This window comes from Peromyscus maniculatus, chromosome 1 (genome assembly GCF_049852395.1).
Source record: "Peromyscus maniculatus bairdii isolate BWxNUB_F1_BW_parent chromosome 1, HU_Pman_BW_mat_3.1, whole genome shotgun sequence".
Classification (NCBI taxonomy): domain Eukaryota; kingdom Metazoa; phylum Chordata; class Mammalia; order Rodentia; family Cricetidae; genus Peromyscus; species Peromyscus maniculatus.
In genome coordinates this window covers 27,601,031-27,652,825 of record NC_134852.1, presented here as the reverse complement: position 1 = coordinate 27,652,825, position 51,795 = coordinate 27,601,031, and the positions used below count along the sequence as shown (strand labels likewise).

Sequence of the window (51,795 nt, the reverse complement as noted above, 5' to 3'; positions counted from 1 at the left end):
GGAAAGTACATTCAATACCTTATTAATGGGAAATGCTGGACACCCCCTCATTGGAATCCCAGAAGTAGGAATTACTTAGATCCACCCCCTTTTACAGGGGCTTATGACTATGAAGGGAATCAGTTGGGTAAATCATGGGGGAAAAAGAATGTTGTGGAATCAGTTGCCTTTTATGGAAGGCTGGCTAGAAGCAGAAAGGTAAGGTTTACATATGATAGGCAGACAAGGTCAGCTATATTGAGGGGTGTAGCACCTGTGCTAAAGAGGTGGGCTAAGGCTCTTGGTGAGGACTTTGTAACTATCTTTAATAAATTACTAGAAATGGATTACCAGTTATTAAGTACATGATCTGGCTCTTTGGGTTCAGGCCACAGCATGTCTCTGTCTGAAAGGATTAATCATTCTGAAAACCACACTGTGTGACCACAAAGGATTTCGTCTATTGCTTTCCTTTTGCCACTGGGCTTAGTTCCATGTTAAGATTGTATAAAATCTCATCCTGATGTTCAGTAAACTTGCAGCAGTTTCACAGCATACTCTGGTGTCTGTGTCTGTTTGTCATCACCGAATCCCAATTATCCTGAGCACCTTCATCCCGTACTCCCTCAGTCTGGTAGCCCTACTGAGACCCAGTCTGTGGCAAGGCATTAGCCTATATTGCTATCTACCAACATGAGATTCCTTTAAATCAGTGGCCTTGAATCATCATTAATTCATTTATTCATTCATCCACAGAAGTTTGAGCCTTTTTCAGAAACTGGAATATTCCAAAATAGCAGGGACATTCTGTCTATACAAAGCCCTGGTTGAAATGGACTAGAAGGCAGGCAGGCATCTAGAAGATGAACTCAGCTCTTGTATAGAGCCACAATGGAACATGGAAGCAAATGAGAAAGGAGTGCTGTGGAAGTGTCTCAATATTAAATAACACATGCTGATCTTCCAGAGTACCTGAGTTCAGTTCCCAGCACTTATGTGAAGAGGATTCTGAGCCTCACCTGACTCCAGATCCAGGTGATTCCGTACACCCTGGGCATCCACTAATCACCTGGGCATCTTCTTCTGAGACATAATGGATAACCCAGCTGTAACAGTTCTCAAGCATTTAACCAACTGCTCTGATAGTCTTATGATGTGTCACAGGACAGCCAGGATCCCAAAGGGGAGGGACAAGAGGCCAGAGTTCCTTCTGATAACTCCATGTTTTCGGGTATTAAGAATAGCAAATTATCTCCTGGAGGCAAGTAGTAACAGATGTTGCTGATCTGGACAGCTGTTCTATCTCACTGTCAGGGCCTAGTTTATATTTGAGACTACTTTATCACCATAGCAGCATTCAATAGCAATGTGTGCTATCACTGGAAAAGAGACTCAAAAAATGTGTACATCTGTCTCACAGGGTGTGGGTGAAAACAAGTTGTCTGTGTACAACTATGCATCCAATGTCTTCACCTTGGAGGCCTTCTCAGGTTTATGTGGAGCAGGATCAACTGTTTTTCACAGATGTTAATCTTGGCCATTGGCAGCTTGAGGAGATGTCTGTTCTATGAAGTGAAAACGAATGGACAGTTAGATTTGACTCTAGAACTGAACTACCCAACTCTGGAGAATTTCTCCTATATTCCAGGACTCCAAGGCCCACACAGCAAATTGTGTGCTTTCTGGCATGCTGATATTACTACTCAGAAAGGCAAAAGAAAGAGCTTGGCTTTGCACCTTGCAAAAGATCCTGCATCTTGCACAGGGCTCTCTATTCTCAGGGAGTCAGTGAATTCAAACAACTATAGCATATGTCTTTCCTCATGTCCCATTGTGCTCTTTAGAGAAGCAATCCTTTTATGGATTGGACTTAGATGCTGGATATTAGTAGTAATTGTCTCATACAGAGACAGGTAGTATCCCATATCCCAAACCTAGATCTGCCAAACACACTTGTCCCTTCCAGCCAGAGTTCCAGCAAGTTCTTGATCACTACCTTCTTTCAGTCAGATCTGCTTCTGAAAATATCTACCTGGGTGTGTTTGAGAGATGGTTCAGTGGTTAAGAGGACGGATTGTCCTTGTAGAGGACACTTGTTCTGTTTCCAGCACAGGCATGGCAGCTCATAACCAGTCTATAATTCTATTTCCAGGGGATCCAATTCTCCCTTTTGGCTTCTGTGGGTACCAGGCATACCTTTGTTGCACAGATATACAGGCAGTAAAATAACCATAGGCATGCCAAGAAAGAAAGAAGCAAAGAAAGAATGAAAGAAAGGAAGAAAAAAGAGAGAAAGAAAGAAAAAAAGGAAGGAAGGAAGGAAGGAAAAAAGAAAGAAGTAAAGGAAGAAAGAAATAAAGAAAACAATTCTTGAAACCAAGGTTGGATAAAGCACAGGGACAAACAAACACACAAATGGGAACACATGAACTATGAACCAATGGCTGAGGGGCCCCCAACTGGATCAGGCCCTCTGAATACGTGAGACAGTTGATTGGCTTGATTTTTTTAGGAGGCACCTAGGCAGTGGTACCAGGTCCTGTACTCATTGCATGAGTTGGTTCTTTGAAACCTGGGGCTTATGCAGGGACGCTTGGCTCAGGCTGGGAGGACGGGACTGGACCTGCCTGGATTGAGTCTACCAGGTTGATCTCAATCCTCAGGGGTGTCTTTGCCCTGAAGGAGATGGGAAACAGGGGTGGGCTGGAGGAAAGGGGAAGGCGGCAGGAGTGGGGAGAACAATGGACTCCGTGGCTGATATGTAAAACTGAATGGTATTGTAAAATAATAAAAAGGAAAAAAAACAGCCACTTGATTTTCTTTTTTAATTTAATTAATTTTTTTTCATTTTACATACCAACTGCAATTCCCCCTCCCTCTTCTCCTCCCACTCTTCCCTATCTATCTACCCACAACTCAACCCCCAGCCACTCCTCAGATAGGGTAAGGCCTCCCATGGGGAGTTGACAAAGTCTGGCATATCAAGTTGATGAAGGACAAAGCCCCTTCCCCCTTTATTAAAGCTGAGCAAGGTATCCCTCCATAGAAAATGGGCTCCAAAAAGCCAGAACATCCACTTGGAATAATTTCTGGTCCCTGTTCCAGGGACCCCACAAACTGACCTAGCCACACACATATAGAGGGCCTAAGTTCTGTCTCATGCAGCTTGCACAGCTCTCAGTCCAGAGTCAGTGAGCTCCCACTAACTCAGGTCAACTGTCTCTGTGGGTTTCCCCATCGTGATCTTGACCACCCCCCTTGCTCATGTAATCCCTCCTTCTTCTCTTTGACTGGACTATTGGTGCTCAGCCCAGTGCTTAGCTGTGGATCTCTGCCTCTGCTTCCATCAGTTACTGGGTGAAGGTTCTGTGATAACAATGAGGGTAGACTTCAACCTGAGTACAGAGGTTCGCTGTTAAGGAACCTCTTCTGAGCTATGGTCATCCTTACAGATTCCTGGGTAGATTTCCCTATCACCAGGACTCTCCCTATCCCGATAATGGCTCCACCTGTCAAAATATCTTTCCTTACTGTCCCCCTTCATCCCTCCTACAACGGAACCATCTTGTTCCCTCATGTTCACATTTCCCATCCCCCTCCCCCCAACCCTGCGCTTGCAGTTTACCCAGGAGATCTTATCTATTTCCCCTTCCTAGGGCAATCTATGCATGTTCCTCTTAAGGTCCTCTTTGTTACCTAGCTTCTCTAGTATTGTGGATTGTAGCCTGATTATCCTTTGCTTTATGTATAATATCCACTGATGAGTGAGTGCATACCATGCTTGTCTTTCTGAGTCTGGGTTATATCACTTAGAAAGTTTTTTATAGTTTCATCCATTTGTCTGCAAATGTCATGATATCATGTTTGTTTGTTTTTTTTTAACCGCTGTGTAGAACTCTATTCAGTAAATGTACCACATTTTCTTTATCAGTTCTTTGTTTGAATGGTGTTGGGGCACATTCAGGCTTTACCCATCAGGTCTGCATAAAGAGGATGATTGGACCATGGGACTGATTACAATTGTGTGAGATGGTCTGCACTTGGCTGTGCTGGGGGATGGTCTTTTGCCCCACCCCTTGGCATTTCTTTAAATACCCTAGGGCAGAGACATTTAAAGCCCAATAGATTAGGATCCAGGCCCTCTAGAGGATATCCTGTATTTTCTATTTCTCTCACCTCCATCCTTCTAACTATTATTTGCTACTGCTCCTACTCAAGAGTACTCTGGGAGAATGTGGGGGTGAGGGATAGCCCCCCACGGATGGTAACAGTGAACAGGAACAAATACAAAAAAGAATAGATAATAGATAGATAGATAGAGTGTGTGTGTACTTGATGAGAGTAAGAGTGAGGTCCTGCCAGTTACAGAAAAGGAATCAGTTGAGTTTTGTAGTAAAAAAAAAAGTTAAATGGGGCAGGGTTTTATCCTTGAGAGAAAAAAGAAAAAAACAGACTGGAAAGATGTCTGAGTATAAGGCTGCAACACACAAACTTCTCCACCAAGATTTCTCTTTCTGTCTCTCTTTTAATTTCTATCTATGTAAAATAGGAAAGTAAGAAATTATATATATATATATATATATAATTTATAATATATATATAATTTATATATAATATATATATATATATATAGAGAGAGAGAGAGAGAGAGTAAAGTAGAATAGGAATGAAGGAAAATGGCATAAAGAAAACTTAGAATATGTTAAGCTACAAAACAGAGAAACTAGGTCTTTAATTTTCTAGCTTTGGGGCTATGAACACAAACTCAGGAAAAAATCTATCCTCTTTGAGCTTAATGGGCAAGAAAAGGCTCTTCTTTGAGCTTATCATGCAGAAAAACATTCCTATGGAGGCTTTTGGCCTGAGGACAGCTGAAATGCTAAGTCCACACAGCAGAGGAGAGAGATTTCCCTTGCACAGATGTGGACACATGAAACACAAATCCTGTTGTGTGTCAGCAGTGCCTGAGAAAACCTGTACAGCACTATACACTCAGAATTACTTTCCTCCTTGCCATGAAGCCAAAAAGTTTAGAGAACAGAAGTTTGGGGAAAACTTGGTAATCTTTCTCTCAAACTAAAAGCTTTCTTAAAAAACTTAACTTCCTCTAAAAATTTAAAAAGCTTTTCAGAACTTTCTTTCCCAGTTTCAATTTCTGTAAGGGCAAAATTCCTGGATGCAGGAATTTACCTGTGGTTTGCTCTAAGAAAAAAAATAGAAAGACCTCTTGAACAGGGCAAAAACTTCTCTGCTAAGTTCTGTCTCTCTAAGCTAGAAAAAACAGCAGCCAGAAGTTCCCTATGGTTATAGCCTACAAAAATAGTGCAGGGCAGCTTGAAAAAGCTGCTGGTGCAGTGAAAGCAATAAAACCAAGCTCTGTCTGTGGCTACAGTGGTAGCAGTGTCAGAAGCTCTGCATCTGGTAGGAAGGAACAAGCAAGACTAAATAAATGTCTATCAAGGAAAGTCTCTCTGAAGGAGCTGTAGAAAAGCTTTGCTTTAAGTGCTTTTGTTTCTTTACAATGACTGGCTGGGGCAAATGAACAAGCACCAAGAATATTTTGGTATCAGGAATGCCAGCCTCATTGTTCACTAACAGGGTAGGTGTGATTCTGATCCAGAGCCAGTATCAGATGAAAGAGAAACACCTAGCAATGCAATCTCAGGGAGCACAGAAATCTTTTGACTCAAGAAACCTACCATAGTAAAGAAAAAGGCTCATTTACTCTTGATTTTTTCAGTACAAAAGCAATCGCAGTAAAAGGGACCCAGAAGTTAACTCCCAGACCCAAAAAAAACTATGGGAAATGGAGTCTGAAAGGTAGCTCGTAACAGCAGGCTGATATAAGAGAAATGCATTCTGGGGAAGGTTGTTTTTCAGCTAAAGTTAGTGATGCTGCCAAGAAAGACTTTTTCTTCAACTTGAAATGAAGTTTTTTTTTTTTTCCCCAAGCATTGCTAGAAAGCTTAGATTCACTTCCCAAAAAAATTGAGAGCAAATGAACAGCTTGCCTCACACGAGATAATTAAAACAAACAAACAAAAAAAGCTTATGAGAGTGAGTTGTATTTAAGATTCCAGAGAAACATTAATAATATAAAAAGACACTCACGGTAATCTTGAAATACAGTTTTTGAAAAAATTAAGGAGGAAAATGATCTGAGAGTTTGTTGAATGTCAGCACCAATGAAAAACTGTAAGAAAAAGGAGCTCAGAACTATGTCACTTTTCCTTCTTTGGGAAAATGCATTATATTGCCTAATAGCTGCCCAAGATTTTAGCTAAGGGCTTTACTGCAGTTCAATATGGTATTTTCATCCTCATCCTTAGGTGAAGCTTTTCATAGAGCAAACCAAAAGTTCTGCAGTAACAGAAATGCTTGTCTGAATTATGGCACAGGGAAGCTATTATGAATTTGGGTAAAGGGACAATACCTAGCTAAGAAGTCATGTACCACAGGGTAATTCTCTGCTGGTTCTAGAATGGCTGAGAGAGCCTGGCAGGAAAGATGACTGGAAAAAAATAACTTTACTCCAAGGATTACAGCCTTAACAATGACACTATATTATATAAAGAGCTAAGTCACTTAGAAATACATTATGCCTTTTAGAAGGTTTTTCTTCTCATTCCCTTTTTGGTTTTGAAATGAAGTCCAAAGAAAATTACTCTCTGCTTTGTTGTAAGATAATGTAACATCTCTTCCAGGTATTAAGTAATCTTTTAGGTGTTTGTTAAGTTAGATATTTGCTAATGGTAGCCCTGTAGTGAGTTTGCTTAATACATTTTTATAAAATAGATCTATAGAATTTCTTCAAGACATGTAGTAATAAGCTTGTAAGAAGTAAAGACATGTAGTGAATGGCCATGCTAGTTGTAAATGTAAGTTTAAATAAGAAGTGTATAAGACTATATTTGCTCAGGTAGTCCTATAGAGTATCTTTAAATATAAGCTGGTAAGAAATAAAGTAAATCATAACAATGTGGGTTTATATATTAGGATAGGATATTTTTTATCATTGTAAGAATATAAGTTTGTAAGAAGCTTTAGGCATAAAGAGGCTTAAATAAGACTTAGGTATATAATAGGCTTTATGTCTTAGGTACATGGTAAAAGTTTGTATAGAGAGTATAGGGTGAAGGGACCTGGGACACAGAAAACAGCATCCATAGCAGACTGCAAACTGTAGATGTAACCAACCATCTTATTAAATAAGAAACACAGAACCAATGTAAAAGAGAAAGACAAGAGTTCAGAGCTCAGAGCTAAAACCTTACCCTTCCTCCTGCAGTGGTCCTACGTCTCCAAAAGAGACCTACTTTCTGTGTGTTTGTCTTGCTTTAGTCTTTCTGTTCTGCCTCCTCATTGGTTGTAAATCCAAACCCGTGACTCCCTTGTCACTGCCTGTAGGTACAGCCCTCCAGGTCTTAAAGGTGTGTTTCTCCAATGCTGGCTGTATCCTTGAACACACAGAGATCTACCTAGCTCTGTCTACCAAGTGCTGGGATTATAAGCATATGCCACCCCTGCCACGCTCTTGCTATGGCTCTAATAGCTCTAACTCCTGGGCAACTTTTTTCATTAACATACAATTAAAATCACATTTCAGTACAAATAAAATACCACCATATTTCCCCTTTTCTATTTTAATGAAAAGAAAAAAAGCAAAAGGTTATAATTAACATAAGAAAAACTATATACAAAAGTACAATAACTATATACAATATATACAAGTAATAAATACTTAAACAATGTCTAGTCCATTTGTATTTGACAAATCAGAGAAAATAATTCCATTATCTATCCTATTTTGGTAAGTCCAACATGTACCTAATTCACTTTCTATCCTAATTAATCTTCAACTATAACTAACTAACCTTCAATGATAACTAACTAATCTTCAACTCCCTCAGAGACCCAAGAAGGAAATAATATTAGCTAATAAAAATAAAAACAGGAAGTGCATGAAAGCAACTTCCAAAAAAATTGTGAGTTGACAGAAACAGCCAGCTGCCTGGACAGTCACCTGAGGTTTCTCCACAGTGTTGGGGCATCATCTTCAGCTTACAGGCTTAGCATATCTGACAGACTCATTTGTGAATTAGGATATACACAAGGTCAACAGTTCAACCTCACATTGGGTAAGATCAGTCCATGTACCAGAAACACCTGAATTCCACTAGTGTCCTGTCATGATTCAGAATTTTAAATTCTAGAAATTGTTGATGGTTTTTTTAATTCAGCTGTCCATTCTTATTGGCTGTGTATATGTGGCTTCATCTCAGCAGCAAACTTGTCGGTCTGAGTGTTTTCAGAAGCCATAGAAGCTTCTAAGAATGGCAGACACCAGAGCCAGCACAACCACAGTCAGGCATCTGTAGCTGAGAGCCATGGAACATCAATACAGCAAAGAAAAACCTGGGCTAGCAACTAAAATGTTGTAGTTTCTATTCAATAGCTAAAAGGAAGTCTCTTCTGAGAGGACTTTGCACCAAACAGCTCTTATGAAACTAATAGCTTTCATCCTGAAAGTAAAACTTCCATAAAATGCTACAACAACTAAAAATGTCTCTAGCCTGAGAACAAAATTTGTAAAGATGCTTGTTTGAACTAAAATTGTTAAAGGCAAAACGTTTTTGGTTGTAAAACATTTCCTTTTCTTTGGAAGTGAAAGTCTAGTACCAGAATTTATTTGAACTTTTTGAACTTAAAAAAAATGAGATAAAACTGCAAAAAGGTTTTGATTATACATTTCTTCATATTTGGAAGGCTTCTACCAGAATTTATTATTTGAATTTTGGGACTTAAGATATGAATTGGGTACCCCCATAGGACTGGACTAGTCCCTCTGGATATGGGAAACAGTTGTTTAGCTTGGATTGTTTGGGGAGCCCCCAGACAGGGGGATTGGAAACCATCCCAGGTGCATGGTTGGTCTTTTTGGAGCACAGTTCCTAGGGTGTGACACCTGGCACAGCCTTGGTGCAGAGGGGGAGATAGGACCTGCTTCAGCTGAGTGTTCCAGGCTCTGCTGACTCCCCATGGGAGACCTTGAATTGGGAAATGTGGGGATGAGGGTGGGTTGAAGGGGAAGGCTGGGGAAGAGAAGAGAGAAGATGGGGGATCTGTAGTTGGTATGTAAAGTGAATAGAAAAAATTTTAATTAAAAAAAAAACAAAATAAAGATAAAAAGCAAAACCTTACAATGTCACCTTCCAAAATACCACTTAACTCAACAGGTGTCCACACCTGCTTCTTTTCTTCTAAAACACACTTAAGAAGCACCTATGTTTTTAATAGCTTCAAAATTTCAGCCCAATCCTTCATTACTTATGTGCTGTGTGTGTCAATTAGTCAAAAAGTCTCCATTTAATTCATGAACTTTGTAATAAAAAAAAGGTGTTCAGATCAAAAAAAAAAGAAAAAAAGAAAAGGGGGAGTGTTAATATTCATCAGTCTATTTAAATTAAAACATATTTTAGTGTTACTTGGATGAATTAGTGTTATGTTTTATATAGTTTTACTAAGAAATGGTTTTTGTATGAAAGTATTAATGGTCATACTGAGACGAATGCCCTTGAATGTATGTTTGTAGGAATTATAATGGTGTGTATTAAAGCTCATGTTAGAATTATTATGATAACCTATTGATATTCATGGTTTGTTGAAGTTAAGGAAGTATTTAAGTTTGATGTGAGTACATCAGAAATTTATCCTATGTTTTGTTAGCAAGAAATTCAAATGGTTCTATTAAGAGTTTGTTTTATGCAAGATTAAGAGAATTGTAAACTATATATAGCAATATTTATGTTAAAATTGTGTTAACCTGTTAATGATGAAGCTAAGGAAGTTTTTAAGTTGCATCGAGAGCTTTTTTATTTAGAGAGGGCTTGATACAGCTAAGACTCAGACACATTACAAAAGCTTAGACACATTACAAAAGAGAAATGCAATCTTTATCATCCTCTACTCCTATACTGGGAGGTTTGAAAACCACAGAGATTGCTGTGAGCTCTTAATAGGGAGTCATTTTTGTATATAAGAAGGGGGGACCCGTTGAAGCCTATTTAGGCTTTATCAAGCAGGTTTGAATAAAGAGGATGAATGGACCATGGGCCTGAGTATAGGTGTCTAAGATGGTCTGCACTTCGCTATGCTGGGGAGAGGTCTTTTGCTCCACCCCTTGGCATTTCTCTAAATACCCTAGGGCAGACAGTTGAAGCTTGATAATTTAGGGTACAGGTCCTCTGGAGGTTATCCTATATTTTCTATTTGTTTCTCTCCCCTCAATTCTTCTAACTAATATTTTCTGCTGTTCCTACTCAAGAATACTATGGGAAAATGTGGGGGGTGAGGAATAGCCCCCACACAGAGGAGCATCTAGGTTGTTTCCAGGTACTGGTTATTGTGAATAATGCTGCTATGAACATAGTTGAACAAGTATGCTTGTGGTATGATTGAGCATCCTTTGGATATATGCCCAAGAGTGGTGTTGCTGTGTCTTGAGGTAGATTGATTCCCAATTTTCTGAAAAACCAACATACTCATTTCCGAGGTAGCTGTATACCTTTGCACTTTCACCATCAGTGGAGGAGTTTTCACCTTTCTGCACGTCCTCCCCAACATAAGCTGTCATCAGTGTTTTTTGTCTTACCCATTCTGACAGTTGTAAGATGGTATCTGAGAGTAATTTTGATTCCCAGTTCCCAGATGGCTAAGGATGTTGAGAAATTCTATGAATGTCTTTCAACCATTTGAGATTCTTCTGTTGAGAATTCTCTGTTTAGATCTGGATGCATTTTTATTGTATTATTTGTTATTTTGATGTCTAGTTTCATGAGTTCTTTGTATATTTTGGAGATCAGTCCTGTGTCAGATGTGGGGTTTGTTAAGATCTTTTCCCATTTTCAAGTCTGCCATTTTGTCTCATTTTCAGGTTCAGGAGGTCCCATTTATTAATCATTGCTCTCAGTATCTATGGTATTGGTGTTATATTTAGGAAGTGGTCTACTGAGCCAATGCATTCTAGGTTACTTCCCACTTTCTCTTCTATCAGCTTCAGTGTAACTGGATTTATGTTGAGGCAATAGATATGGATATATTTGCACTTTTCTGTATGTTGACATCCAGTTATGCCAGCATCATTTGTTGAATATGTTCTTTTTTCCATTGTACAATTTTGGCTTCTTTGTCAAAAATCAGGTGTTTGTAAGTGTATGGATTAATGTCAGGTTTTTCGACTCAATTCCAATGATTTATGTGTCTGTTCTTATGTCAATACCAAGTTGTTTTTATTGCAGTAGCTCTATAGTAGAGTTTGAGGTCTGGGGTGGTGATGCCTATGGATGTTGCTTTATTATACAGGATTGTTTTGACTGTCCTGTTTTTTTTTTGTTTGTTTGTTTTTCCATATAAAGCTCAGTATTTTTTTTTAGGTTTGTGAAGAATTGTGTTAGGATTTTGGTGAAGGTTGCATTGAATCAGTAGATTGCTTATGGTAACATTGCCATTGCCATTATTACTGTGATGATCATATCTATCCAAGATTATATGAGATCTTTCCATTTTCTCATATCTTCTTCAGTTTCTTTCTACAAAGACTTAAAGTTCTTGCCATATAGTTCTTTCACTTGTCTGGTTAGAGTTACCCCAAGATATTTTATGTTATTTTGTGAATGGTGATATTTCTCTGATTTCTTTCTCATCTTAGTTATCATTTGTATAAAAGAGGGCTACTGATTTTGTTCAGTTGATCTTCTTTCCTGCCACATTACTGAAGGTGTTTATCAGCTGTCAGAGTTTCCTGGTGGAATTTTTGGGGTCACTTATATATATTATCATATCATCTGCAAATAGCAAAAAAAATTAACTTCTTTCTTTCCAAATTATATCCCCTTGATCTCTTTTTGTTGTCTTATTGTTCCAGGTAGAACTTCAAGTACTATATTGAATAGATATGGAGAGAGTGGACAGCCTTGTCTTGTTCCTGATTTTGGTGGAATTGCTTTGAGTTGCTCTTCATTTAATTTGATGTTGACTGTTGGCTTGCTATAAATTGTCTTTATTATGTTTAGGTATGTTCATTGTGTTCCTTGCTGTGGGATGTTCTGTATGGCAAATGTGTTGCTCTGATTGGTCAATAAATAAAACACTGATTGGCCATTGGCTAGGCAGGAAGTATAGGCAGGACTAACAGAGAGGAGAAAAGAAAGAACAGGAAGGCAGAAGGAGTCACTGCCAGCCGCCTCCAGGACAAGCCGCATGTGAAGATGCAGGTAAGCCACGAGCTGTGGGGCAGGGTATAGGTTTGTGGAATTGGGTTAATTTAAGCTAGAAGAACAGTTAGCAAGAGGCCTGCCATGGCCATACAGTTTGTAAGCAATATAAGTCGCTGTGTTTACTTGGTTGGGTCTGAGCAGCTGTGGGACTGGCAGGTGACAAAGATTTGTCCTGACTGTGGGCAAGGCAGGAAAACTCTAGCTACAGTTACTGCTCTCTACAATACCTTTATCATGAAGGGGCATTGGATCTTGTCAAAGACATTTAATGACACACTTTTGTGGAGTTTTTCTTTCAGTTTTTTATATGGTAGATTACATTGATAGAGTTTTGTATGTTGAACTATAGCTGTATCTCTGGAATGAAGCCTAGTTGATCATGGTGGATGATCTATTTTTGATGTGTTCTTGGAGTTGGTTTGCCAGTATTTTGTGGAGTATTTTTTCATCATTGTTAATGAGGGAGATTGGTCTATAATTATCTTTCTTTGTTGCATCTTTTTTATGGCTGGCTATCAAGGTAACGATGGCCTCATAAAAAGCTTGAAAATGTTCCTTCTGTTTAATATTATGTAGAACCATTTGACGTGTATTGATATTAGCTCTTCTTTGAAATTCTGATAGAATTCTGTCCTAAAATGATCTGGCCCTGGGCATTTTTTGGTTGGGAGGATATTTATGACTGCTTCCATTTCCTCAGTGATTTTAGGATTATTTAAGCAGTTTATTTGGTCTTGATTTTATTTTCGTAAGTGGTACCCATCAAGAAAACTGTCCATTTTTTTTAGATTTTCCAATTTTGTGGAGTACAGGTTTTTAAAGTATGATCTAATGGTTCCCTGGAGTTCCTCAATGTCTGTTGTTATGTCCCGCTTTTCATTTTTGATTTTGTCAATTTAGATATTCTTTCTCTGTTTTATGGTGAGTTTGGATAAGGGCTTGTCTATCTTGTTAATTTTCTCAAAGAACCAACTTTTATTTCATTGATTCTTTGTATTGTTCTTTTGTTTCTATTTTATTGAATCAATGCTCAGTTTGATTATTTCCTGTCAGCTACTTTTCCTGGCTGAGTTTCCTTCTTTTGGTTCTAGAGCTTTCAGGTGTGCTGTTAACTCCCTAGTGTGAGATTTCTCCAAATTCTTTATGTAAGCACTTGATGCTATAAACTTTCCTCTTAGCTCTGTTTTCATAGTGTCCTACAAGTTTGATTATGTTGTGCCTTCAATTTCTTGAATTCAAGAAACTCTTTAATTTATTTTTTATTACTTTCTTGATTCATTGGTGGTTCTGTTGAGCATTGTTCAACATCTATGATATTGTAAGCATTCTGTAATTTGTGTTACTGTATTCTAACTTTAAGCCATAGTGATCTGATGAGATACAAGGGTTTATTCCAATTTTTTAATCTGTTTGAGATTTGATTTGTGACCAAGTATTTGGTCAATTTTAGAGAGGGTTCCATGAGGTACTGAGACAAAGATATATGCTTTTGTGTTTGGGTGAAATGTTCTATAGATATCTGTTAAGTTCCTTGGAGTTACAACATTGGTTAGTTCTTTTACTTCACTGTTAAGCTTCTGTCTTGCTGACTTGTCCATTGGTAAGAGTGGAATATTGGGGTCTTCCACTATTAGTGTGTGGGGTTTGGTATGTTATTTAAGCTTTAGTAATTTTTTTTTACAAAATCATGTACCCTCTATTTGTTCATCATTGATGCTTCATCTTGATGGATTTTTCCTGTGATAAATAGGAAATGTCTTTCTCCATCACTTTTGATTAATTTTAGCTTGAATTCTATTTGCTTAGATGTTATGATAGCTACACATGCTTTTTTCTTAAGTCATTTTGATTGCTTTCTTATCAACCCCTTTATTTTGACGTAATGTCTTTCTTTGAAGTTGAGGTTTGTTTCTTATATACAGCAGGATGGATTCTATTTTTTTTTTACCAATTCTGTTAACCTGTGTATTTTTATACATAAACTTAGTCCATTGATATTAAGAGATATTAATGATCAGTATTTATTAATTCCTGTTATTTTTGTTGTGGATGTTGTTGATGATGTTCTTGTTGATAGTGTGTGTGCATGTGTTTCTTTCTTTGGGATTTTCTGGTGTGGGATTTATTTATTGTCTGAGTTTTCCTAGGTGTAGCTATCTTCCTTGGGTTCAAATTTTCCTTCTAGTACTTTCTGTAGAACTGGATTTGTGAATAGGTACTGTTTAAATTTGATTTTGCTGTGGAATATCTTGTTTTCTCTGTCTGATGTTGATATAAAGTATTTTTGGGTTTGGTAGTCTGGGTATGCATCCATGGTCTCTTAGTGTCTGTAAAACATCTGTCCAGGACCTTCTGGCTTTCATAGTCTCCATTGAGAATTCAGTTGTATTTATGATATGTCTGTCTTTATATGTTACTTGGTCTTTTTCCTTTGCAGCTCTTAATATTCTTTCTTTATTCTGAATATTTAGTAGTTTTATTATTATGTGGTTGTGGGATTTTTTTATGGTCCAGTCTATTTGGTGTTTTGTATGCTTCTTGTACCTTCATAGGCATGTCCTTTTTAAGTGGGGAAAGTTTTCTTCTATGATTTTGTTGAATATATTTTCTGTGCCTTTGAGCTGGGGTTCTTATTTTTTTATAATAATGGATTGTTGAGACTCACTAAGATATATTGACATATTAATAAAATGGTCAAAGGCAATTGACAATACACTTCTGCACAATGATATATACCAATCCATAAACACACAAATAAAATTTTAGTTATCAAATACAAAATATAACATACCTGTCAATATTGACTTACTACACATCATACAAAGTAGGAAGATTTATAATGTATTTTCTTGGTAAAATCCCTTAAGTATTGGTGAAATTATTAAGGCCACTCCACATAGTTAAGAGGAAGATTTATTTAGTGGATAACGTACAAATTAAGGAATAGGTAGGTTGCGGGGTCTGGGTAAGATATATCACAGTCCAGCGGTGTTCTCTGGAGCTCTGCTCAGTCAACCTCCACCTTCCAGGATCCTGGAACAGAGAGAGAGCACTGGCCCATCACAATCTCATGTCTCCAGGGTCCTCCCTTGGCCATGCCTTGTAGGCATGACAGTTGCTGAAGCCTCAATGGGGGTTGGAACATCCAGATCAAAGCTGGAATGGCTACCCACTACACTTAAGTGTCAAAAATTGAGCTGGGGTTCTTCTCCTTCTTCTATCCTTATTATTCTTAGGTTTGGTCTTTTCATGGTGTCTTAAATTCCCCTGGAGTTTGATGTCAAGAATTTGTTGTATTTAACATTTTCTTTGACTGATGAATCTATTTCCTCTATTGTAACTTCCATGCCTGAGATTCTGCCTTCCATCTCTTGCATTCTGTTGGATATGTTTGCATTTGTAGTTCTCTGATTGTTTACCCAGATTTCCATTTTCAGAGTTCCCTCAGTTTGTGTTTTCTTTATTGCCTCTATCTCTATTTTCAAGGCTTGAACTTTTTCGTGAACCTGTTTGTTTTTTTTTTCTTGGTTTTCTTTGATGGATTTATTGATTTCTTCCAATTTTGTCTTTGACTTTTCCTCCATTTCTTAAAGAAAATTTTTCATTTCCTCTTTAAGGTCCTTTATCTTTATGAAGTTATTTTTAAGGTCATTTTCTTCTGCCTCATCTGTGTTGGAGTGTTCAGGTCTTGCTGTTGCAGAACCACTAGGTTCTGGAGGTGTCATATTATTCTTTAAGTTGTTGAGTGTATTCTTACACTGCTGTGTATCCACCTGGGTTTTGGGTAATTAGAGGTACAGGTGTTGATTTATCCTCCACTTGGTGTAGGTGGCACCTGTGTCACTGGAGCTATTCTTCCTCCAGTTAGCACCAGTTAAAACTGTACCTCTGAGGGACATCTGATGCTTCTGCGACTGGTGGTGGAGCAGCCTGACCACAAGAGTCTTGCTTGCTGACCATCTGATGAGGCTCTTCCTCCAAAAGGTGCAGGTAGGGCTGTGCCTCTGGGGCCTGAAGATAATGGGGATACTGGTGAAGTGGCCTGTTCTTCACAGCCACCTGAATTTCAAGAAATCTCTCTCTCTCTCTCTCTCTGGTCCTTAAGTGTTCAAGGGAGGGATTTACAGGACAAGAACATAGTACTGTTTCACAAAGACCTACACCCCACATTCTTGCTTATCCTGGATTGTTCTGAGACTCATCATTTGCCTTTTAGGGACTTGTGTCTCATTTCAGTCATCATCAAACACCTGGGAAGACTGGCCCATGCTATGGTCCATCCTGGGTAGTTATATCAATGACAGGCCCACTCCTGGTCTCATGTGTGACATGTCTTTGCACACATTAACTACTGAAGTCTGCCTGTGAGTGATTCTCAGGAAAGCTCAGTGAGAAGTCTTATTATGTGAAATCTGTAGAACTTCTTGAACATCAGTGCATCAGAGGGTACTGCTTCAGGCTCTGCAGTGAATATCAGTAAAGCAGGAGGGACAGAGCACTCTCAGGTGTCAGACAGGAGTAGGTCAGTGAGAACCAGGAGAGACAATGGGCATCTAAGTCTAGATCCTAGGCCTGTATCACCAAGCTCTTCTGCTCAGCTCACATTTGGAAAAGACTGTTTCTCTCACACAGCACAGGAGACCCACTTCCTCTGAGTAGTCATTTTCTTCAGCATCTGACTGAGAGTCATCTTCTGCCTGGTTCCCAAAGACATGGATAGGGACTTGAGTTTAAAATGACCAACACTGGGTGAAAGAGGCCTTTGGTAGGATCAGAGGTCCTACAGAGTTCAATCAATCTTCTCTGTTTTTGTGCAGTATTGCTACCAAAGTTCACCATCACAAGAAACAATTCTAACTTCATGGAGAGTGAGGATGGTAGTATTAAAACATGAACATGAGAGTCAGAATACAATCTACTTGTTGAGGGAAAATGGTCAAAGACTCTCAGAATATGATGTCAGAGGGTAATTGGACTCTCACTTTACTGAATGTCATGACTAATGCAGGATTCTCTACATGTGTAACATGCAACTTAGTGAGTGCCAAAGGGACCCATTCAACCTGAACATTACCTGTGAGTAATTTGTCTCACCATGGTTACAACTGCCTAAATGCACATTTCCTGAGACAGTACACTTGGTCTCTCTTGAATTCATGACAAGAACCCACCACAAAGACACGTAAGCTGGCCAGGGCCTAGCGACACTTATCCTGAGCCTAGAGAGGCTCAGAGTGATGGAAACCAGAAACATCTCAGACTCAGGCTCAGTGCACACATGAGAATATACCAGAACTGTTTTTGTGTTGTGGTAGAGATATATTAGGGCTTGTGCTTGCTATATAAATACTTATTTACTAATCTGCACCATAGTTCTGGTTGGATCCCCTTCAACTAACGTTATTGCACAGATATTATAGCCTTCTGCAGAGGAAAATTTCCCTTTCTATCTGCTGACTTCACATGTGGCTTTATTCTGCTTGTTCCAGATCAGATGACCTGATCATATCCCTCTCAGATACTCATTTGCATCCAGAGGCAATCCACAACATCCCTGCAATGTTGCTTCTCACTCACTTGCACTATATTACTGGGCCTATGTTCTCTTATCCAGAACTTTGCACTGGTGTCCATAGGGTCAAAGTGAAAAAAATTACAAGTCTTGAGAAATGAATACCTACAATGACAGCATTGAGCTTTGGGGTAAACCTTGTTTTTATTGATAGATACAGAAATTAATTCCCAGCATGTGTCATGGACATGAACATATCCCAATCCTCTTATGAGATTCCAGTTAAGAATCTTTCTCCTCTCCTTTCATCTCTAGTTTCTCTTTTCTCACCTTAGACTGGTATTGGAATGTGAAGTGGGGTTTTCCCCCAGGACAGAGGAACTTCACAGGCAGGGTAACATTCATCTCTTTAGCATGCTTGATCTTTTCAAGGAGATTTTAGATTGATCTTAGTCAAGTAGATTTTCCAATAGTCACTCAAATCTTCCTGTCCCCTCCATTTGCTTTCATGATTGCCATGACCCAGAAGAATTACCAAAGCTTTGAAACATGTTCATGTTTCTTTACTCCAAATGCTCCCAGCTCCTGTCTTGTCTAGCCATTAATGGGCTGGTCTGATTCCAATGAAAGCAAAAGTAACATGTGATGGCCATTCTTGAGAGGCCTGTAATGAATCAGGATGAATCCTATGTTTTTATGATGCTGTTTTGTTAACTCTTGACAATGACTGTGGTGGGCATCACAGTGTTCCTGGGCTCAGTACCAGGGTAGTGGAAAAAGTGACACTCGGGGAAGATGTTCTTGATCTGTTCCCTAAGTGGACAGCAGCACTTGTGATGACCACAACACACAGAGACAGAAGCTCACTTGGAGTCTGATAAACTTCCTATGGATTCTCCCTGTAGAGGATGAAGATATAACAGATATAAAATGTGTCCTAGTTAGCATTAGCTGTCAGCTTGACTCATCCCAAAGTCACCTGGTTGGAAGATTAGAGTCTTGAAGCTCAGGCCACACCAGTCAGACTAATAAATGAGTGACCCACCTGCCTGATGAACTACCCTACTCCGTAGATTTTGTTCTCAAAGTCCTATCCCATAGCCGAGTCTTTCCCAGCTCATTACCCACCCTGCTGTCTGGTCATGTTCACATTCCTAACTGAATTCTGATATTCATGCATAGTATACACCAGTCCAAATAACTGATACAGACCACATCAGTCAGAGGAGCCTAGATATCGCTGCTATACCAAACAATAAGATAATCACCTATCTCCTGACTCAGACAGAAGCTCCATGCAAGATCAGAAGTCATTCTGGCTACCAGGAATCCAGGCCACAAAGACAAAAAGACAAAGGAGAAGACATAAACTAAGGAACAAACTACCAATCCGACAAAGTCAAACTCAAAAATAAAGTCCTAGACCTAATCATTCTAAACCTTGATGCCTGACCATCAGTGTAAGGATCCAATTAACAACATTCATGGCAACATGACACCACCAGAGAACAGCTATTCTATAATAGCAAGAACTGAAAATTGCAATTCTGTCAAATCATAAGAAAATGACCTTAAATACAAATTTAAGAAGATGATAGAGGTCCTTAAAAAGGAAAAGAAAAATATCCTTAAATAATTCAAGGAAAAGTTAAACATAATTGTAGAAAATATATAAATTTCTTGATGAATGCCAAGAAAGCCAAGAAACAAACAACCAGTTGAATAATATTATTCAAGACCTGAAAATTGAAATAGAATAAGGGGAACAATAAGGGGAACAAAACCTGAGGAAACTCTGGAAATAGAAAATCTGGGTAAGTGAACAGGAACTTCAGATGTAAGCATGACCAACAGAATACAAGAGAATTTCAGGAATTGAAGATATGATAGAAGAAACAAACTCATCAGTCAAAGAAAATGTTAAATCTAAAAATGTATCACAAGTCATTCAGGAAACCTAGGACACTATGAAAAGGCCAAACCTAGAAATAATAATAATAATAATAATAATAATAATAATAATAATAATAATAATAATAATAAAAGGAGAATCTTAGGTCTAAGACCCAGGGAGATAACTGTACTTTACATCAAATATATTTAGAACACGAATCCATGCCTTCCTGTCCCTATCATTTGCTTTCATGTTCTCCATGACCCAGAAGGAACACCCAGAGTTTGAACCATGCTCATGTTTCTTTGTGCCATATGGTGATAAATCTTGTCTGTTCTCAGCTGGTGATTGGTTTCTACTCTGATTTCAATGGAGTTAGAAGAGGCAGGTGATGAATATGTGTGGGAGGCAAGACTTGATTAGGGATGAATCTAATGTTTTTATGATGTTGTTTCACTTACTATTCACAATGTCTGTGGTGGACATCACAGTGTCCCTGGGCTCAGGATCTGGGAAGTGGGAAAAGCAAAATCCAGTTCAGATGTCCTTGAGCTGTGTCCTGGCTTTGAGGGTCTGGATGTGAGGGCCAGGCCAGTGGATATCAGCACATATGATGACCACAGCAAACAAAGATGGATACTCCCTTAGATAACGGGAAACTTCCTGTGAAATATCCCTGTGGAAGAGGAAGAATTGGAAGTTTGAAATATTGTCCTGGTTAACACTGACACCTTGACACAGTCCAGTCACCTGGATTGGTAAAAGAGTCTCAGCAGAATAACTGTCTTTATGAGGTTGGGCTGTAAACAGTTTTTTCAAGAACACACAGGTCACCTCTACCCCAACACTGAGGACATGAAACTCCTTACACAATGGCTCTTGGGCCACTCTCCTCTGTCAGGAATTTCACTGGTGACATTAGTGATAAAGGATTGCTCTTCAACCCTAGTTATCACTCAGCTGGTCCCTTTGTAGTCCTCAGAGACTGTCCCCTTCCTTCAGAAAGTAAATCCTACCTTCCCTGAGCAATGAGGACTCAGCTGGGACTCTGTGTCACAAAGACACATAGACAGGATGGAGGCTCCTTCTTGGGTGCTGACAGACCCAAGGCCAGGACAGAACAGATGTCAGGCATGAAACAAGTGATTGTTCTCTGAGGGCATGGGGATGCTTATCAGCCTTGTTGCTCAATATGTTGCCTCGAAGTGAAACATAAAGTGAGAAAAGTTGAGATGAATGTAGGACAGCACTGGGAGTGGAAGGGACAGAGCAGTGTCTTGGACACAGACCCAGCAATCGAAAGCCCATTGGAATCTGGGAAGTGCTCCAGTCTGGAAGAGTGCACATCTCAGGAGGAGGAAGGACAGCAGAGCCTGGGGCTCATGTATTAGCTGAATCTCTTCTCCTCAGAGGGAGGACAGCACAGTGAGAAGAGAGATGGAAGAGTCTTCCATGATTTCCTGCAAGGGCTACACCCCCTGGAAGGGGCTACTGTTCACAGGTGAGGGTACCCACTCTCTGACTGTGGAGGTGGATGGGAACTCAGAGGCAAGTTGGAGTCTCCTAAAGAGAACAAGAGCCTGAGAGAAGACTTGGGGTTTATGATGATAGTCATGGGGCAGAAGGTACAGCGAGGGACAGAGGTTCAGCAGCCTGAAGCTCTCAGTGGACAGGAGGTGATGAGAGGAAGAGAAAACCCCAACCACTCCCTATTCAAAGTGACTCACATTGGCTGCCATGTTCTGAAGATTGATGTCCCCAGTCACGGCAGGGTGACTCCAAACCTCAACAAGGGTGGGCCAGTGAGATGACTCAGCATGGGGAGACTTGACAACCTATATTCAGTCCTCTGCTCCCACAAGGTAGATGGAGAGAACAGACTCCTGCAGGCTCTTCTCTGGCCTCAATACAAGTACAGTGGCATGGAACTGCTCATATGCACACTGAGACATGTGCCTTCAGAAATATACACTTATAGTATAAAAGTAAATGGGAAATAATTTAAATCACTCTTGAGTATAATTATTGTCCTTAGCTACAAATGGGAACTATGTAGATAAACCATGGACACACCTTTCCTAACTTCCTTCCTTCTTTAGCTCCATCCTTCCTTCTTTCCTCCTCCTTTTCCTTCCTTCCTTCTTTTCTTTTATCACCAATCTCAACACAGTGTTTCTCTGTATATTCCTAACTGTCATAGAACTCACTGTGTAGACCAGGTTGGCCTCATACTCAGAGAGCTGACTGATTTTGCCTCCAAAATGCTATGATTCAAGGCATGCATCACTACCTCCCAGTTTCTTTCATTTTTTTTCTTTCCTCATTGTTGCATGAGACATTTTTAGGAACTCAGTCTTCCTAAAAGGTGACACTAGTGCCAGTCCTTACACAGCACTGGTTTTATCACACTAGAAATCAGTGTATTCAGAAACTGATACCAGAAATTGACTGATAACACAAAGAAAATGGGGAAAAAAGTCAGAACATGAGGAACTTCTAGAGGAGGAGGTCAAAGTGGCTTCCTCACATGAAATACTCTTTTTTTTGAGACAGGGTTTCTCTATGTACCTTTGTGCCTTTTCCTGGAACTCACTTGGTAGCCCAGGCTGGCCTCGAACTCACAGAGATCCGCCTGCCTCTGCCTCCCAAATGCTGGGATTAAAGGCGTGCGCCACCACCACCCGGTGAAATACTCTTTATGAGAGGAGAAATATGGGGATAATAAGGGGGTAGCTCGGCAGAGAAATTAGAAGATTACTCTGCAAAGAGTAAAGGACACAGCCAGGAGCCTCAACTGAGTTATGATCACACCTGCCGAGTACTGATTTTTTTTATCCCTTTCTTTCTAGCCTCCTTTTTACTCTGTTGGTACCAGCCCACCACTGCCCAAGTCACCATTGAATCAGTGCCTCCCCATGTGGTCGAAGGAGAAAGCAACCTTTTCCTTGTCCACAATCTGCCAGAGGATCTTTTATCCATATCCTGGTTTAAAGAGGGAGCAAATATGGACCACAGAATTGCAACCTATATACTGGAATACAACATAGCTCTGCCTGGAACAGCACACAGTGGTAGAGAGACAGTGTACCCAAATGGATCCCTGTGGATTCAAAATGTCACCCATAAGGACACAGGATTCTATATACTACAAACCATAAGTGGAGAAGTAAAAACTGTATCAAGAACATACATACACCTTCATGTGTACAGTAAGTAGTTTTTTGTGAATTCTCCATTCTGGGTGGGGATCAATCTACTAGACACACACAGAAGTGTCAGACCTGGCATATGCATACCTCCTTTCTGCACTATCTCCATGTTGAGGTTTGACAATTTCATGCAAGACACATTAAATTGTGTAGACTAACTGTAATAGATCAGAACCCTTGCACACAGGGCAAACTGAGTGTCCAGCTGGGTTTCTCTGTTGGACATATAGTGCAGAGACTCCCTCTATGGTATGGGCAGACCAAGGCTGTTCTCTCAGGGCACAGGGATGCTCATTTGCCCTTTTGATCACTGTGTGTTCTGGAGGACTGAGACATAAAGAGAGAAGTAGAGAGGGATATGGGGTAGCACTGAGAGTTAGGGGATAGAGTAGGGTTTTGAATAGCAAACCCCACAGGCCATGGAACTCTGGGAGATGCTCCATCATGGGAGAAGGCTCAGTTCACATGAAGGAAGGGTAGCAGAGCTTGGGAGCAGATGTGCTACAGAATGAGGATGTATCAGGCCACAGAGATACACCCTTGTTTCCCTCTGAGGTTTTCTAGGCACCATTTCTTAAAAAGAAAAATAAAACTTAAGATGAATCCAGGTTCTCACTATTCCCTAGTCCTAGTGGACTGGAAGTAGAGAAAGCTAGAAGGTGAAGTCAGGTGTTGACTGGACCTCCAAAAGGAAAGAACATAAACAAAAGAAAGTCAGAGAATCAGATGTCATGGTCTGTAGAGAAGAGGTAAGGGAGTCATGATCTCCACACCAGTATACACTGATGTGAACAGTAGTTTGAGGCTTTAATCTGGGGTCATATTGACACCTGAGCAGAGAGCACAATACAGAGGAAATCATATGTGTAGGGATACTCAAGACATGGAAGTCAGTAAATGACAGGAAGTCACTTACCCACACACCCAAGATAAGCTATGAACACACCTGCTCAAGACACAGGGCCTCATATTCGCCAAATACAAAGATCCAACTATTGATCAATCTCAATCTTCCCTTCCAGCCTCTCTTATGAAATGTGGGCGCCATCCTACCTCTGCTCAGCCCACTATTGAATCAGTGCCACCCAGAGTAACAGAAGGGTCAAGTGTTCTTCTAGTGGTTCACAATCTCCCGGAGAATCTTCAAACCCTTTTCTGGTATAAAGGAATTAATGTGTTCAAGAACCATGAGGTTAGCCGACACATAATAGCCAAGAATTCAAGTATGCCAGGTCCTGCACACAGTGGTCGAGAGACAGTGTACAGCAATGGATCCTTGGCTCTCCACAATGTCACCTGGAAGGATGCTGGATTCTACACTCTATTAACTCTGACCACAAATCTGGCAGCTGAAGTAGCTCATGGGCAGCTCCAATTGGACAGTAAGTGATTCTCAAGATCATTCAGTCCTGGGTTGTGTGTGTGGACTCACAGGACTCTCTTGCTTGGCCTCTGCATATCTCCACTCTAAACTGTGTCCCCATTTTGGTGTTTTAGCACTTAGTACAGGACACAATACCACAGAAAAATGGCCATAGATCAGATTCCTGCCCTCATTCCATCTTCAGAAAGGTGTGTGTGTGTGTGTGCGTGTGTGTGTGTGTGTGTGTGTGTGTGTGTGTGTGTTTCTGTGTGTGTGTGTGAAGGGAAAAGGTAAGTGCATGCACGAAGCATTAGACTCAGTCTTATCTTTTGGGGTTCTCATAATGAGCATGGTTCAGAGAGAGACCTTGGCATCAAGCAGATCCTCACAGAGAGGTGAGCACCAGGAAGCCCTTGTTCCAGGCTTCTGTCTGAGGATTGACTACAAGTGATCCTGGGGACACTTACTTCCTTATGTACCAGGTTTGGACTCTTACTTCCATATGGAGCTGACAGGGAATAATAGTTTTTGGATATGCACATCTCATAGCATTTAAAAACAATCAGTGCTTTGGCATGAGAGTCACATTCAAGGTGTTACCTGGTTACCTCCTTCTGAGACTCAGCATGGAGAGCAGAGCTGGAAATGTGCCCAGGCCAGCAGTCAACTGTACTCATGGACTTATAAGACTTCACAGGAAAGTCAGGGTCCCCAAGGTGAAGAAGACAGGACACAGATCCACCTGGCAAGTGCTTGTCCTCTGGGGTCCAATCCAGGGAATTCCTTCAGGCTAGCAAATAATAACAGGCTTTGCTGGTCTTGCCAGCTACCAGACATGAGCTCCAGTCATCCTATCAATCTCCAGGGGGTGATACTAGCTCACAATCAAACTCTAAGATGCTGCTTTCCTGGAGAAGATGAAAGAAACTTGAATGATTTCCATTTCTGAACAGACCTAAGGTCCCTCCCACAATGTCATTCTGACCTATGATGCTTTCTCTGTTTGAGAACAGTATTATGCTAGGGGATATGTTCAGCCTCATTCCTTCTAGCATCTTCCTTAGAGAAAGAGAGGGTGAACACATGGAATACCAAGCAAACAATAGAGACTTCCCTAAACTGTCAGGGTGGACATGGGCAGACCTGAACTAAACCTCAGCCAACAATAGAGGCTGGAATTCATGTTTTCTTTTGAAACCCTCCAAAGCAGGGTGAGTCCGTCCACACCTGTCCAAGACATAGGTGAACTTCTCCACACACAGGACATAGATTTCCTGATTACAACACTTTTTAGATGAGACCCCAAATGCTGATACTAGTAATAAACAATGAGTGTTCTTACATCACTCAGTTGGTCCCTTTCAGGACCTCACAGACATCCATCACATTCTTGCTGAGAGCAAATTCCACCTTCCAGAGCATTAAGGACATGAGGACAACTGAGTTGACAGAGGAGTTTCTGTGTCACAAAAATGCATAGAGAGGAGAAAGTCCCCCTCTTTGGTGCTACATATCCAAGGCCAGGACACAGCAGAGGTCAGCCCTGGGGTGAGCTATTAGACTTTGGAGCACAGGGATAATTACTGACCTGTTGCTCACTGTGTGGTCTGGAGGCCTGAAACATAATAAAAGAGATTGGGGAAGAGAATCACCAAGCCAATTCCAAGGGGAGGAGACAGCAGTGTTTGGACAAGGGCCCACCCACAGCCCAGATGACTCTGGGAGGGGCTTCTGCCTTGTAACAGGCTCAGGTCTAGGAAGGCAGGACAGCAGAGGTGACTTCAGGGTAGCAGAGCTGACTCCTGGACAGCAGATTTGACTCATAAACAGCAGAGCTGACTCTGGGGCAGTGTAGTGGACTCTGAGAAGGAGAAATGACTCCAAGATAGTGGAGTGTGGTGGCAGTGCTGGATCCCTTGGAGATACACCTGTTCCAAGGAATCACAATCCCTGCCTTGTCCGAGGAGCACTATGGAGAAGGGCTAGTTTCATAAGTAAAGAGAGAATTCCCTGACAGTGTGTGGCAGCAGAGAGCTCAGGTCCTGGCTGGAGTCTCCAAGGAGGACAAGAGTCTGAAGGAGAATCAAGGAGTCTTCTTTTCTCCTTTTGTGAGGATGGCACAGAGATAGACGGAGGTTCAACAGTAGGAAGCTCTTAGTGAACAGGAAATGGAAAGGGGTAGGGATGAAAGCCAGACTGTTTTCTGCTCAATGGTAATCAAGTGGCTGCTCTATTCTGAAGACTGATGTTCCCATTATGACAGGGTGACACAGAAAAGAATCTGCCCTGGGTGGGTCAGTGAGGTGTTTCAATGAGTGAAGACAAATTCTACCAGGCCCAATGACTGTGTTTAATCCTCAGCCCTCATGTGTTGGAAGTAGAGAAACCTCTTACTCCTCAAAGCTGTCCCTTTCCCCACATATAAGTACTGTGGCATGCACCTGACCACATACCTACATGCATTCACACACACACAAACACACGCACACACACTTGAAATTGAAATAGATGTAAAAAAAAAATGAATCAAACTGGTGTATCCATTGGCCACAAAGTTGACAGCTTCATAAATAAACCCCTGGACATGCTGGATCATAGAAAAACTTAAATATATCAGAACCCCTCACCTGTTTTTACCTGCAGAGTGGAATACCTGTGCTGGGTAAACTCAGCCCCAGGTTGTCACCTTCAGTGCAGACCCTTGGAGCTATCACAATGCACATGATTCCTCTAATATTCTGTGAGGTCAGGCAGGCCCTCATTGAAGAAGTCATAGGATCCTCACAGAGAGCACTGGGAAGCCCTGGCTGCAAATTTCTGTCTCTGGATACACTCCAGATGACATTTGGGAGCTTTTTGTCACTTGTTGGTCTTAAGTTCCTGTTAGAGCTGTCAGGGATCAGGGCTTTATTGGTATGTGGAACCAACTAGTGCACTGTAATGAGAGCTATCGTTAGGCTAGATCCCCTCTATTATCTTTACCAGAGACTACACATGGAGAGTATAGCTGGTCAGGTACCCAGACCATTAACTAACTCTCCTGATGAAATCATGAGACCTCAGAGAAAGGTCAGGGTCACGAAGGAGAGAGAAAAAAAGGACACAAATCTTCCTTGGATGTGATTGTTCACTGGGGTCCAGTTCTAGAATTCTCTCCTGCAGTCAAATAGTAAAAGAGTTGCTGATTTGGACTTCATGCCAAATCTTTCCCAATTGTGTCTCACAAGTAAGCATAGAGGGGCTTATATTAATTATAAGTGCTTGGACATTAGCTCAGGCTTATTACTGACTAGCACTTACACTTAAATTAACCCATAATTCTTATTTATGTTTAGCCACATGGCTTAGTAACATTTCTCAGTTCTGCCTTGTCATCTTGCCTCCACAGTATTGATGAATTTATCTCTTTTTTCTTCTATCTTCCCTTGTAGCCTGCAGGTCCTTTCCAATCCAGCTCACTATTGAGTCAATGCCACACAATGTTGTTGAAGGGGAAAATGCTCTCCTAATTGTTCATAATATCCCAGAGGACCTTTTATCCTTTGTCTGGTACAAAGGGATACCAATTGTCAACAGTCACAAAATTGTACAGAATGTAGTAACCAGTAATAAAAGTATGCTGGGGTCTGAACTCAGTGGAAGAGAGACTGTGTACCCCAATGGATCTCTGCTGTTCCAACATGCTGCCCAGGAAGATGCTGGATTCTACACCCTACGAACTTTAAATGCACAGTTTGAAACTCAAGAAGCACATGTGTACCTCCACATATACAGTAAGTGATTTTTTGGGGTCTCTGAGTTCTGGTGGGTATGATTTCTCTTCACACACATACAGGAGTGTCCATTTTGGACTGACTGTCTCCTCTCTACATTGTGTCTCCACATTGGGGTTTGAGTACTTAGTGCAAGACACACAACAGGTAGACATAGTAAAGTAGACCAGAATCCCTCACCTGACTGCAGCTACTTAAGAGGATGTGTGCTGGGTAACTGAGCCCAAGGATGTCAGTCAGCTTCAGAATATCAGGGCTCTCACCAGGATCATGGCCTTGAGCGAGACCCCTTGGGAGTCAGGCCTGGCCTATCTTAGAGATCTATGGTTTAATCATAGTGAAGTGAGCATCAGAAAGACCTGGCTTCAGACCTCTGTTTCAGACTCAACACCTGGTGACCACGGAGAGCCCTTCTCCTGGGCTTGAGTTTGACGCCCTCTTAGAGATGACAGGGAACAAGGTGTTACTGACTGTCTAAGACCCATAGAGTGTGTAATGAGCTGTGCAGTGCCATGAAGCTACAGTTAGGTATGTCACCTGTCATCTCCTACTCAGTAGACTGATGCCAGGACATGTCAACTCTTCTGATGATGGGCTTAACAGACTTCACAGGAAGGTCAGGGTCCCCAAGTGGAGGTACAGAGGAGATATTTCTCTAGGCATTTTTTTGTCCTTAGGGGTCCAGGCTAAGGAATTCTCTACTGCAGGTAAACAGTAACAGATACTGCTCACCAGTGCAGCTCCCCATTCCAGTGTCATGCCATTGGTCATAACTAAGCTTAACATAGAGACAAGACAATGTGCACTAGTGAAGGGAAACAGACTCAAGAAATCCAGAGGCTGAATCAGGGTCACCCAACCCATGAGTGGCAGATCCAAACTACTAGAAGACTATCTATGTCATATCCCCAATGTCTCCACCCTAGAGGCTTTATTACGTGTCCACTGACTACAGATGGGCTTGTTGAGATCTCTGAAGGGCTACTGTCATTTCTCCCTCCTCTCTTGCCTCACAGAGCCTGTGGTACAGCCCTTTATCCTAGTCACCAGCACCAATGTTACAGTACAGAGCTCTGTGGTCCTAGCCTGCATTTCAACTGACACTGGAATCTCAACACAGTGGATCTTCAATAACCAGAGTCTGCAGCTCACAGAGAGGATGACCTTGTCACTGAAAAAGTGCCGACTCAGCATAGATCCTGTGAGGATGGAGGATGCTGGAGAGTATAAGTGTGAGGTCTCCAACCCAGTCAGCTCAATGACCAGTCTCCCAGTCAGGCTTGCTGTAATTAATGAGTGACCTCTCTTCTCTTACATTATAGCAGGGTAGGGGCATTTCTTTATCAATGGGGGATAGTAACAAGAAAAATCTTGTGGTGAAAATGGTCAATTACTACTCAGGTACAGCCAGGTTGGTGGCTCATGGCTAATCCTGGCATAAACATGTGTCTAAGGACAGGCCAGGATATAAAAAAGAGACTTGGTCTCCAAAAAGAAAAAGAAGACATCAATATAGTAAACAGAATTGCAAAGGAGAAAAGAGCTTAGGTTTTGCATTAAATATATAGACAACTCTCAGAATCCATGGAAATTAATTTCATAAGTGCACAAACTTCGGGATGTGCTGAGTCCCCTGTTAACATGCTGCAGTGTTTATATGGAAATAATGCATCCTCTCTTATACCCAAATACATTCCATGTAACACAGAAAAATCCTGTCTTGAAAACCCAAACCAAACAAAAAAGACTGCTCATGTTTGTCAAATGGCATCAGTTTTGTCTGTTGGAGACCGACTCTGGACAGCTGTGTCTTGAACCTTGTGTTACCTGCCACGATTTATCAAGCCTCGTGTAAATAAGAGGCTTTTAGTCTAACCTAGGAATGTAGGATTAAATAAACCTCTTTAAATCAGCTAGCTGCAGGGGCCTGGGACCAAAGCGACCTCCTGCTGACCCTCCTTAGGAATTTTCTTTGTCCTCTCCTCACTCCTGCTCCCCCTCCCTACCTGAAGCCCTGTTTATAAGCTCTAACACCAGTCAATAAACTGAGGCCTTGACGCAACTCAGACTGCTTTGTCTTTCTTCACGCGCTTGGTCTCCTTTCCCTCTCGCCCCCCATTGATTCACAGGTGGTCCCTCCTCGAGACCCTCGAATAACCTGGCCTGCTGGACGGGTCATTTGTCTTTCTTCATGCTTCTATCTCTGTAGGTTTTGGGATTCTTGGAATGTGTCTGTTTCATCTAGGTCACTCAAAAAATAGCAAGTAACTATTGAGTATTCATGGAATCCTTAAAATTCTGAAAATGGAATGCAAGGTGTCAAATTTCACTTCTAGTATTAATAATGTTAATCTTTTAAAAATAAAGCAAATCAGATTAAAGTTGTCAAAACTGTTAATCAGTTCAAAAAGCCAACTTTTGATCCATTTATTTTGTAAAGTATTATTATTTGTATCATTATTCAAACTAACAGGAAGTCAAGAGACCATGGAGAAATGATGCTTCCCTGCCAACTTTTCACGATTTGACTAGGTATCTTCTCCTTGTATAGCCTAGGACAACCTGCCTAGGAATGGTGAGATACACAGTGCGCTGGGTGCTCACACATGTCTATAACAAGTAAATAGTCCCCATACATACCAACAGGCCAAGCTGAAGGAGGCAATTACTTGAGGTTCCCCATTTGTCTAGATCTTGTGTTGTGAAATACAATATAACCAGCACAAATGTTGAACACACCAGGTACATCAGTCCAGTTTCAGCAAGTTAAATATGTCATATGTCACATAGTCACTATCCATCTGAACCTCCTAAAATATCTTGACATAGTTCACACATACAAGAGAAGGGACATTAAAACACATGGGAAAAGGTAGTTCTGCCTGCTCTAATCCATCACATTCCTAGATGATTCATAGATCATGCTTCATCCTTAGGTAACCAGTGGCTTATGTCAGTCATCATGAACCACCAGAGCTGAATACTGGACCACTGAGCTGAAAGCAGACCTGCTCCTGGTCGCCTGGTTGAGGTTTCCATTCACATATTAAGTCCTGGTGACAGGTTGTGAGGATACCCATTGAAGCCACATCAGAACTCTAATCATAACCTATATTTAGTACAGTCTTAGATAGCAAAGGTTTGAAGGGCACTGGCTCACACTGAGCTGTGGTGTTCAAAGCATCTTGATGGGACACAGCACTTTAGGCTTCATGATACTCCTAAGGCTGTCTATCATCAAGCTCTGTAGCTCAGCTCACATGTAACAGGTTTGTTTTTCTCTCATAACAAGGAGGGCCTGCCATCTTGGATCACTCAGATTACCATGCATCTCCTATGATTCACCTTCTCATTTACGTTATACTCTGGTTGGCAGGGATAGGCCAACACTAGTTGAATGAAATCCTTACAAGTGTCAGAGGTCCCACACAGGGCAATCTCCTCTCTGTTGTCTGCACTGCACTGTTAACATACAACCACAAGAACAACTCCAGCTCAGTTCATAAGTGTTCAGAACCTTTGATGGGTCTCAAGTGCCTTCCCTTACTTATCCCTCTACAGACCCCAGTCTTCACATTCTGAACTCTTTCATCTCTTCCCTCTCTGAATGCAGTCAACCCCTGACTTCACTTAGAGATGGGCTTTCTGGTCCAACTTCCAGTTCACTAGAGATGAAGCCATGTTAGGAAAAACTATTTTGATCTATCTGAAAGGCTCAAGGCCTGGACAGGCTCAGATACATGTAGCTTGAAGAATGAATGTCCATCGATTTGATCAACAGGGCTTTCAATTTTCCTAGTATCATTAGGACTGACTCAGTATGCTATGAGTGCATAACTTATGACCCAATAAATGCACATAATGTGACCCAGTCAACATAAATGTTACCTGTGAGTAACTTTTATTACTTCATGGCTACAAATGTGTAATTACACAAGGTCAGAAACAGACTCCTCAGTTCCTTTTGGTCTCATGAGATGATACCACCTCTACCATCACCTAGGTTGGTCATGTCATCCTGTGCATGCTCATGCACATCAATCCAGGTCCTTGCAGGAGCCAAGAATGGCATAGGGGGACTTCTCTGTTCTGACAAATCTCAGGGTTACTACCTATTATTGAGAAATATGGTGTCTCAGACACAGGATCACTTACCACATGTGATTGTACTTGGACATATTCAGTATGTATGATACACTGGTGTTGGAATCCAAGCTGCTGTGGTTGGCATAGAAGCACTTGACTACTTCAGTACACTCCTAGTAATCAAGTCAGTGATAATTCTGGAGGTGGGCATGGCTTCCAGAGCTGTTGTGGCCTTCTAAAGGGAAGAACTCCCATTTTTCTCTCTTGATCCATATTGAGATTGGTTCTGTTTACTCCATAAATGTTCCCACCTCCTAAAATATTTATTCAGGCATGTATTAGATTTATTTCTGTTCCTTGATAAAATACCATGTCCAAGTAAGTGGATGAAGAAAATAATTATTAGGGTTTATGGTCCATGATGTCAGGGATATACTTCAGCAAGCTGAAGGCATTGTGCTTGGAGCAAGAAGCTGAGAGCTCACCTCTTGACTTGTTAGCACAAATCAGAGAGACTAAATATTGAAGACCTGAGAAACCAGCTCCCATGATCCATTCAAGTAAAAAAAGGAATGCCTCAGAGTAGCAAGAAATAGGAAACCTTTTATCTGAGGCTATTTAGGAATAAGTTTTCATCTATCTATGACTGGTGTAATAAGGAAACACACATGCTTTCAGATGTTAACTTTGTTATTTACTTCATCATAAAAATGGTCTCTCATCTCTACATAGCTACATGTCTCCACATTGCTGCACACAGCGACATATCTCTACATACATACATCTTTTCACATGACTGCACATCTTTCTTTTACATACATTTCTCTTCTAGTTCTCTTTTCTACAGCGTCATCTTTACATAGCTCTCTCCCATACAGAACTTTTTACAGTTCTTAGGCATAGCTCCTCTGTGTAGCAGCAGCTCTTTCATACAGTTCTCTCATGCTCACTCACACTTCATTCTTTCACAATATCCACCCACTCTTTACTCAATCTCTTATTCTTCCACCATCTCAAGCCCTCACACTTTTCTTCTTCTTCTTCTTCTTCTTCTTCTTCTTCTTCTTCTTCTTCTTCTTCTTCTTCTTCTTCTTCTTCTTCTTCCTCTTCCTCTTCCTCTTCCTCTTCCTCTTCCTCTTCCTCTCCTTCTCCTTCTCCTTCTTCTTCTTCATCTCTCACTCAGCACACACACACACACACACACACACACACACACACACACACACACACTTCACTCACATTCTGTAGCAGTTCTCACGTAGCTCTACACAATTGTCTCTCTCCACATCACCGCACCTGCTCTCTCACAGCCAAAACTCTGGATAATTATAAGTTTCATTTACGGAGCCCTACCCATTCTCACAGCACAAGGTAAGTCACGTAGTTTCTTGTATGCTAGTAATGTCATGTTGATCCATGCACGTTGCTCTGAGTTGGTGAGCAATCTTAGACAGTAAACAATTAGCTGAACTTTGAGCAGTCAGGATACGTGCAGAAAAAGAGCTTCTGCAAGGAGCTATAGCAATGTAAACAGCCTAGCCTTGATTCAGCAATAAACAACACCTGGGAATTAGTCTCTTGCGTATTTTCTGCAGTCTAGTCTGTATTGAATTTGTTCTAAGGTCTTAACAAAATGTGTAAAAGGTTCTTTGAGACTGAGAATACTGTTTCTTTCCTATGTCATTAAAGAGGAATATTCTGATATTATTTCTATACATCAGAATTATACAGCTTAAACAGAAGTCATAACCTGACGATAAACAACTACAAGTATGCCCAAAGATATGAAACACACTACCAAAGAGCTGTGGAAAGCATCTCACAGCTATTCTTTTGGGGAGTATAATGGCAGCACATGAGAAAGTTACAAACAGAAAATAACCAGTTTCCACACCTTGTGACCTCCTGGCTTTGCCAGGTGGTCTCCGTATCAGGGTGTTATATGTCTGGTGTGTCAACTTGTGAAACACTAGTTGTCACCTGCTGTATACTCCAATGACCATCGGCAATTATCCCTTTTTCATTTTAAAAATTACTCATGACTTTATGTCTCAATGTTTGAAAAGTGATGATGTCCTAGCAGGGGACATGGCCCCGAAACTTCTCCAAACAGTCCCATCAACCAGGAGCCAAGAATTTATGTGCCTGAGATGATGGTGGACATCTGTCCCCACTACAATTGACAAACATCAGCCATTTTCTGTGCAGTGTCTGTTTGATCTGCCCAAAATCTTGCCTTATTAATGAAGAATCTCAGCCAGAATCCCCAAAAGTCTTTATCCCCAATATCATTTCTAGTAATCAGATCCAATAGCTTTGCCACTGATCTCAGTAAGACAATAGTCATGAAAATCACAATCCCTTCTAATTGGAACCCTGAACTGTGAACAGCAAAGCTTTGATGTGAACTTGTTTTGTTTTTCAAAGTTAGAGAAGTTTGTTCCTAGCCTGTGTCCCTAGGTACCAGCGAATCTTAATGTTCCTGACTTGATGTTCACCCTGAGTCATTAACCTTGCTGCTTTCCTGTTTGCTTCTGTCAAAATATGGATTGATCCTGGAGCTAGAGTCCACTATTTCCTAGCCCTGGCAGTCTCACATAGTAGGAAGGACTTTCTAGAGGTAAAATGTCTTTAAGGGCAAGTTGATTTCTTTTTATCACAAACTCATGATTTTCTGTCCCCTTCATTAACTTCTGGAACAGCCCCTATAAAGAGGGGACACTGGGATTTGAAAAATGTTCACACTCCTCTTTTCCTACAAGAAACTCCTCACAGAAGGTGACCAGCAGCTCAGAGTTTTGCTCCCAGCTCTGTTCCTGTATCACAAGATGACTAGTTCTACTCTGTTGTTGAAGATTATCTGTGGTAGGTCTGTTATGGGTCGGGATAAGACGTATCCCCAATGATTTGTTGATGCTATTTAGTGATTAATCTAAAGAGTGAAAATATGTCACTGATGGTCATTAGAGGGTTCCTGTGTTCAGGAGCAGAGAAATGCAGAAGGGATCCTTAGAGTAGAATGCCTCTCAGCTGAGTCCCAGCACTGAAAGTCCAGTTGTACAAGGTTATGGTCATGAGCATATGTGATGGTCACAGACTGGGAGCTTCTAGGCCTAGTTAGCAGGAAGTGTCAAGCAGACACAGCATAAAGTGACCATTGTGTGGACCATGTCTCAATTGAGCTATTGTCCAATTCAGATTATCTGCAGACTTGTCTGTGAGGGATTGTCTTGATTGCCCTAATGTATGTAAGTGGTCCAAGGTTATGGTGGGCAATGCCATGGTTATGCAGGTGGCCCTAGGTTGTTTAAGTAAGCTAGCTAAGCCTGAGCCAGAAAGAAATGGAGAGAAATAGAGAGACAGAAAAAGACAGTGAGAGACAGAGACAGGGATACAGTGACAAAGAGGCAGCAAACAACTTACCTCCTTTGTTCCTGCCTTCAGGTTCCTGCTTGAATTTGTATATTGACTTCACTCAGTGATGGATTTGAAATCAACATGTCAGGCAAGTAAATCTGTTGCTCCCTAAGTTGCTGACTTCAGAGTGTTTACACAACATCAGAAGCACAACTAGAACACAGAGTCTTTGGTTGAGAGTACAAAACACACACGTTTTGATCATAAAAATATTCTCCTTACTCACATACAAAGCCATTAGCAATTTTGGGGCAAACAGATTAGACCAAGAGACATACCAGTCAAGTGCAGGTGCAACCCCGCTTCTGTCTGACACATTCTGCCTTGGGCTCAAGACAAAATGACAGGTCTTTCCTCAGATATTTTGGGGCATTCAGATTCTCCTGAGTCTGCCCATCCTCTAGATGCATAATGTTTCTTTCTCTGGATTAGGATTTATCAGGAAATATCACAAACTCTCCCCAGATCCACTGCACACTGCCTAGAGTCACAGTGAGCATAATGACCAGCCCTGCAATGCGTTGGTGCCCAAGTTTTTGGCCACTTCACAGCACTTGAGCCTAGTGGCTGTCATTCTTTTAGTCACAGACACAAGCTGTTGGTCTCCTAGTGATCTCTAGAGGGTGACATAATGACACAGAATCAACACAGAAAATCTTTCCATTGTGTGTATATATCACATTTTTGTTACCCATTCATCACTTGAAGACTGGACTCCTGGTGCTTGGATGTGAATATCTGCATCAGCTTCCATCAGTTACTGGATTAAGGCTCTATGGTGACAGTTAGGGTATTCATCAATCTAATTACTGGGGTAGGCTAGGTAAGGCACCCTCTCATCTATTGCTAGTAGTGTAAACTGGGGTCATACTTATGGATTTCCGGGATCTTCCCTAGCACCAGGTTTCTCCCTTACCACATGATGTCTCCCTCTATCAAGATGTCTATTTCCATCCCACTCTGTCTCTGGTCTAGCTCAACCTTCCTGTTTCCTTATGTCATGATTACCTATCCCCTATGCGCTATTCCCCCTCCCTTGTCCCCAGTTTCCTCAAGAGATCTCATCTATTTCCTTTTCCCAAGGTGATCCATGTGAACTTCTTAGGCTCCTCCTTGTTAGCTAGCTTCTCTGGACCTGTGGATCATAGTCTGGTTATCCTTTGCATTACATCTACTATCCACTTGTGAGTGAGTACATACCATGTTTGTCTTTCAGGGTCTTGGTTACCTCACTCAGGATGAGTTTTTTTTAGTTCCATCCATTTGCCTGCAAATTAATGATGCAATTGTTTTTCACTGCCAAGTAGTACTTCATTGTGTATATGTACCACGTTTTCTTTTTACACACTTTGGTTGAGAGACATCTAGGAAAACACTCCTTTTTATCAGTTTGTTTTGTATCCTGATATATTGGTGAAATTGTTGATTGCTTAGGGAAGTTTTCATGTGCAATTTTGTGGTCTATTCTGTGTAACATAATATCATCTGCAAATAGAGTAACTTCTTTTTCCTATTTATACACATTTAATTTCTGGCTCTTGTCTTATTTTTCCAGCCAATGCTCCCAGACCAATACTGAAAAGGAATGGAGACAGTAGAAACCTTTTACCTGTTCCTAGATTTAATGGGATTATCCTGTGCTTTTTCTTTTGGAATGATATTGAGTGTAGTATGCCCCCCCCCATGATTATTCTAACCATGATGTTTTCCATGAAGCCATGGTAGACTTTTGTCAAAGTCCTTCTCTACATCTATTGGGACGATTATGTGGTTTACATTTAAATGTGGTCCACATACCCAGTGAAACTATTCAGCTGTTAAAAAAATGAAAGAATAAAATTTGCAGATGAGTGAAACTAGAAAAATATGACTGAGGCAACTGAGACCAAGAAACATACCCATATGTATTTTCACATTTGTAGTTCCCAAATCTGAATCTTCAAATGGGGGGGCATCACAGGATAGCCAGAGAACTAGGAAAGTTAAAAGATATCATGGGGCTAGGGGGAGTAGGGTACTGATGTTATGAAGATGAAATAGACAATGGTGCAGTCTTAACTGGAGAAGAAGAATAAGAACAATGTAGAGGGAGAACGAAGTGAGATAAATAATATAAGGATGTCTGAAATTCATAGGGACTCATATCATTTTATGTTCACCTAAAATTACCTCATATAAGCGTATATAAATATAATATATATTTAAATAAAGTTGTACTACTTGGGTAGAGAATGCTCCCAACCAAAAACCATAGAGTTACAGAAACCCAGTACAAGGGATGAGAAACTACCCTACAAATTGTTGGTAGACCAATAGATTCCCCCAAACAATATAGGCTATTGCTGTTGCCCTTGGTTATTTCCTAGAATATGAATATAGGTCCTATGTAGAAGATACCCTGAACTTACAGAACAGAAGTCTTTGAGGAGTATAGCTGGATTGGACACCAGAAGCCCCTCACTGTGAACTAGACCTGTAGCACTTGATGTTTATGCAAGCTAACAACCAACTGAGGAAAAATATGAGTAGTCCCACTCAGTTGTGATGTCTAAAATCCACAGAAATGACCATCAATTGAACTGATGGAACTTCTCAGAAGAGGAGGGGGAAGGATTGTGAGAATCAGAGGATTTGGATGTTTACTGTGAGACTGTGTGTTCTATATACGACAAGGAGGCTGTACCCAAGAATTCTCAAGAACATGGCTGCCTGAACTAGAGCTGAGCAATGACAGCACCATCATACACACCAGCATGGATGAGGAAATCTCAAAGAGTTCCACCTGTAATTAAAAAGCTATATAGAGGCACTGTGAGCAACAATTAATAAATCGGACATCCTGAAACTGAGAAGCTTTTGTAGAGCAAAAGACACAGTCAATAATACAAAATGACAGCATAAAGAATGGCAAAAGATCTTCACCAACCCCACATGACAGAGGGCTGATCTCCAAAATATTCAAATAATTCAAAAAAAACTAGACATCAATATACCGAACAATCCAATTGAAAAATGGGCTACAGAGCTAAATAAGAATCTCAAATTGCTGCAAGACATGTAAGGAATTGCTAAACATCTTAAGTCATCAGGAAAATGCAAATCAAAATGACTCTGAGATACCATTTTACACCTGTCAGAATGACTAAGATCAAAAACACTAATAACAGTCTATGTTGGAGAGGATGCAGAGCAAAGGGAACACTCCTCCACTGTTTGTGGGAGTGCAAATTTGTACTTCTACTGTGGAAATCAGTATGGCGGTTTCTCAGAAAATTAGGAATCGATATACCTCAAGACTCAGCCATACCACTCTTGGGCATATATACCCAAGGGATGCTCAATCTTACTAAAAGGACACAGGCTTCATTATGTTCACAGGCAGAACCTGGAAACAACCTAGATGCCCCTCAACTAAAGAATGGATAAAGAAAATGTGGCACATATACACAATGGAGTAATATGCAGAAGTAAAAAACAATGATATCATGAAATTTGCAGGCAAATGGATGGAACTACAAAATATCATTCTGAGTGAGGTAACCATGACTCAGATGGAAGAACATAATATGTACTAACTCATAAGTGGATACTAGATGTAAAGTAAAGGATAACCAGACTACAACCTACAGCTCCAGAGATGCTAGCTAACAAGGAAGATCCTAAGAGGGACACAGAGATAGCCCAGAGAAGGAAAAAATAGATGAGATCTACATGAGCAACCTGGGAAGGGGCAATGGAGGGCAAAGAATGAGGGATGATAACTCAAAGAAATGAGAGGTTTGAGCTGGAACAGGGACAGAGTGGGAGAACAAGGAAAGAGATACCATGATAAATGAAGACATCTTGTAAATAGGAAAACACAGGATGCTAGGGAAGTTCCAAGGAATCCACAAGATGACTCCACCTTAGACTACTAGCAACAGTCAAGAATGTGCCTGAATTGTTCTACTCTGGTAACCAGATTAGTGAATACCCTAACTCTCATCATAGAGCCTTCATCCAGTTACTGATGGAAGCAGACTCAAAGATCCATGGCCAGGTACCAGGATGAGCTTCAGGAGTCCATTCGATGAGAGAGAGGAGGGATTCTGTAAGCAAGGGACATCGAGATCATGATGAGAAATTGTATAGAGATGACCAGCCACAATAGTGGAAACCAATCAAATGTAAATCAATAGCTGTGGAACCCCCATGGTACTGGACTAGGCCCTTTGGATATGCAAGACAGATGTTTAGCTTGAGCTATTTTGGGGGTTTTGATGCAGGGGGATTAGGATCTGTTCCTGGGACATGAGTAGGCTTTTTGGAGCCCAGTGCCTAAAGTGTGACATCTTGCTCAGCCTTGGTGCAAGAGGGAGGGATTTGGACCTGCCTCAACTGAATGTACCAGGCTCTCTGAATCCCCATGGGAGACCTTGACTTGGAGGAGGTCGGGGAGGGGTTTACGGGGAAGGCTAAGAGATGGGAAGTGGGAGGATGGAGTATCTATGGTTGGTATGTGAAATGAATAGAAATTTTCTTAATAATAAAGAAAGAAAAAGAGAGCTATAGTAATTAATGACTGATGAGGGAAAATCAGTATTCTTAATGGATGAGCACTTGATAAGTTATCCATATAGTCAGTCATAGACATAAATATATGAGCAATACTAAATGGGCGAAGCACATTGTATTTATATAGCTATTAATTTTACAAAAATGTAATAATTATAATAATAATATTAATATTTGCAGAAGAGACCTGGATTTGAGAGAAAGTGGAAGGCATGAGAGGTGGTAGAGGAGGAAACTGAGGAATGCAAATGGTGTAAATTCAATGAGCATGTAAAAAATTCTAAAAAACATCTTTAAAAGCTTTAGAAATTAGTTAAAATAATAGAGTCAGGGAGAGTGAGAGAACAAGAAATAGCTGCCATGGGAGTGATTATGAATGGAGGCCTAGGAACCTCTTCTGAAAGCAGATTCCATTTCTGGGCATTATTTTTGAGCAGTCTTCTTCCAACCCCAAGCACAAAGGAAAGGTCTCATCTTCTATAATCTTATAGGGGCCTATAGAATTGTCACAGTATGTATTTAGTTCATTGTAGTGTAAGGGACAAGAAGCATGCAGGAGCTGGTTATAGCAAACTGAGTGTAGTCAGGTCAGAGCACAGAGAACCCCTACACTCTGTCCTAGAGTGAGCTGCAGGAAATATGGCCTGATTGAGGCTATGGGAACCTTGCCTAAAGCCTCAGACCTGTGTCCTACCAAAGTTGCTGAGACCATGTCTTCACAGTGGATAGTAGGAGGGAAATTCAGAATACTGCTGAAGTCTTCTAAGATGGGAATTTGAAATGGGACTAGGGGGTTGTTCTCAGCACTCCAAAGGAGAGGACAGATGTGGGGCAGAGGTTTAGCAGCAGGAAGCCCTTGGTGAACTGGAAACTGTCAGGGGAGGGAGATCCACAATGTTTCTTCTCAAAGTTTATTCCTATTGGCCATTATTTATTGAAAGACAGTGTTCCCAACTGTGACAGTATGCCTCTCTAAATGAAAATCAGAGCAGGGTGGGACACTTGGTAGAAGGCACTTGCTACCCAAGCTGACATGCTGACCTCAATTACCAGATTCAGCTTCATGGAATTAGAGAATGAGTTCCCTCATATCTTCTATCCTCCATAAATTTACAGTAGCATTTTCTTACCCATACACTCATGTATGCATGGGTAAACACACACATATTATCTCTCTCTGTCTCTGTCTCTCTATGTCTCTCTCTACACACACACACACACACACACACACACACACACACACACACACACACACACACACACACACTGTGATTTCCAACTAGGGCTTGCATATGCTGAAGGTTAATGTATCTCATACTCAATACAGGAATGTCTTGCTCCTCTTCATTGTAAGGACAGAAGGAAGTTTTAGATTCTCTCTCTCTCTCTCTCTCTCTCTCTCTCTCTCTCTCTCTCTCTCCCTCCCTCTCTCTTCCTGTCTCTACCTCTTTCCACAGATATAACTGCATAACTAGATGTAAATTAAAAGTCAAACTGAAGCATTAGCCTATTTTGTTATTTACCAACATTAGATTCTTTCAGATCAGTGCCCTTGTATCATCATTCATTCATTCATTCATTCATTCATTCATTCATCGACAGGTATTTGAGCCTTTTCCAGGCCCTGGAACATTTAAAGATAGCTGTGGTATACTGTCTTCCCAAAGCCCTGGTTGCAAAGGACCAGAAGACAGACCAGCAACTACAAGGTGAATTCAGCTGTTGACTAGAACCACAAAGGGAACAAGGAAGAAAGTGAGAAAGGAGATCTGGGGAGATGTTCCAAACTTAATAACACATGCTGATCTTCCAGAGGACCTGAATTCAGTTCCCAGCACCTATGTGAAGAGGCTTCAGAACATCACCTAACTCCAGCTCCAGGTGATTCCCCACACCCTAGGCATCTACTAATCACCTGGGATTCTCCTTCTGAGACAGCATGGAGAACCCAGCTGCACCAGTTCTCAGTAGGTAACTAACTGTTCTCATGGTCTTATGATGTGTCATAGTACAGTCTGGATCCCCAAGGGGAGGGAAAAGAGGCCATAGGTCCTACTGATGACTCCATGTCCTCAGGGATTAAGACTAGAAAATTCTCTCCTGTAGGCAAATAGTAACAGATGATGCTCTGGACAGCTGTCCCATCCCAGTATCAGGACCTTGTTCATATTTGAGGTTACCTTATCACCATAGCAACATTCATTAGCAATGTGTGCTATCACTGGAAAAAAGACACAGAAAAAAATGTGTACATCTGTCTCATGCATCATGGGTGACAGACAAGCTGTCTGTGTATGAACACGTATCCAGTGTCTTCACCCTGGAGGCTTTCTCAAGCATATGTGAAGCGGGAACAGCTGTTTTTCACAGAAGTCAATCTTGGCCATTGGCAGCTTGAGGGGATGTCTATTCTCTGAAGTGAAAACAAATGGACAGTTAGATTTGCCTCTAAAACTGAACTACCCAACTCTGGAGAATTTCTCCTAAATTCCAAGACTTCACAGCCCACGTCCTGGACAGGAAATCATGTGTTTTATGTCATGCTGATATCACTACTCCAGAAAGGCAAAGGAAAGGGCTTTATTTTGTACCTTGCAAAAGATCCTGCATCTTACACAGGGCTCTCTCTTCTCAGAAAGACACTGATGTCAAACAACTCTAGAATCTTTCTATTTTCATATCTCATTGTGTTCTTTAGAGAAGCAATCATTTTGGGGATTGGCCTTAGATACTGGGTATTAGTAACAATTGTCTCATATGGAGACACTTAGCATCCCATATCCCTAACCCAGATCTGCCAAACACACTTGTCCCTTCCAGGCAGAGTTCCAGCAAGTTCTTGCTCACTACCTTCTACCCGTCAGGTCTGCTACTGAAAATATCCACCTGGGAGTGTTGAAGATATGGCTCAGCAAGGACTGCTTGCTCTCGAAGACACATGTTCTGATTCCAGCACAAGCATTTCAGGTCATAACCATTCTGTAATTGCATCACCAGGAAATCTAATACCACCTTTTGGCTTCTGGGAGAACTTGTGTTGCATAGATATTCATGCAGTAAAAAACCATAAACATGCCAAGAAAGAAAGAAGGAAAGAAAGAAAGAGAGAGAGAGAGAACAAGGAGAAAGAGAAAGTAAGAAAGAAAGAAAGCTGATAGAAAAGAAAGGAAGAAAGGAAAGAAGAAACCAGCCAAATTAATTTTTTATTTTATTTTATTTCATTTTACATACCAACTACAGTTCCTCTGTCTGCTCTCCACCTACTCCCCCCTATCTCCCCACACCCCAACACGAGCAATCCTCAGTAATTTTAAGGCCTCCCATGGGGAACAGACAAAGTCTGGTACATCAAGTTAAGGCAGGGCAAAGACCTTTTCCCCTGCAGCAAGGCTGACCAAGGTATCCTTCCATAGGGAATGGGCTCCAAAGAGCCAGAACATGAACTAGGGATAAATCCTGCTCCCTATGCCAGGGACCCCACAAACTGATCATGCCACACATACATTCAGAGGGCTTACTTCAGTTCCATGTAGGTTCCCCAGCTATCAGTCCAGAGTCAGTGAGCTCCCACTAGCTCAGATCAGCTGTCTCTGTGGGTTTCGTCATCATGATACTGACCATCATCCTTGCTCATATAATCTCTCTTCCCTCCCTTCAACTGGATTCCAGGTGCTCAACCCAGTGCTTAGCTGTGGATCACTGGGTTTGCTTCCATCAGTTACTGGGTGAAGATTCTATGATAACAGTTAGGTTAGTTCTCAGTTGATTACAGGGGTAGGCCTGTTCTAGCACCCTCTCCACTATTGCTAGCAGACTGAGCTTGTATATTCCTTGGGATTTCTCTAGCACCAGGTTTCTCCCCATCCCCATAATGGCTCCCTCTATGAAGATAGCTCTTTCCTTGCTCTCCATCTATGTCCCTCCCACAACTGTTCCCTCATGTTCATATCCCCCATCCCCCATTTACCCATCCCTGAACTCCCAGTTTACTCAGGAGACCTTATCTATTTTCCCTTCTTAGGGCAATCTAGGCACATCCCTCTCAGGATCCTCCTTGTTACCTAGCTTCCTAATATTGTGGGTTGTAGCCTAATTATCCTTTGTTTTACATCTAAAATCCAGTTATGAGTGAGTACATACCATGTTTGTCTTTCTGAGTCTTGGTTACCTCAGAATGAATTTTTTTCTAGTTCCATCCATTTGCCTGCAAATTTTATAATGCATTGTTTTATACTTCTGAGTGATATTCCTTTCAGTAAATATGCCACACTTTTTTTTATCAGTTCTACAGTTGAGGAGCATCTAGGTTGTTTCCAGGTTCTGGTTATTATGAATGATGCTGCTATGAACATAGTTGAGCTAGGATCTTTGTGGTTTGGTTGAGCATCACTTAGGTATATGCCTAACAGTGATGTTGCTGGGTCTTGAAGTAGATTGATTGACAATTTTCTGAAAAACCACCATACTCATTTCCAAAGTGACTGTACAAGTTTGCACTTCCAACAAAAGTGGAGGAGTATTCCCTTTACTCCACATCCTCTCTAACATAAGCTGTCTTCAGTGTTTTTGACCATAACCATTCTGACAGGTGAAAAATGGTATCTCAGAGTTGTTTTGATTTGCATTGCCCTGATGGCTAAGGATGTTGTGAAATCCCTTAAATGTCATTCAACCATTTGGGATTCTTCTGCTGAGAATTCTCTGTTTTGATCTAGACCCATTTTTATTGAATTATCTGGTATTTTGATATCTAGTTTCATGAGCTGTTTGTATATTTTGGAGACCAGTCCTATGTCAGATGTGGGGTTGATGAAGACATTTCCCCATTCTGTTGACTGCCATTTTGTCTTATTTTCAGTTTCATGGGGCTCTCTTGTCTGTGTTACTAGTGTTGCATTTAGAAAGTAGTCTCCTCTATGCCAATGTGATCTAGGCTACTGCCCAATTTCTTTTCTATCAGGTTCAGTATAACTGGATTTATGTTGAGTTTTTTGATCCATTTGGACTTAAGTTTTGTGCATGGTGATAGATATGGAACTATTTGAGTTCTTCTGCATGTCGACATCAAGTTATACTAGCATCATTTGTTTAAGATGCTTTCTTTTTTCCATTGTAGAGTTTTGGCTACTCAGTCAAAAATTAGGTGTTCATAGGTGTGTGGTTTAATGCCAGGGTCTTAAATTCAATTCTATTGATTTACAGGTCTGTTTTTATGCTAATACCAAGTTGTTTTTATGGCTATTGCTCTATAGGGAGCTTGAGGTCTGGGGTAGTGATGCCTCTAGAAGTTGCTTTATTTTACATGATTGTTTTGGCTATCCTAGGCTTTTTGTTTTTTCCATGTGAAGTTGAGTATTGTTTTTTTGAGATCTGTGAAGAATTGTGTTAGGATTTTGGTGGAGATTGCATTGAATCTGTAGATTGGTTATGGTAACATTGCCATTTTTACTATGCTAATCCTACCTATTCAAGTGCATGAGAGATCTCTCCATTTTCTCATATCTTCTTCAATTTTTTTCTACAAAGACAAAGTTCTTGCCATACAGATATTTTTCTTGCTTAGTTCTAGTTATCCTCAAGATATTCTACAATGTTTATGGCTACTGCAAAAGGTGATGTTTCTCTGATTTCTTTCTCATCCCATTTATCATTTGTATATAAGATGGCTACTGATTTTCAGTTAATCATCTTTGCTGCCAAATTACTGATGGTGTTTATCAGCTGTTGGAGTTTTCTGGTAGAATTTTTTGAGTGCCTTACGTATACTACCATATCATCTGCAAATATCACATGTTTGAATTCTTTCTTTTCCAATTGTATCCCCCCTTGATCTCTTTTGCTTTTTTTATTGCTCTAGCTAGAACTTTTAGTACTATATTGAATAGATATGGAAAGAATGGACAGCTTTGTCTTGTTCTTGATTTTAGTGGAAGTACTTTGAGTTACTCTCAGTTTAATTTGATGTTAGCTATTGACATGCTGTAAATTGCCTTTATTATGTATAGGTATGTTCCTTGTATCCCTGAACTCTACAACACCATTATCATGAAGGAGTGTTGGGTTTCGTTGTAGACTTTTTCAGCACCTAATGATATGATTATGTATTTTCTCCTCCAGTGTGTTTATATGGTGGGTTATATTGACTGATTTTCATATGGAGAATCATCCTTGTATCTTGGGGATGAAGACTAGTTTATCATGGTGGATGATTTTTTATGTGTTCTTGGAGTTGGTTTGGCAGTATTTTATGGTATATTTCTGCATCAGTGTTCATGAGAGAGATTGGTCTGTAATTCTGTTTCCTTGTTGCACCCTTTTAAGGTTTGGCTATCAGGGTAACTGTAGCCTCATAAAGAGTTTGACAATGTTCCTTCTGATACTATTTTGTAGAACAGTAAGAGGAGTACTTGTATTAACATGTCTTTGAAATTCTGGTAGAATTCTTGCCTGAAATGATTTGGTCCTGGGCACTTTTTGTTTGGGAGGATTTTAATGACTGCTTCTATTTCTTGGTGGTTATAGGTCTTTTTAAGTTGTTTATCTGTTCTTGATTTAATTTTGGTATGTGGCACCTATCAAAAAATTGACCATTTCTTTTATATTTTCCAATTTTGTGGAATACAGGTTTTTGAAGTATGATCTAATATATCTCTGGTGTTTCTCAGTGTCTATTGTTATGTCCCCCTTTTCATTCCTGATTTTTGTTAATTTGGATAGTCTCTCTGTATCTTCTGCTTAGTTTGGATATGGGTTTGTCTCTCTTGTTGATTTTCTGAAAGAACCAACTCTTTGTTTCATTGATTTTTGTTTATATTTTATTGATTCTGCCATTAGTTTGATTATTTCCTGCCATGTACATCTTTTATCTGAGTTTAGTTCTTTTTGTTCTAGAAAAGAACTAAAAGTGTCCAGGTGCACTGTTAAGTCCCTAGTGTAAGATTTATCCAAATTCTTAGGTAAGAACTTAGTGCTATGGAATTTCCTCTTAGCAATGCTTTCATAGTTTCCTACATGTTTGGGTATGTTGTGCCTTCATTTCATTGAGTTCAAGGATGTCTTTATTTTTTATTTCTTCCTTGATTCATTGGTGATTCAGTTGAGCATTACTCAGTTTCCATGAGATTGTAGGCTTTCTGTAATTGTGATATTGTAGTCTAACTTTAAGCCATGGTGATCAAATGAGATACAGGGGTTTATTCCAATTGTTTTTTCTGCTGAGATTCCCTTTGGGACCAAGTATTAGGTCAGTTTTAGAGAGGGTTCCATGAGGTTCTGAGAAGAAGAAATATTCTGTTGTTTTTGGGTGAAATGTTCTATAGATGTATGTTAAGTCCATTGTTGTTACAACATCTGTTAATTCTCTTACTTTGCTGTTAAATTTCTGTCCAGCCGCATTGTCCATTTGTGAGAGTGGGGTGTTGAAGTCTTCCACTATCAATGTGTGGGTTTTGGTGTGTTATTTAAGCTTTAGTAATGTTTCTTTTACAAAATCATGTGCTCTCTATTTGTTCAGAATTGAGGCTTCATCTTCATGGATTTTTTCCTTTAATGAATATGAAATGTCCTTCTCCATCTCTTTTGACTAACTTTAGTTTGAAATCTATTTTGTTAGATATTAGGATAGCTACACTTGCTTGTTTCTTTGGTTCTTTTGATTGGTAAATCTTCTCCAACCCTTTACTCTGAGGTAATGTCTTTCTTTGAAGTTGAGGTGTGTTTCTTCTATGCAGCAAGATGGATTCCGTTTTTGTACCCATTCTGTAAACCTGTGTCTTTTTATAGATGAATTAAGTCCATTAATATTAAGAGATATGAACAATCAATGTTTGTTATTTCCTGTTATTTTTTGTTTTTGTTGTTGTTGTTAGTGTGTGTTTATGTGTGTTTCTTTTCTTTGAAATTTGCTAGTGTGAGATTATCTATTGCCTGAGTTTTCCTGGGTGTAGCTATCTTCCTTGGGTTCAAGTTTTCCTTGTAGTGCTTTCTGTATGGCTGGATTTGTGGATAGGTACTGTTTAAATTTGGTTTTGTCATGGAATGTCTTGTTTCCTCTATCTATGGTGATTGGAATTATTGCTGGTTTTTGTGGTGATATTGTGTTCCCCAAAATATTGTGTACCCTAATAAATTTATCTGGGATCAGCGAACAGAACAGCCACTAGATATAGAGGCCAGAAAATGGTGGCACACATGCCTTTAATCCTATCACTTTGGAGGCAGAGATCCATTTGGATCTCTGTAAGATTAAGGCCACACTGGATATAGCCAGGCATGGTGACTCACGCCTTTAATACTAGGAAGTGATGTCAGAAAGTAGAAAGTTATATAAGTTGTGAAGATCAGAAACTTGAAGCTTTTGGCTGGTTAAACTTTTAGGCTTTTAGCAACAGTTAAGCTGAGACCCATTCTGGGTAAGGACTCAGAGGCTTCCAGTCTGAGGAAACAGCATCAGCTAAGGAATTGGTAAGGTGAGGTGGCTGTGGCCTGTTCTGTCTCTGATCTTACAGCTTTAACCCAATACCTGCCTCTGGGTTTGTTTTTATTAATAAGACCATCTAAGATTCATGCTACAGGGTTTATTAGACTGAGTTGGCTTCCATGATTTTCTACTGTTTGCAAAGCATCTGTCCAGAACCTTCTGGCTTTCATAGTCTCCATTGAGAAGTCGGGTGTAATTCTGATTGGTCTGCCTTTTATGTTACTCGGTCTTTTTCCTTTGCAGCTCTGAATATTCTTTCTTAATTCTGTATATTTAGTGGTTTGATTATTATGTGGCTAGGGGACTTTTTTGGGTCCAATCTATTTGGTGTTTTGTATGCTTCTTGTATGTTCATAGGCATGTCCTTCTTTAAGTTGGAAAAGTTCCCTTCTATGATTTTGTTGATATATTTTCTGTGCCTTTGAGCTGGGATTCTTCTTTTTTATAATAATGGATTCTTTGGGGTCACTCAAATATATTGACACATGAATAAAATGGTCAAGAGCAATTGACAATATGTTTCTGTACAATGATATATACCAATCTATAAACAAGCATGCAAATTAATTTTAATTATCAAATATAAATTTTTTTTCAGAGCTGTTCTATTCCATTTACTATGCAAAGCCATTCTTGGCATTTGCAACTCTCAGCCCTTTTGAGTATTCTTGCAGTGTTCACCTTTTCCTCCACCACTTTTTTTTTCCTTCTTGTTTTCTGGTTTATTTCTATCTATTACAAATGTATAAAAAAATCCTCCATCAATGCTGCTGATAGCAGCAGAACCTTGAGAAATATACCTTTGGTTTGCCTCAGAAAAGGAACACATATTGCACTGTAAAGTTTATAAAATTGGCACAAAACATTGTGATAATGTTACAATACCAGTTGTAAGAGTTCAGTGACTAATGGGGAGCCGATGGGATACATGCAGAACTGTGAAAGCGATCTCACTTAGCCAGCTGTACACGTAGACTGTAAATCTACATTCAGATCATTTCTGAACTAAAACTATCATCTCAGTTTATCTGTTGAGGTCAACCAGGAAACCCTAGAATATACATTGATTTTTGCAAAAAAACAAAATAGGGGGAGGGATTTCTTCAGCATTTCAGTCCACGAGTAACAGTATCCTAACAGGCAAAGTGTTCTCTCACTGTCAAATATAAAATTTACCCTGTCTGTAAATATTGTCTTACTATACATCATACAAAGTAGGAAGATTTATAATGTATTTTCTTGGTATAATCCCTTAAGTGTCTAAAATCGAGCTGCGATTCTTCTCCTTCTTCTATCACTATTATTCTTAGGTTTGATCCCTTCATGGTGTCCTGTAATTTCCCTGATATTTTGTGTCAAGAATTTGTTATATTTAAAATTTGCCTTGCCCGATGAATCCATTTCCTCTAACATAAGTTCCACGCCTAAGATTCTGTCTTCCATCTCTTGCAGTCTGTGGATTATGCTTGCATTTCTAGTTCCCTGTTTGTTTACCCAGATTTCCCATTCCAGAAAGCCCTTGGTTTTTGTTTGCTTTATTGCCTCTATCTCAATTTTCAAGTCTTGAACTGTTTGATTGGCTATTTTCATGGCTTTCTTTGATGGATTTTTTTTTTATTTCTTCCAATTTTTTCTTTACTATTCCCTCCATTTCTTAAAGGGAATTTTTCATTTCCTCTTTAAGGGCCTCTCTCATTTTCATAAAGATATTTTTAAGGTATTTTCTTGTGCTTCATCTGTGCTGCTGTGTTCCAGTCTTGCTGTTGTAGAACCACTGGGTTCTGGAGGTGTCATATTACTCTTTATGTTGTTGAGTGTATTCTTACACTGCTGTGTATCCACCTGGGTTTGGGGTAATTACAGGTACAGGTGTTGATTCATCCTCCACTTGGTGTAGGTGGCACCTGTGTCACTGGGGTGGTTCTTCCTCCCATCAGGACAGGATCAAACTATGCCTCTAGGGGACCTCTGATGTGATGCAACTGGGGCTGGTGGTGGAGCAGCCTGACCACAAGAATCATGCCTGCTGACCAGCTTAAGGGACTCTTCTTCCAAGTGGTGCAGGTGGAGGCTGTGTTTCTGGGTCCTGAGACCCTCTGAAGACAATGGGATGGTGATGGAGTGGCCTCTTCCTCCCATCCACCTGAATTTCAAGAAAACTCTCCTTTTGGTCCTTAAGTGTTCAAGAAAGGGATAATACAACGACAAGAACTTAGTTTTGTTTCACACTGACCTATTCCTTATATTCTTACCTATCCTGAATCATTCTGAGACTCTTCATTTGCCTTATGGGGACCAGTGTCTCATTTCAATCATCATCAAACACCTGGGAATATTGGCCCATGCTATGGTCCACCCTGGGTAGTTAGATCAATGACAGGCTCTCTCCTGTTCTCATGTATGAGATGTCTTTGCACATATTAAGTCCTGAAAGCAACCTGTGAGTGATTTTCAGGGAAGCTCAGTGAGAAGTCTTATTCAGTGCAATCTGTAGGACTTCTTGAACATCAGTGCCTCAGAGGGCACTGCCCCAGGCTCTGCAGTGTACATCAGTACAGCAGGAGGGACAGAGCACCCTCAGGTGTCAGACAGGAGTGGGTCAGTGAGGACCAGGAGAGACAATGGGCATCTGACTCCAGATCCCACATCTGTATCATCTTGTTCTGCAGCTCAGGACACACATGGAAGACACTGTTTCTCTCACACAGCACATGACACCCACTTCCTCTGAGCAGTCATTTTCTTCATCATGTGACTGTGAGTCATCTTCTGCCTGGTTCCCAAAGACATGGATTGGGAGTTGAGTTTGGAATGGCCAGCACTAGTTAAAAGAGGCCTTTGGTAGTGTGAGAGGTGTGGTGGTGTTGTGTTCCCCCAAAATATTGTGTACCCTAATAAACTTATCTGGGGTCAGACACAGAACAGCCACAATATCAAACATAGAAGTTAGGCAGTGGTAGCACACACCTTTAATCCTAGCATTCCAGAGGCAGGAATCCATGTGTTCAAGGATATAGCCAACCATGGTGACTCATGCCATTAATCTCAGAAAGCCGAGACTTTAATCCCAGGGAGTGATGGCAGAAAGCAGAAAGGTGTATAAAGTGTGAGGACCAGAAATTAGAAGCTTTTAGCTGGTTAAGCTTCAGGATTTCAAGCAGCAGTTCAGCTGAGAGTCATTGGGATGAGGATACAGAATCTTCTAGTCTGAAGAAAAAAATTCAACTGAGAATTTGGCCAAGTGGGGTTAGCTG

At 40.5% G+C, this 51,795-nt stretch overlaps 1 protein-coding gene across 1 annotated transcript; it reads left to right on the top strand.

The window, feature by feature from the left end:
- Positions 1-20,892: 20,892 nt before the first annotated feature.
- Positions 20,893-30,067, top strand: LOC143272929 (cell adhesion molecule CEACAM3-like). The gene is made up of 5 exons (XM_076570128.1): positions 20,893-21,161; positions 22,510-22,869; positions 23,892-24,251; positions 27,664-28,005; positions 29,022-30,067. The coding sequence occupies exons 1-5, from the start codon at positions 21,098-21,100 to the stop codon at positions 29,303-29,305; spliced, it is 1,410 nt and encodes a 469-aa protein (XP_076426243.1). The 5' UTR covers positions 20,893-21,097; the 3' UTR covers positions 29,306-30,067.
- Positions 30,068-51,795: the final 21,728 nt, after the last annotated feature.

Excerpts from the sequence above, each read along its gene's own strand:
- LOC143272929 (XM_076570128.1), top strand. The coding sequence starts at position 21,098 with ATGGAAGAGTCTTCCATGATTTCCTGCAAGGGCTACACCCCCTGGAAG. Across the intron at positions 21,162-22,509 it reads GAAGGGGCTACTGTTCACAG|CCTCCTTTTTACTCTGTTGG; the intron begins GTGAGGGTACCC and ends CTTTCTTTCTAG. Across the intron at positions 28,006-29,021 it reads TGTGTACCTCCACATATACA|AGCCTGTGGTACAGCCCTTT; the intron begins GTAAGTGATTTT and ends CTTGCCTCACAG.